The sequence below is a fragment of the Arvicanthis niloticus genome, chromosome 21, assembly GCF_011762505.2.
Source record: "Arvicanthis niloticus isolate mArvNil1 chromosome 21, mArvNil1.pat.X, whole genome shotgun sequence".
NCBI lineage: Eukaryota > Metazoa > Chordata > Mammalia > Rodentia > Muridae > Arvicanthis > Arvicanthis niloticus.
In genome coordinates, this window is record NC_047678.1 from 27,794,668 (window position 1) to 27,855,165 (window position 60,498).

Sequence of the window (60,498 nt, forward strand, 5' to 3'; positions counted from 1 at the left end):
TTGAAGATGCTGGGGGGACTGCCCAGGACCTGTTTAGTGGCCAACTAATCCCCCATCCCCAAGACAGGGTTTCACTGTGGAACTCTGGCTGTCCTGGAACTTGATTTGTAGGCCAAGCTGGCTTCGAACTCAGAGATCTGCCTGCCTCTGCCTCCCAAGTGCTGGGATTAAAGGCGTGCGCCACCACCTGCCAACCTTTTTTTTTTTTTTTTTTTTTTTTTTTTTTTTGGTTTTTCAAGACAGGGTTTCTCTGTGTAGTCCTGGCTGTCCTGGAACTCACTCTGTAGACCAGGCTGGCCTCGAACTCAGAAATCCGCCTGCCTCTGCCTCCCAAGTGCTGGGTGCCCAGCTTCACCACCTGCCAACCTTAAGGCTCACTCTTCCTCACTCTCAGTCTGGTCAGTCACTACTCTAGTCACCGAGGCCAAGCAGGCTGGGTGCACACTAGAGGCATAGTGCAGGTGTGTGCTATTGCCAGCACAGCTCTGGGGATCAACTGATGAGGGTCTTGAGGGAAACCCTTCTTGGTCATGGCTACCATCCCAGCCTCAGGCTCAGCTCCTCTCCTATCCATCCCTCCCACTTCCTACCTTGCATAGCTACCTTTTCTCTACCCTCAAACCACTATGCTCAGGGATCCCTCCCCTGGGGATTCGCCAGAATTCTCAAAAGTCCCCAATCCACCTCTAGCACCACCTAAACTATTCTTCCTGGGAATCCTATCCTAAGTCTCCTGAAGACAGGATAAGATCCTACCTGCCTGTTATCCCTGGGCTGAGTCCCTGGGGTCATCCTTCACAGTATCTTGCTTCTACATCCTGACTTGGCTTGCAGGAGATTACAGGGACTGATGCTCCTGGCCTGCAGTCCACAGCACCACCCTAGCCCCTCCATCTTGCCAATCTTCTAGCCTCCCAGTGGCCCTATTTTTGAATGCATGGAGCTTTTGTTGCCAAAGTACTACATGGGCTGTGCCCTGAACCCTTTAGTGTCACCTGCTAGACAATTCGCTAGCCACCTCAGCTATTATTCTTCCTCTATGGAAGATTCCTGTTGAACCTCAGGACCAGGCCTTAGGTTCTGAGGTTCTTAGGTTCTGAGGCCTTAGTTCTGAGGTCCCACTATGGGAGCAATGAAGAGACCATCATCACTGGAAACCCTACAGCTCTGGAGGTGCCCAGCATAAAGAAGCAAGAGAGAGTATGCCTGTAGAAAATTCTTCCACTTTCCTGGGCCCGTTGGGTCACCATGAGGCTCAGGAAATAATGGGGAAAGCACTTAGCAGGTCCCTCTTTTCCTCTGCCTTTTGGCCTCTCAAAACTGACTTCCCACAACTCTAATGAGACCAGAAAGCAGAGATGGGAGATGATAACAAACTATGATTTTTCTCCCAACCGAGATTACCTGCAAGGATGCATCTCCATTGAGTGAGAAATTCGGACAAAAAGCTAGGAGGAGCCATGTTCTTCACCTCTGTCCCCCTTGAGCCCTGACACCTCATTGTGTGACTAAGACTGAATGTCTGGCAAGCGTGCACACCCTTGCTATAACACAGTTGTACACATGCCCCAACTGGCCGGAGGCCATTACCTTCTGTTCTGGTTGAAATGGAGTTGGGAAGACGTAGACCCATATGGGAGTGATGAAGGTCCTAGGTTTTGTTTTTTTTTTTTTAGTCATAGGAATTCAGGTTGGTGTTGGGGGATGGGCTTAAACATCAGCCCACACTCAACCAAGAGACACTGTAGCTTTTGTTTTGTTTTTGTCTTGTTTTTAGTGTTTTTGAGACAGTGTTTCTCTGTGTAGCATTGGCTGTCCTGGAACTCAGTCTGTAGACCAGGCTGGCCTCGAACTCTGAGATCAGCCTGCCTCTGCTTCTCAAGTGCTTTAATTAAAGGTATGTGCCACCACCACTCGGCTAGGACACTGTAGTCTGATTCTCATCCCTTCCTGTCACCCAAAGCCACCGGGATCCTGGCTGACCATGCCACTAGGGGGTAAGCTGAAGTCAGGGTTGTTCAGTTTTCCCCTGAGGTTAGTCTGTTGATCTTGGTCTAAGGGTGTGCAGGTAATGATTTTTGAGGGACATAAGAAGTTAGGGCTCTAGGGCCGTCGAGGTGGCTCAGCAGGTAAAGGTGCTTGCCACCAAACCAGATGCTCTGAGTTTCGTCCCCAGAACATAACATGGCAAAAGGTGAGCACAGGATCCCACAAGTTGTCCTCTGACCTCCACAAGCATGTTTTGTGGCACTCACAGAGCACATACACATACTATCAGATATACACAGAATACTAAAGGTCTAGGTCTGCTTTGAGAGACGGTGAAAGATTCCATCAAGACTAGGCAGCTCTTGGAGTCTCAGAAGCTCTAGCTATAATCCCAGGAAGGACCCGTTTCCTGTTCTGTACAGGACACCTGTCTCCACCGGCCTGCAGGGCCTGCCTCCTCCCCACAAAGTCTCCCATAAACTCCCTTCTTTAGGCCTCTGACTCTCAAGGGCCTGTTCCTCTCTCTCTCTTCCCAGCTGTTCCGATGCCCTACCAATAGGTTAAAAATACCAAGGCTACCCACCAACAACCACATCAGTAGTTCCAGCAACTATTTCAAGTAAGCCAAGCTCTCTTGAAGGCCAACCAGCCTCGTGGCAGTCCTCACAGGCTGGGGACTGCCCATTCTACACTGAAAACAGAAACTCAGGTCCGTACTTGGCTCTGCACTTCCTGCTAAGGGTCTTGGGTCTCACAGTGCAGCTGCCCATGGGTGTGGACACAGGGAGAGTTCTAGGGAAAGGACTCAATTTCTTTCCTCACTCAGCTGTTTCCCAAGAAAATGAGGAAGTGTCAGGGCCCAGCCAAGAACAGCTCCAAGCAGTGGGGGATGCCTACCTCACTGGGTACCTCCAGTTAGGGTTTAGGATACCTGGGCGGTCCTTCTTGCCTCCCCCTTATCCCCCAAGCATGGTTGGGAATTTCCCACCAGCCAAAGAAAGGCTGAATTGAGAAGCCGCCCCCACCATCCCGGGACAATGGGGCCTTATGCCCTCCAAATCAGAGCTGCAGTAGAAGGGCCAAAGGCAGGTGGGGGCCTAACTGTCTGTACCAGGGTAAGCCCTGCTTGCCAGAACCACACCCAGACCCAGTGCCAAGTGAGATCCCAGGGGATACAGGACAGAGCCCTGGATGGCCCACCCAGGCAGGGAGGCACCGGGTGCATCAGGCAGACAATGCCAGTCCCTCAATGGCCCTCTGTGCGGGGGTTCCCCTCAGGACAGAAGGAAGGAACCATCTCCGGTGCTTGCTTCCTGATGGGAGGGTATAGTGGCTCTGGAATAGCTCCAGCCCGCCTGCGCACATTGGGGTTCAGGCGTGAGCCTCTAAAGAAAGACAGGGATTTGGGAACGGCACGGGATCCTGTACTTGTCAGTTGTACCCTGTGGCAGAGGTAGCCGGAATGGCCTGAGGAACTGGGGCTGGGGAGAGGCCTAGGGAAGCAGGCACTCCTTCCGCCACAACCTTTCATCTCCTGCCAGCATCAAAGGCCCGGTGGCCTGTGGCCACTGACAGGTGTAAGGAGGCGAAGTCCCAGGTCCCCGGTCCAATCTCTCCCTCCCCCGCCTCCGCGGCGCCGACCCCCGCCCGCCCCAGGACCCAGCCGCTTTGTCAGGCCGCGGGCGCGGAGCCTCCAATGCCACACAAAGCTGCTTTTGTGTCAAGCGTCCTCCACGGGACCCGGTGACGTCAGTCTGCGTGACCAGCTCAGCAGCTGCGGAGAGGACGGGCTGCAGCGCCCCCTGGCGGCGGACGGCAGAGGCCTCGGAGCTCCGCCCTGTTGGGGCCGGTCTTTCACCTAATCCTCCCGGTAGCAGGCGCAGCCCAGCCGCTGCCCCTGCAGTTCCTGGAAGAAAACTCAGGCATTTAGCGCTGCGCTCCGCCCAGCAGTCAGCACTTCCCTTAGCTTTGTTTTCTACATCAACCTTCCAATGCAGCCAATGACAGACCCCCATGAACCCTGCCTTGACAGCCTGTCCCCCCACCCCTCTGATTTGGTGATGTGGTTTTCTGGCCCTTAGTTTTTTTCCTCTTTACAAAATGGTTATTAACATATGTTAATAACACACAATAAATTTCATTATGTCTCAGTATGTATAAAATGCATTTTTATCCTACCTATTCCTCTCTTGCACCTCCATTGACCCCCTTCCCTTTCCTTTCCAACTGGCCCCTTCTCCATTTTCAATTTGTTTTCTAAGTGGCTCGAGTTTCTGAAGGGGTTGCTTCTAGGAATATGGATACCTCACCAGGGCCTACAGCACTGAGGAAAATGTCTCTTCCGTCCTCCATCAACCAGTTAGGAGACACCTCCCCATGCCACGACAGGAGGTTGCCTAGCCCCATCAGCCCGGAAGAGTGCTTTTACAACATTCTACCTTTCTCTGATTCTTATATTCTTGTCCCAATTATACGTTTCGAGTCTAGGGGGCGACTTTTTTTTTTTTTTTTTTTTTTTTTTTTTTTTTTTTTTTTTTGAGTTTCAATACTATCACCCAGCCTGGTCTGGAACTCTTGGTCAACCTTCTGCCTCAGCATCCTGCAGGCTAGAATTAAAAAGGATATGCCACCACTCCTAGCTTTGTTTGTTAAGCCAAGGAGTGCAAGCCTACTTATCTGTGTGACTTCAGCCCCTTAAACTGTTTGGGGTTTCTGAGCCAGTAAGTCAAAAGTCATTATCTCTTAAAGACTGGCCAGATACCTCTGCTACTCTGAACTTTCGAGAACCCTCTAGAAGAGCTCTCAAGGTTCCAAAGTCTGAAGGCTGCCCCAGATCACAAACTGCAGTTAGAAATAGGAGGCTGCATAGCCTCTAACACGTAAGCTGACCAGTCCAGAGGGCAAACTAAAGCTCAGAGAATTAGGATGGAACTCTGCCTAGAAAGTGAAATGTCCAGGGTCCTATCCCAGGTAAGGCACTGAGGTATGAGCTGCGACGTTTTTCTTGCTCAGTCCCCAGGAGAAAAGAACATCCAACAGTTCTTGGTGTTTTCTTTCTACATTTTATTATTTCAAATCATGTGAACAATTCCATAAAACATGTGAAAAAAGCAAGGAAGTGTTCAACGCTGGAGGACCCGGGCCTGGGGCGAGGGCATGAGGGGCCTGGCCCTCAGCAGGCAGCGGCGGTTCCTAGGTTAGCGCTAAGGAGCTACATTTAGGTTAATGGAGGCTGGGCCCAGGGCTTCAGGGCAGGGCCCTCAGTGACATTGGCAGTTGTCTGGAACAGCCCTTGGAATCCAATTCCGTGGAGGGCAGGGCAGGGGGCCGCCCAAGAGGGATGGGTGTAAACACGCAGACACACTCAAGGCACGGAATCACTGGAGAGGGGCTGGGGGTGGGGTGGGCTGGGAGTGCTGGTCAGGACCTGACAGTTTTAAATAGGTTTCTCTAAAAAGTTTTCTAGATTTGCAGTTTTCCTTTTTTTCCCTTTCCTTTTCCTTTTTTTTTTTTTTTTTAAAGCTACGAGAATGAGCAGGTGGGCTTTGTCTCCAGGAATGGCGGTCTCTCTCACGCTTCTTGTGCTTTTTCCTTTGGGGCCTCCGAGCGGCAGAGAGTGGGGTAGGCAGGAGGCTCCCTGTAAACATTTGGACTTGGGTCAGGGCTGGTGTTGGACAAAGCCAGGGGTCCAGGCTGGAGGAGTTGGTGCCCCTCCAGACATAGGCCTTGGGAAACTCTGCATGCGCTCCCCGCTCACCCCAGAACAAGACAACGGTCAGAAAACCCGAACAGATGCCCAGGAAGAGGGTACCATGGCCACTCCGGCACCTCAGACAGAGGTGGGTTTTAGATAGTGAGGCCTGTGGCAACCCCTCCCCCAAGTCTAGAGCTGAGGGAGAGGACAGGGGAGCTGAGAACAGAGAGAAAAGATGGGAGAAGCAGCTGGGGGGACAGGCAAGGAGCATGGTCTTCTTGCCCCCATCTTCCTCAGGGGTAGTGGGGAGCAGAGTCGGCGGTGGCCCTGGAGGTGGAGGACAGATACAGCCTGGGTTACGTGTGGCTCCTCTTCTTGCCTTTCTAAACAATGATCTTCTTCTCCCCCACCTACTTGTTACCAGGGACACAGCTGTGCCCGGGGGCCAGCTTCTGTTGCTGGGTTACAAGACGTGTATATCAGTGACACTGCGGTCATTGAATGTACACCAGGGCCAGTGGGGCTGGGCAGGGCCTAGGACTCTCGGGTCTGAGAGAGGTCTAAGAACAAGTGTCAAGCTGGTCAGTGAGCAGCGGGGTGGCTAGGTCTCCTCCATCTACACTAGGCTAGTATACTATGGTGGCAAAGAAGCAATTTCTTCCAAAGGACACTGACCACTCTAGTTCTGTCCAGGGGAATGCCATGACCTTCTTTCCTCCCCTGTCCTCTGGCCCCTGATTGCCCTGCCCCACCCTTTCTCCTCCAGGCTGTGTACTCCCAAAGGACCTCCCAGTAAGCCCCCAGCCCTCTGCTCTCTCTGAACCCTATGGTCTCACTGTGTTGTTTGACAGGCCCGACTCACCATCCTGCCAGGCCCATTGCCCCTCAGAAGAGGCCACAGTCCTTCAGGTTATTCTTGATGATGACGTCAGTGACAGCATCAAACACAAACTGCACGTTCTTGGTGTCGGTGGCGCACGTGAAGTGCGTATAGATCTCCTTGGTGTCTTTGCGTTTATTCAGGTCCTCAAATTTGCTCTGGATGTAGCTGGCTGCCTCGTCGTACTTGTTGGCCCCTACAGAAGACAAATGAAGATTTCTACATGTGTGTGTACAGCAGAGATCTGTGCACACGGTAGACAAGCATGTACCGTGCACAGCATGTTCATGTGTAAGTGCGTGTGGTGTATAACGAGTTTCCCATGTGCATATACATGCTCAAGGGTAGAGGCCCACAGGTGGTAACAAGCAAGGCCTTCATGTGTAGACACAGTATACATTCCTGTGGTTTTCCTTCCGTCCAGACGGGGGCATCCATGGGCCACCAGAGCCCCAGTGGTATCTATGGGGATGGCCAACCCCCTCCTCCCATGAGATAGTCTTCAAAGAGCTCCACCTGTGTACTCAGGGAAACAGATGGTCAGGGGGCTCTGAGTGATCTTCTCTTCAAACAGGTCCTTCTTGTTGAGGAAGAGGATGATGGAGGTGTCTGTGAACCACTTGTTGTTGCAGATGCTGTCAAACAGCTTCATGCTCTCATGCATTCGGTTCTAAGGAAAAGGATGTGAAGTGGATACTGAGCCCACTCGCTGCCTGCCAGGCTCAGCCCCCCACCCCATCCCCCGCCACCAGTGCTCCTGGCCTCTCACCATCTCCTCATCCTCAGCCAGCACCAAGTCATAGGCGCTCAAGGCAACACAGAAGATGATGGCCGTGACACCCTCAAAGCAATGGATCCACTTCTTCCGCTCTGATCGCTGACCACCCACATCAAACATCCTGTGGACATTGGGTTAACTTAATCCAGGGAGCAGAGCCCCAGGGCAGCATCTCTGTACTTCACAGGCTGGCAGGCTAAGGACAGAGATCTGGCCAAGGTGGCACAGCTGACATCACGGAGTCATCCACCCTCATCACAATCTTTTTGAGTCTGGTCAGAAGAAGAGATCAGAGCCACATGGGACAGGCAGGAGAAGCTATTAGGAGGAGGTCACTACTGATAACTAGGTGATAAACCTTGAGGACGTGCCTTCCCAATGCAACCCTGAGGATCCTCAGTGGGACAGGGGGATTATGTCCAATGGCTACCCCAGCAGCTAGCAGATGCTGTTCTTAACCCTGTCCACACACACACTCACTTGAAGTGTAAGTCCTTGAAGGTGAAGTGTGTTTCGACAATGCCTGTGGTCTTCACACGGGTCCGCAGCACATCCTGCTGTGTAGGGATGTAGTCACTCTGTGCAATGCGCTCCAGGTCATTCAGGTAGCTGCAGGGAGGGAGGAGATCACACAGGCCCAAAGGAGCATCCTGACCTGGACCTCAAACAGACAAAACCCTGCTTCTTCCTTTTCTTCTCCTCCCCTCTACTCCAGGTAGGCTCTAGTTTATATAGTCCAATCTCGTCTCAAACCTATAATCCTCCTGCCTCAGCCCCAAGTGCTGTGATTACAAGTGTGCACTGCTGTGCCTGCTATTCTTGCTTTTCTAAGAAACATGGGCTCAGTCCCCTTGTGTCTCATCTATATAATGGGACTGGGGGCTTATGGCTCTGTGACCCTAGCAGTCGGGTTCTCAACTTGACCCGCATCAAAGAGGAGTCAGAATGTTGGAACTACAGGAAAAAAGTGGGAGGGGGAAATTAGTCCTTCAGGGAGAGATCAAGATGCTAATCGGTGTAATTAAGGTACCCACTCAGCAACCTGGTGTGGTCCTTTCATAGGGGACTAAACATGTCAGGGCCTGCCAGGCCCAGTGGGTCCTTTGCCTAACACTCAATAAAATTTGAGCTGAGGTGGGAGCACAGACACCTGCTTGGCAGAGATCCCTGGGGCTCTTCACCGCACACTCCTTTAATTAGTATCAATGCCTCTAGAGCAGGGTCCAGGGCCCAGCTCTCTGTCTGCCTCGATATCCCCGCTATGCCTTCAGGCTGGCTCCAGAAGTGGCGGCCCTGTATTGGTCTTTTGTTCTTGGGGCAGGGGTGCTGGGGCCAGCAGCCAGCCAAACCAGGCCAAAGGGAAATGATCTCAGAGAAGCAGGGATAGAACAAAATAACAGGAAGGGCCACAGGGGACCATGACGCACTTGCTGTGACCTGCGTACCATGCTCCATCCCCTGTGGATAGAGCTCCTAGCCTGCAAGGTGAGTTCCACACCAGTTTGCCTCTTATCAACAGGTGGGTTCATCCTAGGACCCTGTGCTCTGCTGTGGTCTTACTGGACTGTGGTACAGCTCAGTGCACCACCCCATACTCCTCCTTTAGATGAACCTGTTAAGGCAAGAAGCACTCCAGCTGAGCAGGCCGTGGTGACTACCCAACTCTGAGAGCACGGCCAGGCGTGCAATAGGAAGAACTTCATACTCGGGGAAGAAAGACAAAGGTAAGCAAAGAAAGTGGAAAGTGGCCGGGACATGGCCGCTCTTATTGGGGACAATGAAGTAGTTTTGGTTGTCAACTGTTAAGTTGACGGGGTTCACCCCCTCCCTGCGTCTATAACCCACAAACTCAGCTGGTGGCTAAGCCCGTGATTTCAGGGCGGGGCAGTGCTGAAGGTTTGGCTATGATCCCAAAACTCCGAGGGCAGGAATGACACAAGGGAAGCTGGGCCATGCAGGGAGGGCAGAAGGAGCCTGGTCATGTGACTGAAGCAGGACATGGGAATCCTAATCAGGCAGCTCTTCTACCTAACTCTTGTGAGGTCTAGCCCTGCTGAGCAGGTGCGCAGGATCGGATGGGCAACAGGGACCTGAGGGGCTGGGCTGGGCCGGAGGCTGGCTGGCTAACTGAAGCAGAAGCTGGTGGGGGGACTTCAGCACCCTGCCTCAGACCTGACACATGGCTGGACTGCAGGGGAATTCGGAATTGTGTTCTGGCCTAAAGGATCGCCTCTGAAATTCCTGGGACACTCTGTGATTCTCCAGCTGAGTCCTGGGCTTGGCTTGGTTCCAGAAAAGGTCAGAAGCAAAGTCCAGGCTCCAGCTTGTGCACACATCTGTCACCTCAAAGACAGGCTCTTCCTTCTCTGTGAGGCTCTGAGCAGCAGGCCTGGACTCCTGTATCCTTAGTGACAGTCTGAAGTTTAACATGTGCCATGCCCCAGCCTCAAACCCCTCCCACTCTTTCCTGACACCTTCAGCTGTCATTGCTTAAGGACCTGTCTTTTGCACTCATCACTTCGTCCCTGATGCTTTGCACAGAGCAGGTGCCTGCAAATGTTCTTCAGAAGGATCATGTGTGAAGACAGATAAGGCTAAAGTAGCCTGAAAGCCACTGTGGCTGTCATTTCTCCAGGCCTTCCGACAGCATGCTATCCCAGCATTCCCACTCAACCTACTCCCAAAGCCTCAGTGGACAGTCATCAGCTTCAGTACCCGGTGACTGCTTGCCATGCCCAGTCCCTCACAGTACTCACTAAGCGGCTGAGTCATTGAGCTGGTATTCCCGTGAGCGGCCAAAGCAGGCTTGCACACCGTGGTCAGCCCAGAGCCTCCGGATGACGCCGGACAGGTCTTCAGGAAGCATACCTTGCTCCTCAGCAGCACAGGACAGTGCAAACAGCTGCCTGGCATCATCCTGGGCACAGAAATGGAGGGCAGTCAGACAGGTGAAGAAACAGACCCCATCTCTGACTGTTAGAGAGAAGGAAATATTCCAGAACAGGGCCTAGGGTGATGTACCCTCAGGTTCTCTAGGACAAGACTTGCCCTGAAGGCTTCTGGGAGATAGGTTAGAGGGGAGAGGGTGGAGGAAGTGCACACACCGCTCGCTGGGGATCAGCAAAGTCAATCTGCAGGTTGCCCATGGCCTTGACGATGGCCATGATAGACTGGATGGTGTTGCTATAGACAACCGCACGGTACTGCCGGCACTCCTCCTCTGAGTAGCCATCTTCGTGGATGATCCTGATAAACAGAGGTCACAAGTTATGGCCCACAAACCACAAGAAATCACACATCTACCTTGGAACTGCTGGGGACTGCTCCAAAGATGGGGAACCACCCCAGCCCACGGAGTCATATTGACATAAGTAGCAATGGAGCCCTCTGGGACAAGAGGAGACCAAGCAGGGGAGATGGTACAGGCCCAGAGGAAGATGGTGATCAAATTTTGGTGACCCTCCCACACCACTTACTTCATCTGCTTGACAATGGTGCTCTTCCCCGATTCTCCAGCACCTGGAACAGGGGGGGTAGATGATCAGGACAGGCCCAGGGGACTCTAGATGCAGACAAACAGCCTAGCTGCCATGAGCTCTGAAGGTACTTCCTACCTTCCACACATTAGTGGTACAGAGAGACAGACAGAGCCATGGCTTCCAGGGGCTGCAGTGGCTGAGGAAAGCTACAGCATCTGCTCCTTGGCAGGTTCCCTGCAGGCTACTGCTTCCCTCACTCAGCTCCACTGTTTGCCAGGGATCCTGTCCTGTATGAGTTCAGGGAGCTAGCCAAACACTTAGGTCCGCACCTTCTACCCTCACACACACAGGCTTGCCATCCTGTGCAAGAGCGAGGCAGGGCTGGCTGGAAGGTACCCTGCATATTGCAAAAGGGCAGGAAACCCTCCTTTTCCCAAACCCTGAGATTTAGCTGCTAAGCAACCTATGAGGGCCACAGAGTCACATTCCTGTCCTTTGGACGTGGCCCAAGACCCAGCCCTCTGCTTTCTGGACCAGCTTTGTCCTAAACAGATGGAAAATAGAAACTCACACACTGTCTCTCTCACATGTACACAAGCTCTGACTCAAGCTTCTCTAGCTTGGCAGAACCCCTGTCCTCATTTCTCCGTCACTGGTTCTGAGGTTTGTTGGTCTCTCCTGTGTTTGCCACAGCAACTCCATTAAACAAATATCTTTTCTGGTCTCACTTTACAGAGGGCACTGAAGTTCAGAAGCGTACATTCTTGGAGCAGGATCATACAGCCGGCATTCAAGATGGCACAGCAATGTCAAGATGAGGCCCCGCCTCTTTCCCTGCCTCTGCCCAGGTTTAGTCTGCTCCTGTCCCCTGCCAGCTTTGCCCCCGTACCTTCCAGGTACTGCACACTCCTTGCTACCCGCTCATACTGTCCCTTCCCTGGGTAATCCTGCCCTGTGTTCTGTTCACAGGACTGACCTATGGATGGGTCCAACTAGGAGCTCTGTCCTATTAGGATCACACGATTGGCCTAATGCATTGACAAAACACCATCAATAATAATGACAACAAGTTGTGACAAACACCGACTGTGTGCCAGGGTTTCATGTCGACCAGGTTGGCTTCAAACTTACAATGAAGTCAAAGATGACCTTAAATTTCTGATCTTCCCACCTGGAATTACAATTGTTCATCAACATGGTCTTTTTTTTTTTTTTTCATTATTATAATTTTAAGGCAGGGTCTACTATGTAGCCCTGGTTGGCCTAGAAGTCAATATGTAGACCAGGCTGGCTTCAAACTCACAGATACACCTACCTCTACCTCCCAAGTGCTAGGTTTGCAGGCATGCACCACTACACCCAGCCCTTTGTTACAGGTTTTAAAAGATTTTATTTTGGGCTAGAGAGATGACTCAGTGGTTAAGAGCATGTACTGCTCTGCCAGGAAACCTAGGTTTGGTTCTCAGCACCCATATGGTGGCTCACAACTGTCTGTAAAAACAGTTCAGTTCTGGAGGCTTTGATGCTTTCTTCTGGCCTCTGTGGGCACCCACATATGGTGCATATATACACATACACGCAAAACTTTCATGCCTCCATCACATGCGTGCCTGATGCCCACAGAGACAGTGAAGGATTTCTTGGAACTTGAGTTACAGATGATTGTGAGCCATCAATGTGGTCACTGGGACTAAGCCTGGATCCTTGGGAAGAGCAGCCAGTGCTGTTAACTGCACAGTCATTGCTCCAGCTCCCAATGTATTTTAAGTTATATGCATAAGTATATGGATGTCAGGGCAGATGCTCAGACTTCCAGAAAAGGTGTCAGATCCTCTGAAGCTGGAGCTAAAACTTATGAGCCACCCAAAATGGGTTCAGGGAACCAAATTTGGATCCTCTAAAAGAGAAACAAATACTTTTTTTTTTTTTAAGTTTTTTTTTTTTCTTTTTTACATGTTTATGAGTACACTGTAGCTATCTTCAGACACACCAGAAGAGGGCATCGGATCCTGTTACAGATGGTTGTGAGCCACCATGTGGTTGCTGGGAATTAACTCAGGACCTCTGGAAGAGTGGTCAGTGTGCTCTTAACAGCTGAGCCATCTCTCCAGCACCCACATTTAAAAAAAAAAAGTGTGTACATGTTTTTAAGTGCATGTGCATGCTTGTCAGTGAACATGCTTGTCAATGTACGTGCATGCTTGTCAGTGCACATGCATGTCAGTGCGCGTGCATGCTTGTCAGTGCACGTGCATTCACTTGCAGCACTTAGTTCTTTCCTCCCACCACATGGGTCTCAGGGACTAAATCCAAGTCACCCCGCTTGGCAGCAAGCACCTTCACCAGCTGAGCTGTCCCATCAGCCACCATGCCCAGTTTAATTTAAAATTTCTATTTTTATATTTTTAATTATGTGTATATATTGGGGGGGGGGGTATGTGCACATGCATGCAGGTACCCACAGAGGCAACTTGATAACTTGATGTGGGTGCTGGGATCTGAACTCTGGTCATCTGAAAGAGTAAGAAGCACTCTTTACAGCTGAGCCATGCCTAGGCTTTTATGTAGTGCTGGGGTTAAACTGAACTCCAGGGGTTCACATACATCAGTTAAGCATTCTACCACACCTGTAGAATGCTACTGTATGTACTAGGTGCCTGTTGTTGTTGTTACTGTTGTTTGAAACAGTATTTCTTCGTATAGTTCTGGCTGTCCTAGAACTCACTCTGTATGTAGACCAGGCTGGCCTTCTACTCACTGAACTCGACCTGCCTCTGCCTCCCAAATACTGGGAGTAAAAGCGTAGGCCACCACTGCCTGGCTTACTAGGTACTTTTACCTTCACAGCAAACCTGAGGTGGGCTCTATTCTCACCCCATCTCTAAGAAAACTGAGGCACATGCTATAATATAATTAGTCCTATCTGAGGGCCATCCATTTTGCTCTACACAATCCCTCCTAGAGATTGTATGTGACTGGGCCCAGCTGCACTTGTCACTATACTCCCACTGGCCCCAGTCTCTGAGATGCCCAAGAGACAGCAGGCACCAAACAAGAAGACAGGATAGGCTGACAGACCTCATCGAGTTTCAGTTTCCCCTACCCAAACCCATATCTCATTGTGGAAACTGAGGCACCCTCACATGAGTAGGTCTGGGTCTATCTCCAATCCAGCAGCTGCTCTGAGGGGAAGGGTCTGAGTCCTTACAAATGCTGGCAGGTGCTTATAATTACTGAGTATCCGACTGTCCCAAGCCTGCTTCCCAGGATGGTGAAAGAACTATTACAGGACAAACCCTGAGGCTTGGGCAGGCTTCTGTGGGATTTGTTCTCTCTGGCTATGGTCAATTCACCAAACAGGGCTATGTGCAGCCGTGGAATGAGGCGGTCTGTAAACCCTGCCCACACTACCCAATCACTGAGAACTAGGCCCACAGGGCCTCAATATCTACCTAGAGAAGAAAGGGCACAGTGGCCACTAGCTAGCCTTCCTACTTGCTTCCACAGAGCAGAAGGAAGAGAGCCAAAGAAGAACCAGTCTCAACCAGGACTGAGGCCTGATTCAGAGAACAGAGGCTAAAGATGTGAAACTTGGGTCAGAGAGATCCCACTGACTAGATTCAAGGACAGGTGGGAAGGGTAGAGGCAGCAGCTGTCCAGGGCACAGGAAACCTCAAATGAGGGTTGTCCCCTTACATGACTTTGGAATTCCTGGCTATGAGAAACATTGGTCTGTCTACTGGTCACTGTCGGTAAAGAGGGCATCTAGTCCTTTGACCACTCTCCTCAGAGGTACTGTGGGTACCTGTGACCCTGCCCAGTGCCAGGGATGATGGCATGAACTTGCTTTGCATTTGATTTCCCTAGCAAGGCTGGCAGACACCAAGAGGGCCACACCTGAGCCAGGCCAGGAATCAGGTGCATGTACTTCTTGCCTCAGCCAGCTGAAGGCCTGCTTCCACACTTCCCTAATGCCTCAGTTTCCCTTTCTCAAGCCTCTCAGATTCCAAGTTAAAGCATTCTCTCGACCTAGCAGGGGTCACTGCAAATAGCCCCTTTGGACAGGCGGACAAAAGAAGGTAACGGGTTTCCATCCCTGGGACTTAGGGAGGTCCTTTAGTCAGTGCAGCAGCTGTGACTCAGGCAGGAAGTAGTGAGAGGCAGGACAAGGGTGTGGTTGGCAACCAAGCAGGAAGTAGAGAGGCATCAGGACAGAGCTGGGGAAGTTAGAAGCGGGATGTCTAGTGAAAGGTGTGTGGTGAAGACTTTGGTTCTCAGGTGGGCCACAGACTTGGTGTTTCAAGAGCCCTGGGGCCACATCATTCTTACAGCCCTGATGGCCCTTTCTCCATCCTGGCACATTACTCCTACCGTCTGGGCTGGAGTGTGCTTGTACTCACCCAGGTTCCTCCCCTGCCAGCCCTGTGCCTACCTCAGGGAGAGCATCGCCAGACTGATGCAGAGGTGCCGGCAGGGAAGCCAGCTGAACAGAGAGAAGCAGGAGACAGCCTCTCTTATCCCCAGCAGCTGCTCCATCCCCAGGTGGATGAGGCCAGTGGGGAGCTACAGAGGGTCCTTGGGGGTGGCCTTGACATTCCCACTAGGCTACATCTCTTCCCACCAAAGAAAACACCTCTGTAGCTTTTGTCCTTAGTCCAGCTGCTGGGCCCACTGCAGGAGGGCAGTGATCTCAGAGGCTCCTCTGCATAGAACATCTGCTTCTACATGCAGCGCTGGAGAGAACCGACTGAGGGGAAGACAGTACACCTCACTGCCTGGCAAAACCTGGAAAGCCTCACCACAGATGGGCCTGTAAGTTCAAACACTCGATGTTCATCTAGGCCCCAGCACGTAAGACTGTTATGTGTCCATCTTGGGCCCGCCACCTCCTACCTCATGCTTAGGTCTGACCTGCAGTGAGGCTGTTGACCTGCTCTTGTCCTTTCTGGCCTCAGTTTCTTCAAGCAGCCAGCAACTGGTCTACTTTTTACTTTTGGATCTTCTCCCTTCCCAGGGTCAGGGGGAAGGGAAACTACATCTGTCTGGTCTAACCCTGCTGCTCACACTGATCCTTCCTGAGATTTCCATTAGCTCCAACCCTTTCAGGTCTCTGGTACCTCATCTGTGAAATGGAACAACACACTATCTTCACACAGGAGAAGGGTGAGAACTGGAACCAAACGCATCTCCCCCAAGGCTAGTGTGCAGATAAAAGTTATTACTGTGGCTGGCGTTGGCTCAGCAGTTAAGAGCACTGGCTGCTCTTCCAGAGGCCCCTGGGGTGACTCCCTTCCACACAGCCATGGCAGCTCACAACCATCTGTGACTACAACTGCAGGAGATCTGACGCCCTCTTCTGTCCTCTGAGGTATCAGGCAAGTGTGTACTACACAGACATACATGCAGGCAAAGACACATACACTTAAAATAAAAGTAATAATTTAAAAATACATTGTATAAAATTATCCAAGAATTAAATAAAAAATATTTGTAAGAGGACAGTGTCTGGGCATGGTGGTACATGTCTATAATCCCAACACCCAGAAGGCTGAGGCAAGGAATGGTGAGTTCAAGGTAAGCCTTGGCTACAGTGAGACCCTTATCAGAAGGAAGGCAGTTGTCACTATTTTCGTATTTGGTGGAAGAGAACAGATTTCCCAAAACATCACTTCCTACAGTGTGCACAATGGCCGGCTGCTCTGGTCACTGTAACAGTAAGGCACACACTGGAGTACCACAGTTATCTCATTTCAAGTACAGCTTCTGAGGATTCAAAGAGCTGGAGTAACAGGCCAATACAGGGCGGGGAGGACGCCTTGAGGATCTGTAGCACCACCTGGGACAGGGGTGAGAGCTGTCTCCTACCACTGTCACTGTCACTTCTCTTCCACACACCCGTGGGGGTGGGGGGCTTTTACATAGAAGCCTCCCAGCTGGTGCTGTCCACTGACTCCACAACTCAGAAGGCTGGGAAAAGGCCTCCCTGGAGGCAGCTCCTGACCTGGTGGGCTCCAGTGGAATCCATGGGCTAAGGAGAGGCAGCTGACGTGGCAGCCCCAGGGCAGAGATTCTCAAGAGCAGCTGGGACCACAGGGTAGGCTTGGGCAGCAGCCCAGCTCAAAGCCACAGCACCAGGCCCGCCCACACTGCCACAGTCCTAGTTGGGCACAGTAGAGATGGGTTTGAGCCCTGGGATGCCCAACCCACAGGTAGCCCACCTACTAGAAAGGCGCCATACCCTCACTGCTGTGTGACCGCTGCCATTCTGGATCCTGTCTGTTACCTCCTGGCTCGACAGCTCAGGGTCTCAGGCTCAGCTACCACCAGGGGGAGCCCAGCAGCCAGAGACAAAACAGGAGATGGGGGCTGGGCAGCACGGGGAATGTTTTGTTTCAGCAAAGCAGCCTCCCCAGCTACGGGTGGCTGGGGGAGGTGCCAAGACCCTCAGCTATAACCTCCTCCCTGGGAAGCCCCCAGCCAGCTACAGAGTCTGAATTCACAGGAACAATGGAAACAGGAGGGAAGAAAAGAGGGGGGAGGGCCCAGCCAGACAAAGGCCCTCTAGGCCCCACCCCGCCTCTCTTCCTTCCTCCAGGTGTTGTTCTTTGACCCCCTTAAGCCCTCCAAGGAAGCTCAACACAGTCTCATACTGAGGAGGGGGAGGGAGATGACAAGGAGGTGGGGTTGTGGAAGGGTCCTGCACCACTTCCACCCATGACTGTGGCCCAACCTTCCACCAGATGCCCCAACAAATCAGTGATGCCATGCCTCCTCAGGTAGTAGGTCTTGCTACCTGTAAAGCACCTGGAGGCACCAAACAGCCCCCAGGTCATTGGTACACCCCTCTTCCTAACAGCTTTTTAAAAAGACACCTTTAGTTATTTTTTCAAGAGCCTGAACAATGGCTGCCTGTCCTGAATTACAGTGGCAGACCAGAGGGGAGGTGCCTGCAACCCGGGGCCTCAGTGTCCCCATCTGTGAAATGTACCCCTTGTGGGAATGTGCCAAGACCTGCCCAGAGCAACTTTCCTATTGGTTTTCAGGAACTCCAAACTGCCTTAGGGCTCAACTCAAGGCAGCTGTCCACGTCCTCCTTAAGTCCCAGTGCTGAGCACACAGGCAGGGACAGTCTGAGATCACACACACAAAGGAATGGGCCCTTCTGTACCCAGGCCTGGCTGATAAGGAAGAGCATGCACTGTGCTTTCTGTACAGCCTCCTAGCCAAGAGGACCTGTTCTGACAACACAGCAGAATCCCCCAGACCCTCCCACGGGAAGGAAAAGCCCCACAGACACGAGATCTGGGGGTCAAGAAGCACGAGCCTCCGGTGCCACTGCTCCCAGCACACACGGCAGCCACATTCAGCCAGCACACAGTACCGTTTACACTGACTGAGGCCACCACTGGTCATGACAAGCCTTGTAGGACAATCTGTCTTTCCACCTGTCTGGCCAATTCCCAGCCGAGGCCACCAGTGCCTCCCAGCATTCCTCTGGTCCAGTCTGTCTCCCTCAGACTGGAGGTGAGGGGAGGATGAGGAACAACAGGGAAGGCACAATGCTAAGTTACTGAGTGTGCCGTGAATGTGGTAAGGAAGGTGGGCTGAGAGGAACGGTGGGGAGAGATTCCAGAGTAGCCTCATGTAGAAAGAAGCCATGGCAGCAGCCAGGCTTCTTTCAGAATGGCAGAAAGGCTCAAACAGAATCATGGCTCTCACCCTTCAGGGCATAAAAGGATTCAAGACTCCTCAAGGCACCAGGTGGTGGTGCACACCTTTAGTCCCAGCACTCGGGAGGCAGAGGCAGGTGGAACTCCAGCCTGGTCTACAGAGTTAGTTCCAGGATAGCCAAGGTTATACATCGAGAAACCTTGTCTCGAAAAGGCAAAATAAGAAACAAACATACAAACAAACAAGACTCTTCCAGGTGTTATCACCAGGCAAGATCCCCAAGCACCAACAGAGCACAGTGCACCCGCAACAGGTGCACCAGCATCAGCCTGTCACCCTAACACCAATCCTAGCAGCAGGGCACAGACGCTGCTAAGGGCTACAGTGACTGCTCCAGTCCTAGCCTATCTCTGCTTCTGTGCCCTCAGTTTCTCCACTGGTGGAGAAGGCCTATCCCAGCCTCACAAGGTTAAATAGCCAAGGTTCAATCAGAGGCATCTGCTGTTATGCAAAGGGAAACTGAGGCACAGTGACGGTATTCGGGTTCAGCAAGTCAGGATGGGCTGAAGGCCCCACACCAACCCCCGGGGAAGGGGAAACCCAGAGTGAGCTAATGCAGGGCTGCTGCTGGCTTCCAGGCATTCAATCCCGCCTGTGGCTGGCCTTCCTGCTTGGAGGGCAATGGCCGCTCAGGAATCTAAGAGCAGCTTTTGGCTTTCCTGCTGGACCTCCCACTGGTGTCCCTCTCCCAGCCACCACTTCCTGTGGCCAAAGGAGGGGCTTAGAATCCTTCTCAGAAGCACCGCCTCTGACATCCTGGCCCCAGCAGTTGCTAGGACAGGACAAGGTTAGCACCTGGACTGGCTCTAACTCTCTGATGCAGTATGGAGGCCTGCGGAAGCTCACAGGTGAGCCTGGCCAGGTGTGAACCTTCTAGGCCTTCTGGCTGGCAGAGACCTAGGTGACTCAGGACCCACCTTCTGCACTAACACCAGGCAGTCCTCTTGGCCTCTTCCCCTTTTGGGCTCCTCCTCCCCCAGCTGCTTCCTCCTTATTCTCTGATGTGGACACCATTTCCCTAAGAGGCCCAACTACATGACTGTCCCCACTCCTGCCTAGGCACGGTAGGCACATTCTGAAGCAGCTGGGTCGGGGGCAACATCCTCCAAGGCTCAAAGACACCTCATATTGGCCTGGTACACCTTCAGGGCCTTGTATGCAAATTCTGAGAGCCAACCCAGAAAGGTAGCCCAGCAGTCACTGCTCAGTCCTGGAAGTAATCCTTCCCAAACCACCATGCATCAGGCCCTTGAAGCACTGAGGTGAGGGTGGGGTTGGGTTTAGTAAGAACTAGAGCTCTAGGCAAAAGACAGGGTGTGGCCAGACAGCGGAGGCCCCACCCTGCACCTGCAGCTGAGGCAGGGGCTTCCTGAAAGCGTCCGGAACAGGGGCACACTAAATATCCTTTGCTCACACCAGGGCAGCCTGAAGAACATTCTTAAATGAGATCTAAGCTGTGTGGCCTGGCAACAACCTACTGACTCCTGCCTCTCTTACCGAATTCCCAGGTCGAACCCTAGGAGCCGAGAAAGCTGCCAGGCCTGTACCCCATCCCTCTGGCCCACTTCTCCTCCTTTTGTCTCAGCAAGAAGGTGATCGAGGCAGCAGCACTCCAGGTCACACCTTGTTATCTGTTATCCTCTGCAGATGGCAGTGATGGGTGCCCTGGTCCCTCGGTAGCTAGAAGCTTCTTGGGTAAACAAAGTTGTTTCCTGCCAAGTGAACCAGGAACTTTTAGAAACCCTCTGAGTGCTGGCAGAAGCCTGAGGATGGGATCCATGGGATCCCAGTGGTCTAAGTGCCCCACCAACTATCCGGCTGCTAAAGAGGCCTGGAGACCTCGCTGTGACAGATCGTGGCAGCCACGGCCCTATCCCCAGCTGTCACTTGGTGAACAAATAAATAAATGTTCACCTTACTTCTTTGATCCCAGAGCCAACCCCGGGCAGCTCAGGCTGACTTGACAACAGTAGGTGGCTTGATGCTGCCTGGGGCTTGTGTGGAAGTCTGTGTCCCTCAGCCGGCTGGACTGCCACCCTCCAGACACTGCAACAGCTCAATCCCAGTACTGACCACCTGTTACACTCTGTTCAAAGCCCCCATTTCCACCACCCCCCCCCCGCACCCCACACACACACCAGGGATGCCCCTGGCTGAGCTGTCCTGATTCACCAGCTCAGGAATACCCCTTAAAATACCTAGTCTCTACTGATTCCTATGCCTTCCCAGGACCGTGTATAGCTTTTTTATATTTGCTGTACCAGCTCTGGAGTGATGGGCAGAGATGAGAGGAAGACAGCGGAGGTTAGAAATGGCTCGGACCCCCCCCCACTCCCTCCCTAGCGTGGGAGCTCATCCAGGCCCGCCAGGGCAGACAAAGCCTTGCCCAGCCTGGGGGAGGGGTGGGAAGAGACTTTGAGGCCCAAGCCAACCAGCCCCCCATTCAAGTGCTAATGAGCTCCAGCAGGGGAGAAGTGGGTTAGGGAAGGGAGGGGACTCTGTCCCAGCCCACCTGGCTCGCAGAGCTGTGCCACACCCCCAAGGCTAGGCCCCTAGAGATTAGGCCTTGAGTCCCTGAATGGTCATTTACTCTGCTCTTTACAAACTTCGGCCTCCCATTTGCTTCCTGGGAGCAGGGAAAGGAGTTTCCCAGGAGGGTCCCCATACTGTATGTACCCAGGCAGCTCTTTCAGAAATAGCAGAAGGTCCCTCATCTGCTTTTTTATTTGTTTACATCCAGGCTGTGGTGTAATATGGGTGGCCACAGTCCCCTGACTTATACATGACAGGCAGCTCTCTCCTGAAGGGCTTCACCTGAAGCAGATTTCTAAATGAGGCAGAAGATGGGACCAGGATCTTAATTTTTTAAATGTGCACTGGTGTTTTGCCTGCATGTCTCCTCTGCGTGAGGATGTCAGATCCCCTCAAACTGGAGTTACAGACAGGCATGAGCTACAGTATGAGTGCTAGGAATTGAACTTGGGTCCTCTGGAAGAACAGTCAGTCCTCTTACTGCTGAGCCACCTCTCCAACCCCAGGATTCTAACTTATATCTCCATGACCTTCAGGGTGGTCCAACCAGGATGAGCCTCAAGCTGAACTCATGCCGGGGAAACATCCACCAGAAACTTGGGAATCTAGGCTACATCTCCTGTCTCAGTGCCCTTGGTGAACAAGGTCTCTGCCCCTAGTGCCTAGCAGGCCAGTTTCCCAGGCTAGCCCTTCCATCTGTCTCTCAGTTGGCAGCCCCAGGATTACCCTTTTGTTCTCTCATTCCTGTTATATTCTCTCCCACCCCAAAGGACGTGTGCTCAGGAGCTTCACGGTCTACACACATACTTAGTGTGCACTGATACTGCATGCCTGCCTTTTGCTAGTCAGCTAGGATGCAGGCTACAAAACTCCCTTCCTCTTGTCAATCTACAAAGGCCTGGCTTTGACTAACAAGCCTGGAGCTCCTACAGCACTGCTCCAGGTTGAGCCCCAGAGCTCTCAGCTGCTTTAACGGTCACTGGCTGGAGCTCTGCAGCTGTCCCCAAGCAGAGGTGAACTGAGTTTGTAGAGCCACTCTCTCACATTTAGTCCCTACTGTGTGCTGCGCCCTGGCACAGGCTGCAGGCTGGGCAGCAGGGGCTCTGCAGTGGACAGGGTAAAGATTGCCCTGAGGCACCTGCACAGCCTGTGCCGGGCCAAGAAGAACCTAAGAGTTTCTTTCAGCATCCTCTCAATCTTGGTCACTGGTCTTCCAATGAGCACTTGTCACCTGCTTACACAGTGTGCCAAACTGTGACTCGGTGACTTCTACCTACTCACCCCCCCAACACAAGTTCACCAAGTACATTCTTCATTCAGCACCCAAATGAAAAGGACACCGCTCTGCCTTGTCTCAAGTGCCAAAGCCATATTCTAGTGGAAAAGCAGGAACCCAGGGAGTAAAGAGGCCACATCAGCCATGGTGGGACCACAGGAAGGATTCTGGGAGGACAGCCATGAGTGGAATGTTAAGGAACCATTAAGTAGGGAACACACAAAGTCCTGCAGCCAGACAGATGCAGCTCTACTCTGAGGCTTTGTAGAGCCCACAGTGAACAGTTTCTCCTGGTGTGTCCAGTTCAGGTTATCACCAAAGCCCCCAAAATCTATCTGGGCCTAGCTACTCAGTCTGGTTGAACTGGGGGGCTGAGGGGAAGTGTCTAGGGGGTTGCCCTGCAGTGAGACTGGTATCAGCTTCTCTACTTGCCTGACCAAGCTGCCAGGGGAAACTATCTTGCTAGTGTGTACCACATCTGCCTCTGCCCTGATGACAGTGACTGTGCCCGCCTTCTGGCAGGGATACAGGGTATGGAGGGAGACTGTGTGCGGGTGGGGCAGCAGGCGTGGTTCTGGCTGGGAGGGAAGATTGGCATTTTCCCAGCTTAAGTCCCCGTTGCCTGGACAGAGTCTCCGGCTAAGCAGAACTGGTGCCCAGAATTCCTAACCTGCTACAGCTGGGGTCCCACTGTCACCTTATTCCTTCGTGGGGAGTTGATTAGCTCAAGTCAAGACCCCTTCCCAGGTAGCAATGACAGACTGGTCATGCAAACTGGGCTGTCCATTTCAGGCAAAGCTGTGAGCCCTTGGCTGCAGACACTTAGCAGGGTCTTAGTCTTACAGTGGGTACTCCTGAGACACAAGCCAGGAATTCCATTTTAGAGGAAGGAAAAGACAGAGGGTCAGGATCCTGGGTTAGACGGTTCCATGAGAAAGTACTAAGCCAGATTCTCTATCACAGGCTACTGCCAGCCTAGTGTAGAAAGGGATACCAGATCCCACCTAGCCTGGCCCAAAAGCTGAGCTGAGCTCTAAGGGACCAAGCCTGTCAGCTTAGAGGAAACCCTGTGTAACAGAACAAACCAGGAGTCCTGTGCTACCCCACTTCCCCCGGCTCTCTGGTCCAGATCCACATCTCCTTGGCCACCACAATAACTGCAATAAACCTGGGAGAGGCTGGTAAGGGTCTTCAGGTTGGGCACTGGGAGGTAGCGGTCCCGGAAGTGCCCTCCCTAGGCCCAGCAGCAACGGACATTCCGCCGCCGCGTCGACACCCACTCACTGCTTGCCGCACTCGCAGCAGAGACAGGAAGAGGCAAGCGCCCAACGCAAAGCAGCCCAGGAGGCTGGGCCGCCGCCCCTTCCCGCCCCTTCTCTTCCTCCCCGCGGCAGCAGTGGAGCGGATGCCATTTTGAAACCTCCGGGGCTGTGCCCCCAGGCCGGGTCCGCCGGGACAGTCAACAGATGGATCCATAAAGACATACATGTTGTTTCTCGGCCACAGGCCTGGCAAAGAAAAAGCCAGGCTTTCCACAGCATGAAGGCCCCAAGGCGGCCCTGGGGCTGAGGGGCCACACCCCCCCACATACTATCCAGCCGATTACGCTGCTGCGCGGTTTCTGCTACTGCTAGGGCCCTGCTCCCCACAATCCAGAGGACCCGATCTTCTCAAGTCAGGCTTCCACAGGGAACCACTCCGACTACCAGTGGGAGTCTGGACACAAGCATCAGGCCCACTGCCTTTGCCAAAGCCTAGCTGGGATGCTTGAGAGCACACGGGGCTACAGACAGCTGACTCCTGCTAGTCCTTCATTCAGCTTGCCCACCAACCCCCATCACAATATTCCTTTGGGGAACCAACAGGTTCACTCCGTATCCTAGGCCATATCCCAGGCGTTTCAGCCCTCAATATGAGAATCCCAGCACCCGTCAACAGATCTCTACAGGCACACAAGGGCAGCAATATGTCGGTTGGCTCACTACTTCCACTTCCCCCCCAATCCCAGCAGCCACCATCTTCCTTGGCCTTGGAAGTGGCAACAACCCTAACTCCTCCATGTTCCCTCCTATTGCCCAGACTCCCCTGGCCCTGGCCCAGACAAGCCTTGGAACCTAGGGAACACATTCCCAGAGAATGGAACTTCCCACAGATGCTTGAGGCCTGGCCCCTGTTCCCCAGTGTGACTATTAAAGCTTCAGTCCAACCTCTTGGAGAGGGTCTGCCCAACTCAGCCTAGGCCCACTCCAGCCCCGGGTTCTCCTCCTCCTGTCAAGGCCCACCTGGAGCAGGAGGGTGCAGAATCAAGGGAATGGCAGAGTGAGAAAAGACTTAAAAGGGGCAGATGATTTAGGGGTTGATACCTGCAGAGAGAGAGAGAGAGAGACAGAGAGAGAGAGAGACAGAGAGAGAGAGAGACAGAGAGAGAGAGAGAGAGAGAGAGAGAGAGAGAGAGAAGGGGGAGGGGAGGGAGAGGGATCTGGTGACCTGGAACAGAGGCCCTGCGGGGAATCCTGCTACACAGAACTTGAGAGCAGTCAGTTTCCCTCTTCAAGAGGTTCTTAAGGGGTCAGAGTGCACAGAGGGAGAATACAGATTCCAGCGTGTGGAAAAGAGGGAGTGGGTTGAGGCTTGACAAGGGTCCCAAGGAATGCTCATGCCAATAGAAAGAGAACAGGTAGGGCTTGAAGGTGAGACCCAGTAGGGTGCTGAGGGTTTAAGTAAAGCCTAAGAAAGTCTGAAAATATAAGGTAGTGGCTGAGTTCTCTTGAGACTGGATAGTAAGGGGAGATAGTCATGCAAGGTTTGGTTTGTGGGATCTGGGATGAGTTGGGGGTCTGAACTAAAGTCTGGACTAGGATTATAAATCTAGACCAATCCAGAGTTTCGAATCTTAAAAGGGTGGGTCCTAGGGGTTTCAAGCGCAGGTGTAGGGTCCAAGGCCAGGCTGGGTAGTTTCAGGTCCTTGTCTGTGGGATTAGCGTTGAGAGTCAAGGGTCCCATAACGGGGCGCTGCCTCACCTAACAGAAGCAACTTCACCTCCCGCGCCGCCTTCTCGCCGTCCTCCCGCAGGTTCTTGTCGATCATCTTAGAGCGCTCGGCTGCTGCCTTGTCCTCGGCACTCACGGTGCAGCCCATCCTGCCGTCCGCCGGCCCGGCCTGGCCCCCACACGGCCCACGGCCCGGCTCGGCCCCGCCCGACCCACTCCGCTCCCACCGCCGGCCCTCTGCGGGAAGCTCTCAGGTCCGCAGTTCCGAGCGACTGCGGGAGGCGCCTTCCCGGCCGCCGCGCACCGACGGCGGGGCGGGCCAGGGGTGGGGCCCGGGCGAACCAAGCCCGCGACTGGGCCGGGGCGGGTCTGGAGGCGGGGCCAAAGGAAATTTGGGGATGGTGATTGGTTGGAGGGCGGAGCCAAGGAAGAAGTTAGGCTCAGTCCAGGCTTGGGCGCAAGCTGAGAGCGGGGCCGCAAAGAGGGAAGACACCAAGCGTAGAACTAACACAGGTTTAGGCCTCTGGGCGGGCTGCAGGAGGAGCTCATCTCCGATTGGATGCTGAGAGCCTGGGGCTCTGTTTCTGGACTGTAGGACCAGTTGATCTAGTAGCCCAAGGGTCAGGACTACCTGCCCTCGCCACAGGCCAAATAGAAACCAGGACTCTGAGCATTTGTGAATTATGAGAGTAAGGTGGAGGAGGTGTGTCTTCCTCACTTGCTAAAAGTGAACCTATAAACTTATTTGGAGATCTACTAAACTCTGAGGAGGGCACATGATGTCTTTCTGGACCTCAATTTTCTTTAAGGCAGCTCCCCAACCCCAAGGTTGCACCACATCAAAAACAAAGAGTTCACTGCCGCTTTTACACCTTTGCGTGGACTATCTTCTGTCATCTAAACTTAGTCCTTTTGCCTGGTAGTTTGGGAAGCATTCTCCTGCAGGCAGCAGTGGGGACTTCAACCAGAGACCAGTAAAACCAGACTCTAGGGGAGAGAGTTGCTATTGGACTTAAGGAAACAAACGTTGCCATGATCTTATAATCTGTTCCTTCCATTCTCTGTGAGCTTCTAGAGGCTTCTTCAGTCCCATGTCTCTTCTGGGTAGTGTCTGTGATCCTGTGGCTGGGCAAAGGTGGAAATAGAGATATTTCAAATCTTTGTGGTCTGCTTTTTAAGAGGGGCCTATGACCCCCCAACTTTGATTGGATGATTGAAGTGTGTAAGGTTTTCTGAGTGGCCCCAGACTAAAGCCAGAGAGGGACATTGCCGTTAAGAGTTGGTCACAGGCTCCTGTTAGTATAGCACTACCTGGACGAAGTGTATGTTCCAGCTTCTGCTCTTCAACTTGCTTGCTCACTCTGGAGTGTCTGTGTATCTAAATCATCAGAATGTCTTCCCTGTTGAAGAGTCATTAGCTTGCAATCATCCAGTGGTTCCCGCAGGGGACCTGCCTGAAGCCTAAGCAGGCCCTGCCCTAGGCGTGCAATAACTAGGATAAGAACATATATTGCTACCCATGGACAGTTGATGTGCTCTAATTATCCACCTGTAGGACTTACCTCCAACATGACAGATTCACAGAACCCACCATGAGTATGAGCACACACAGCCGAGCACTGTCTAGTACACACAGACAACAGACAAATCCCTCTTCCAGCCAGCCCCTTCCCCCTCTGCCCCGCCTTGTGCTTCAGAGCTTTGCTCCTCTGGCCTCCCTAGTTTGCTCCTAGCAACAGCCAACAGCTCTCTCAGTTGCCAGGCAACAAGAGAACCTGTCAGCCCCTTGGAGGCCCCACTCTAGGGAGGTGGGCAGCATACAGACCCCAGTCTATGGAGGAAGAGCAAGAAGACATTGCCTTCCCCAGGCCTGTAACTCTTGCACCCTTCCCAAGAGTCAGCCCTTCCTTCCCAGTCCCATATTCTTCCTAGGGAGCATGGTAACTCCTACTTCTAATGCCTTGGTGTTTCTTTCCTTGTTTCCATGTGAGTCCCCAGGGCTATAGCCAGGCCTTTGCCACTCCAGTCACTACCCTCTGTTCCCTTTAATTCCGAACTATTAGCTTGGCTATCTCATCTGATTCTTCCTGACTGTCAGCCTTAGGTTTAGCTTCTCCCAGATACCTTGGACTCCCTCAAACCCATGGTGCCCAGAGCTGAGTATATCCTGCCCTACTGGTACTGGTTCCTAGGCAGTCACTTCATGGTCCCTCCCACTAGCCAGAGCTAGCCCTTCACACCCAGCACTGTTAGGATGACTGAAGGAAAGCATGTTTTATAATCCTCCTCTGGCTCCCTGAGGATAAAAGCTTGCAAAACGCTGGTTTAAACATCACTAGAGCCAGGCAGTGGTGGCGCAAGCCTTTAATCCCAGCACTTGGGAGGCAGAGGCAGGTGGATTTCTGAGTTCGAGGCCAGCCTGGTCTACAGAGTGAGTTCCAGACAGCCAGGACTACACAGAGAAACCCTGTCTCGAAAAAACAAAAAAAACAAAAAACAAAAATCACTAGAAGTCAGAGGAGTAGTGGTGGGTGCCTTCAGTCTCAGCACTCAGGAGGCAGAGGCAGATGGATCTCTGAGTTCAAGGCCAGCTTGATCTACAAAAGAAAGAATTCCAGGTCAGCCAGGGATACATAGAGAGACTCTGTCTCAAACAAACAAACAAACAAACAAACTTTGCTAGAGGTAGAGCAATTGTTGTCTGAAAGGACTCTGGGATGCTTGCTGACTGTGTCTTACTTTGGACAAGTGTCTGATGGTTTCTACATTTTGGCTTCCTTATATACGAAATGGGTCTATACCTAATTCACAGGACCAAGGAAGGCAATGGGTGAAATGTTCAGGATGCATGTGTGTGTGTGCGTGTGCGCCTGTGTTTGTATGTGTGTGTGGCACACAATACTTCAATGTGGGCAAATTATTAAAATAGTGATTTTTGTAAGACTCTATAGAGGAGCCGTGCGGTGGTGGCGCACGCCTTTAATCCCAGCACTTGGGAGGCAGAGGCAGGTGGATTTCTGAGTTCCTGAGTTCCAGGCCAGCCTGGTCTACAGAGTGAGTTTCAGGACAGCCAGGGCTACACAGAAAAACCCTGTCTTGAAAAACCAAAAAAAAAAAAAAAAAAAAGATTCTATAGAGGCTGTCCCCACTCAAAGGACAACTTCAAATTCTATGTCAATCAGGCCAACCTGGGTGTGGTGGGCCTTCAGTCCCAGCACTGAGAAAGCAGAGGCAGAAAGATCTTTTAGGCCAGCTTGGTCTACATAGTAAGTTCCAGGACAGCCAGGGATGTTACACAGAGAAACCCTGTCTCAAAATGATGATGATGATGATGATGATGATAAATTGTTGGGATTTAGACCCTGTACAAACAGCTGAGATACATATTTTACCTACCAAGGTGGACCTAGCCTCCAGGTTCTCCCAGCATCCTTCAGTCCTTACCTGTTACAGGCCATACCCCACCCTCTGCTCTGAATTTTCCAGCCCAGGGGAAGCTTTTTTCTACATAATCTAGACATTTCAGTCTCTTCCCTTCCCCCCCCCCCTGCATTTTCTCTCCTTCCTCCCCTCTGTCTCCCTCCCCATGGCCACTTGGGACCAGTGAATCCGAGAGTGGGTTTCCAGTAAACTGCCTTTATATATACTAATTCAGCTTGACTTGGCTCATTTCATCAGCAGAGAAATAACTTATCAATAATCAATAATAATAATCAGGCTTACTTTAGGCTGACCTTAAGCTTGTGTCCATCCTCCTGCTTCCAGCTACTGTGTGTGTGTGTGTGTGTGTGTGTGTGTGTGTGTGTGTGACACTGAGATGGTATCTCAGGACAAGGTGGCATCCATCCCTGGGATTATAGGAATGAACCACTACAATACCACCCTATCCTGCCTTACTCTACCACTTCACTCTCCAGCCCATTAACCACCACCACCATCCCCAACCATTTTCTTAATCTCTTGGCTGTGGACTAGGTCTCTCTGGCATTCACCGTCCCTTCTCCAACTTTATCTTATTGGACTGAGTCTGGTGGTGGGTGTCACCAACCCAGGTTCCTGTTTCTAGGTTGTATATGGACAGTGGGTAGATATTTGTCAAATTAAGTTAATAAATTACCCCAAATCTCCTCTATGCTACTTTGGACATCCCTATCTTAGAGATGAATGTAGAGAGCACTATACACATTTTTGTTCTAGGTCAGCTGTGGTGCCCATACCTGTAACCCAGCAAGGCAGAGGTAGAAGCTGGAGCATCGAGAGTTCAAGGTCATTCTCAGCTCCATAACACATCTGAGACCAGCCTGGACTATATAGTGTGCACCCTGTTTCAAATCCTCCCGGAACAATTTTTTAAAAATTGTCATAATAGCACATGCAGAGAAGGAGAAAACTAACTTTACCTGGGAAGTCCAGGAAACTGTCTTGGTAGATGAGAAATCCTGAAAGCTTATGGGAGAGCAGTGAGGGGCAGCATTTCAGAAACAGGCCTGGTGAGCTGCAGGGGTTGCTCAGCAGTTAAGAGCATGGGCTTTGAACCAGAACCAGGCAGTGGTGGCATAGGCCTTTGATCCCAGCACTCTGGAGATAGAGGCAGGCAGAACTCTATGAGTTTGAGGCATGCCAGGTCTATGCAGAGTGAGTTCTAGGACAGCTAGGGCTACATAGCAAAACCCTTTTTCAACCCTCTCCCTAAACAAACAAACACCCATGGGAGGCTTTTCCAGGGGACCTGAGTTGGGTTTGGTTCTCAGCAACCATATGGTGGCTCACAACCATCTTAACTTCAGTTCCAGGGGATTCTACATCCTCTTCTGAGCTCCTCAGACACTGCACATAAATGGTACCCAAACATATGTGCAGGCAAAGCACTCATACCCATGAACTAAAATAAATAAATCTAAAAAAAAAAATTAAGATTGAAAACATTTAAGGGTGAAGGAAGAAGAGAGGAAGGAACCACACGTGTAAAGGAAAAGGGACAGAAAAGTAGGGGAAATTAAGGATTAGAGGAGAAGAAACTGTTTATTCATAACTGGATCAACTGGGGACCAGGATGAACCTGCCTCTCTCTGTCCAGTTGCCATGAGGCCACCAGAGGAATCCAGGAATGCCTTGGAGGAGGTCATGCTGAGGGCAGAGGGAGCGTAACAGTCTTGAGAACCAGAGGAAACCTGAACTGTCCCTGGCCCAGTGAACCCAGCAGCACCTAGACTTGGTCATAAAGGAAGGGTCCAGCAGTAGAAGCGAGAAGCCCCCAGAGGAGAGCGCTTAGGGGAACTGCCATCTCACCCTCAGAGCCAGAACAGCCTTGTGGCTCACCACAGGCCACAGAGCGTGTCCAGCTTGTCCTGAGTTCCTGTCAAGCCACAGTTCTGACAGAGTGAGGAACAGAGACCCCCTTCAGTGGGCTGTGACACTCAAGTCTACAGGCGCCAGGAAGAGGAAGCTGCTAGCACTTCCCCAAAGGCAGTTTCAGAACGGGTGTGTCTGCTACCCTGGACCCCAAGGGAGGTCTAGAGTCCAAGATCCTGAGTATCCCACCTCCATGGTGATTAGGTCCCAGGGTGTCGCCAGACAAAGACCCGTGACCATCAAATCACTACCTTGGAGATAAGGCTTTGGCAACCTCTGCTTGAGGATCTCAGTGGCCAGAACTCCTGTCCTGTCTACACACACACACACACACACACACACACACACACAGCCGCACCCCCATCCCCTACCCTGACCAAGCTCCACCTCTTGGTCTATCCCCTGAACTTCCCCCTTTGTGCTTCTTGGCCTAGCAGTGGTTCTGAGATTAGAGTGAGTTATCTTCTCCTGTCTTCCCAGTCCCTGCCAGGGTACTTTTCTCCCAAAAGGAAGGACCTAGCCTGGGGGCCTAGACCCTAAATTTCCCCTTCTTGATCATCTCTTAATTGAGTAACTTCAGCTTAGAGAACTGAAGATCCAAAAGTTTCTGTATTAGAAAAGTTTTCACTCCCTCCTTCCTCCCACCCTGCACCCTCAACACACAGGGAAATTTCACCCGATCATCTGCTCAAGCACTGGGAACCTACTGAGTGTCCACAACAGGGCTGAGAACCCCAGGGCAGGAGAGGTAGGGGAACCCCACCTTCAGGAGCATATATTGAACAAGCAAACAGAGACCTGCAGGGTAGCACAGAAGTTACAGGGAGATATGGGCAGAGATGCCAGCTTGAGGAAGGGAACTGTGTATCATGGAAAGGGACAAGCAGAGAAGAGGGACAGGCTCAGTCAGTAGCAAACACATAGATATTAGGATAGGAGGGGGCTGGGCTGGCTGTTCCTGGACCAGAAGAGAGCCTGGCTAGTGACTTGAGATATGGATAAGGGTATCAGTGTGAGGGCTGGTGAGATGGTTCAGTGGTTAAGAGCACTGACTGCTCTTCTGGAGGTCCTGAGTTCAAATCCCAGCAACCATATGGTGGCTCACAACCATCTGTAATGAGATCTCATGCCCTCTCCTGGTGAAAAGTATAGCTACAGTGTACTTAAATAAATAAATAAATAAATAAATAAATAAACAAACCTTTGGGCCAGAGTGAGAGGGGCTGAGAGCAAGAGGGAGAAGGGAAGGGAAAAAAAAAAAAAAAAAAAAAACAAAAAAAGGTATCAATGTGAGAGTTGTCACTGAGGAGGAAGAACACCTAGCATCTCCAAACTAGGGACCTGTGTCAAAAATGTCTATCCTTATAAATCTCACGCATCCAGCCATTCATGGCAGTCTGATATAAATAGGAGGAATGGTCCTGGAGCATTGAGAACCAGAGGGCACTTAGGGCTTTACACCCAAGAGCTGAGCCTCCTCTCTCTCTCTCTCTCTCTCTCTCTCTCTCTCTCTTTCTCTCTTTTTAAATTTTTTCGTTTTTTGTTTTTTGAGACAGGGTTTCTCTGTGTAGCCCTGGCTGTCCTGGAACTCACTCTGTAGACTAGGCTGGCCTCGAACTCAGAAATCCGCCTGCCTCTGCCTCCCAAGTGCTGGGAAAGGTGTGCGCCACCACTGCCTGGCCGAGCCTCCTTTCTCTTAGTGCTCATCTCATGGCCTAGTCTTTCACTGTGCCTGCCCAAAATACAGCCTCAGAAGGCTCCCTCTCATGGGAAGCCCAGGGTCCTTAGAGGGCCTAGGAAATGGCAATCAGCCCTCTCCCAGGAGCCTCTGCTTTGCTCAGGTTGTTGCCCTGTCCTCCTTTCTACACTGTCCAAAGACTGGGGCTGCTAGCCTCTCTCGTGACTCGTTAGCTCGGTCATTAGCACTGCTTCCTGGAATTTAATTTAATGAAGAGGCAAAAACAGCTCTAATGAAGGTGATGTAACAACAGCAGTCGAGCAGCGTGCACCCTGCCATGCGGGCAGAAGAGCTTTCTGTAGATAGTGATCCAGAATAGAGAGGTAAGAGAGAGAGAGTGGAGCTTGTTTGGGGAGAAGAGCCTGTCACTGGGGCAGGAAAGGACGGGCCATTGAGCTGTCTTGTAGGAACCAAAACACTACGACCAAAGTGACTCATACAGTTGAGAAAAGCCCAGTGAGGAGCTAGGCAGGCTACTGGAGAAGCTGCCTCTCCAGGAAGCCATTAGCTAAAAAGGCCCTAAGATGAGGACATCACAGCAGGCCAGTGTGCAAATTAGCACCAGAAAGGAGGAGGTCACATCATAGAAAGCCATGGGGTGAGATAGAATCAAACCCAGGACTCTCAGTGGTAGGGAAAAAAAGGAGGCCAGGTGGTGGTGGTGTACACCTTTAATCCCAGCACTTCAAGAAAAGCAGGTGGCTCTCTCTAAGTTCGAGGCCAACCTGGTCTACAGAGTTCCAGGACAGCCAGAGCTATAAAGAGAAACCCTGTTTGGAAAAACAAAAAACAAAAACCAACCCAACAAGCAAAGAGTCAGACTGTATTCTGAATTCTAAGCACCTTAGGCAGAGTGACAAGATCTGACACTGTGTGTTTTAAGATTTGTTTTTTAATTAACTAATTAATTATTTATACAGTGTCTCACTATGTAGCTCTGGTTGGCCTGGAACCCACTATGTAGACCAGGCTGGCCTGGAACTCACAGAGATCTGCCTGTTTTGCCTCCCAATGCTGATATTAAGGTGTGTGCCACCACACCCAGTCATTTTTAAATTTTGTTTTATTATTTTTTAAATATTTATCTATGTTTTGTCTGCATGCATGTATGTGCCTCATGTGTGTGTGCCTGGTATCTATGGAGGCCAGAAGACTGTGGCACATGCCCTGGGGTTGGCGTTATGATTGTAAGTTGCCTTGTGGGTGCTGGTAACTGAGCCTGGGTCCTCTCTGCAAGAACAAGTGCTCTCAGCCAGTGAGCCATCTTTCCAGTCCCAGTTTTAATTTTTTTTTTAATAAAAAATTTAAGTCTGGCTGGAGAGATGGCTCAGCAGTTAAGACCACTGGCTGTTCTTCTAGAGGGTCTGGGTTCAGTCCCCAGCAACCACAAGGCAGCACACAACTGTCTGTAACTCCAGTTCCAAAGGATCTGACACCCTCACACAAACATAAATGTAGGCAAAACATCAATGTACATGAAAAATAAAATCTAAGTTGGGCATCGTAGAACAAACCTTTAATCCTAGTATTTGGGTGGCAGAGGAAGGTAGATCTCTGAGTTTGAGGCCAGCCTGATCTACAAATGAGTTCCAGGATAGCCAAAGCTACATAGTGAGACCCTGTCTCAAAAAAAAAAAAAAAAAAAAAAAGAATTATTTATATTAGGGTTTGCCTACATGCATGTATTTGAAGGTCAGAAGAGGGTGTAGAATTCCCTGGAATTGGAACTGGTGCTACAGACAGTTGTGAACTGCCATGTGGGTGCTGGCGACCAAACCCCAATCCTCCTGAAGACCAGCCAGTGCTTTTAATCACTGAGCCATCTCTCCTGCCCCTCCTTCTAACATTTAAAATGATTATGTGTATGTATAAGTATCTACATGTAAGTACATATATGTGAACGCAAGTGCCCTCAGAGGTCAGGAGAGGGTATCAGAACCCCAGGAACTGGAGTTACTGGCGTTTGTGAATTGCCCAACCTGGATGCTGGGAACTGAACTCTGTTCTCTGCAACAGCAACAAGCGCTCTAAAGTGCTGAGAACTCTCTCCTGCCCCCAAATGTAATATTTTAAAGATCTCTCTGCCGTCTATGAAAAATATAGTCTAAGGACAAGAAGGAAGGCCGGGAGGCAGGGAGTAGCCATCATGTGGGGATGATGTAGGGAAGCCTGTCCCGCTGGACTGTACGGTGTCTCCTAGGAGAAGGGAGTTTAGGTATGTATATACAAATATATGAAGAGGCTGTTTTTTCCTGCTTCCCCCAGCAGGGAGAATGGTTAGTTCCTTTTAGTCTTCCCTGAAGGCTTAGCCTTTTCTCCAAATACAGGCCGTTCATCATATAAAGGAAAACCTCTTAAGGCCGGCTGTGGTGGTCATTGGTTTTAGTTCCAGTATTTAGGAGGCAGAAGCAGGCAGATGTCTGTAAGGTCGAGGCCAGCCTGGTCTATATAATGAGTTCCAGGTAGTTGGGGCTACATGGTAAGATCTTGTCTTAAACAAACAAACAAACAAACAAATTATTGTACAGATGTGTGTGGTAAATAATGAAAGACAGTTTTGTGGAGTCGGTCCCGGCTCTCCACCTTTAAGTAGGTTTCAGGGATTTAACTCAGATGTCAGGTTTGCACCCAAGGGCCTTTACCCATTGAGCCATGCAGTCAGCCCATAATGGTTTCTTCACCTTTCTGCACCCCTCCATCTACAGGAAGTATTCCTGTCAGCCTGACAGACCACCAGAGTATTCACTCGGTTAAAACTGGGGACTGCTCAGGCATGGATCTTAGAACTGCGTAATGAACACCCACATGGGGTACCGCTTGTCTTCAGACTTCGCATCATACTCCTCTAACACGCCCCAGTCCTTGACATTCCTCCCTCCCAAATTCTCTTACTGCATCCCCACAAAACCAAGCTCGGGCCTCCGAGTTGAAGCCGGAAGTGGTCTCCTGGAGAGTTGTCCGCCTCTTCCGGGATCTCTAGGCCACAGCGCGCGATTTCAGAGGCCTCCTTCGCGAAGGAGCGGCGCCCCCTGGCGGGCTCAGAGCGCATGCGGCTCCGGAACCGTGGCGGGCTCCGCTCTTCATCTTCCTCTATCTAGTGCCCCCTTGGCCTCGGTCTCCACTTGTCGCTGCTGCCACCTTCCAGATCTTGTCTCCTGCCTTAGGCTCTGGTCTTTCCTCCGCGGAAGCGTCAGTACGTGGCAGTTGAAGCCTAGTTCCACAGAGCAACCCTTGTTTGGCATTTTCTTGCTTGCCCCGCACCCTCTGTGGTACCTTGTTGCTCTTCATTTGTCTGGTGCCAGAATCCATCCATCCAAGCCCTCTTCCCTTGTAGCCATTATTAGCTGGTCCTTAGCCTCCAGTGACAATTATCTTTCCTGGTGCTTCATACACTTTGTTCAGGACTCTCCCTCTCTTTCTAATTTTACTTCACAGTTGAGATCGGAGATTAGAAGGTGATTTATGGAGTTCTCTGCTGGATATCTTGCCGGCCTCCTGAAGACTGAGGCTCAAGGTCCGTCTTTGTGTCCAGCCCAAGACGTGCAATGCGGGGGCTGGAATATACTGTGGAGTTTGCCCCTAAAGTCATGGGTAGGATAAGGACAGAAACATATTTAGGAGTTATACCTAAAGGGGTTCAGTGGGACTGGGTTGGAAAGCATGATGCCTGCCAACCATGTGCACAGCTCTGGGTTCCACCCCCACCAAGTGAGAGAAGGGATCTGGGTATTGGTTGGGAATATAGCTGAATTCTCAATTGGTAGAAGGCTTGTAGCATGCGTGAAACCCTGGATCTGTCCCTGGCCCTACATACACTGGACACAATGCTGCTTTTGTGTGATCCCAGCATCCGACTGATGGAGGCAGGGAGAAAGGGTCCATTCTGGGATCTCATCCAAGGTCAGGTAGCAAGTGGATCCAGACTGGATTCCTGTGGTATTTACTTGTTCACACTGCCCTGGTGGAGATGCAACCCTTCTGGGATCAGCGTTTTTCCCTCTCCACCCTTTTCTGCTTGCTTCTTCGGGTATTTTCTGGGTCCCCGCACAAGCCAGACTCTGGCTATTCACCACCAGAGGTCAGCAGAGGCCGCCAACTGTAAATTTGGGGGTCTGAGCGCTCAAGGCTCAGGCTGAGCAGGCTGCCTGTGCTTGGGCTTGCAATCTAAAGACCTTGGGTTTGTTGGGGTTTTTTGTTTGTTTGGAGGGTGTTACTTTTGTTTTGCTTTGTTAGGACAGAACCTCTCTATGTAACCCTGGTTTGCCTAGGACTCCCTATGTGGACTATACTAACCTTGGATTTGTGGCTATCCTCCTGCCTCCTATCAGGATTGTAAATTTACCACTGCCTCACTTAGCTCTTGTGAGATTTTGAAAGCAGGTTTTTGTTTTTTTTTTAATCACTCTCTCTTAGAGATTTATGTGTGTGTACATGTTTTCTCCCTCCCTCTCTCTCTCTCATGCTGTTTGTGCAGGTTCCTATGGAGGTCAGAAGAAGGTGTCAGATGCCTGCAACCGGAGTCTCAAGTGGCTTTGCATCACCTCTTCTAGAAGAGCAGCAAGTGCTCTCACCTGCTGGGCCTCTCCAGCTCTCCGGCAACCATTTTATCTTTCAGATTTTGTTGTTGTTGTTCAGGGCTGTTCTTTCTAAGTCACTTGTAACCACGTATCACTGCTACAAGTTGTTTGAAAGACAGGCAAGCTGGGCGGTGGTGGCGCACGCCTTTAATCCCAGCACTTGGGAGGCAGAGGCAGGCGGATTTTTGAGTTCGAGGCCAGCCTGGTCTACAGAGTGAGTTCCAGGACAGCCAGGGCTACACAGAGAAACCCTGTCTCAAAAAACAAACAAACAAAAAAACCCTAAACAAACAAACAAATAAACAAACAAACAAAGACAGGCATTTGCTTAGAGTTTACACTGTGGTTAGTGCAGACCCCTGCGTGTCTGTGTCTGTACACACACACATATAAATCTCTAAGAGAGAGAGAAAAAAACCAAAACAACAACAACAAAAAAAATGCTTTCAAAATCTCACAAGAGCTAGGTGAGGCAGTGGTAAATTTACAATTCTGATAGGAGGCAGGAGGATAGCCACAAGTTCAAGACATCCTCTAGGATCTTCCCACATGTCCCTTACTGGACCGGGCTCGTCTGGGGCTCAGTGTGTGCTGGCTTCCAGACTTGTCAGGGGGTCCCTAGTCACATGCACTCTTTGATTCCCAACTGTCACAGTCCCATCCACTGTCTTCTAGGTCAGTCCTACGTAACTCCAGCCCATCCCCCAGTCTGTCTGTCTTTCTGTTTTTCTTCCTTTTTTTTTTTTTTCCATTTCATTTTATGTTTTCAACTTTAAAAAAATGTGTATAAACACACACATGCAAGTGCCATAAAGGGCAGAGGCTCAGGAACCCTCTGGAACTGGAGTTTGAGGCTGTTGTGAGCCCTCTGATACAGATGCTAGGAACCAAGCTTGGCTCCTCTGGAAGAGCGATACAGACTCTAAACCCCTGAATCATTTCTCAATTCAGCAACTAGGGCAATGTGTATAACACTTAGATTTACTAGCTGAAAAGTAACAGACAAATCTTTAACCCTAGCACTGGAGAGGCAGAGGCAGGTAGGTGGGTGTCTATGAGTTCAAGGTCAGCCTGATCGACAGAGGATGTTCTAGTCTAATTAATGTTACCTATAAAAGATTTTGTCTTCAAAGTCTGGGGGACAGAGAGAGGCGAGATAGATGGCTTAGAGATTAAGACATCCTTCCAGAGGTCCTGAGTTCAAGTCCCACCCTTCTAGAGGATGCGAGTTCAATTCCCACCACCCACATGGTGGCTCACAATCATCTGTAATGGGATCTGATGCCCTCTTCTGTAGGATGCTGTCTTCTGTCATGCAGGCATACATGCAAATACAGCACTCAATGTATAAATAAATAAATCTTAAAAATATATATTGTCTGTTTTTTAAAAATGAACAACCCAAAACACAAGGCAAAACAAACAAACAAACCCAACAATCAAAACAAAGAAAATTAAAAACCCTTAGAGTCCACTGAATCAGATCTTGCTTCTCTTTCATTTCATCTCAGAACTTCCCCCTCCAGTGCCCACTGAACACATCTCTTCCATCTGGTTTGTCCAGACTCAGCTCAGTGACCTCCTGGCTGTCCCTCATATGCTAAGTCTTATGAGGGCCTCAAGCCTTTCCCCTGGCTGGTCTTGCTGACTACAGAAGTCCTTGAACTTTTTCTTTTTGTTTTGTTGTTGTTTTTATTTGTCAAAAGAGGCCTTCTCTGTGTGACCCTGGATGTCTTGCAACTTACCCTGTAGATCAGGCTGGCCTGGAACTCACAGAGATCCAGTTGCCTCTGCCTTCTGCCTGAGGGCTAGGACTAAAAGTGTGTGCTACTCTGCCCAGCTCATAGTAAGTATCTTCTAACAAGTGAGAAAACTGTGGTCATGATTAATGCCTCTCTTCTAAAGGTGCCTTCATCCATAGTCACTGTCATTTAAGAGCATTTGGCACGTGGGAAAGTCTCCATAAAAATTTTGGGATGGGGCTGGAGAGATGGCTCTTCGGTTAAGAGCAGTGACTGTCCTTCCTGAGGTCCTAAGTTCAATTTCCAGCAACTACATGGTGGCTCACAACCATCTGTATGGGATCTGATGCCCTCTTCTGGTGTGTCTGAAGACAGCTACCATATACTCATATAAATAAAATAAATATATATTTAAAATTTTGGGGGGAAATTTTTTTAGTGAAATAGCTTGGTATTTGACCCTGTGCCTACCATGTGTGAGTCCTTGGGTTTGATCCCCAGCAGCCTCCCCAGAAATGGGACTGAAGCTGTTTTGTAGAGCGCTTGCCTAACGTAAGCAAGACCCTGGGTTCAATATCCAACACCACAATAACAAAGCAAAACCTTGGAGAATGAATGACTGAGTCATCTTTCAGGAATGCACACATGGGATAGGAGACGTGGGCAAAGCCAGCTGCTGGGCACTGAGGGACCAATATATTTTCCTGGTCTGTATTATCTTTCGGTCTCTCTGTGTAGCCCAGGCTGGCCTCAGACTCGGGATCTTTCTGCCTCCACAATGCTAAGCATGTTGTCTCATTTCTATGACAAGCAGGCATTAGGAAACAGTGACGGCACGAGGGTCCGGTGCAGTGGCACGCATCCCTCTTCTCAGGAGGAGGACTGGAAGCTTGAATCTGCCTTGAGCTACACGGTGGGATCTTATCTTCCGTCACTCAGAGGAAGAAAGAGTGAAGGAACTATGGATAACAGGTGTGCCAGGCTTTTGGGGTGCTCTAACATCAATCTTTCAAATAAGACACTTTTTTTCCCCAGAGCCTCTGAGTATGTGTGCGTGTGTGTGTGTGTGTTGCCTCTCACATGCTAGACAAAAACTTGGCCACTAAGCTTCCAAGCAGAAAGCATAAAGAAGGGGGAAAAAACCTCAGAAGTTATTCAAAACATATGATAATCCCTAAGGATATCCAAAGGCTATGGAACTATCCTCTTGGAGGCAGAATCATCCTGTCCCCAGACTTGGTGGCCAGTGAGAGGAATCCTCATTTTATGATTATGGGGATACACAGCCCCTGAATCTAGCACAGTGCCTACATCACTTGTCCCATTCCTACTGGAGCCTGCCATCCCTGCTCTAACGAGTATGCAGAGAAGAGCTCTGGGGTGAGGGTCCTCCTTCATACCCTGGCTCTGTATGAGGACTACTGTTATCACATCTGGACTGAGAAGCCTGCAGCCTTGGCTGATGTCCCATTGCTGTGTTGTCCTGCATCCTTCTTTGAACAGGGGATATAAAAAGGCTCTAAGATCTGCCCACAGGATAGCATCTTCCCTTGATTACCCACCACCCCAGTGAGCCAGGCATTCCAGACAAGACTATGTGCCCCATCTAATGGAGAAGAACTTGGTAGCTCACAGGGGACAGTCCCTTCTGACAGTCTACCTTAGGTTGCATCTACCACTAGGTCAGTGTCCAGATGTTTCCGTGGCCACAGGGCTTGTGGTTGAAGTCAGGCTCCTGGGACCGATGGAAATGGGACTCAGGAAGCTCCCCTCTGTCTAGCTGGCACAGCTGTGGGCCAAGCAGCCACCAGCTTGAAGAAGTTCTTTCTTTAGGGCTTTCCCAAGCTGGCAGTTGCCTTTCAAGTTCAAACTGGATTTTTCTTGCTGTCCTTTCGCTGGTGGCCTATCCCAGTGCAGGGTCTTTCCTAATGAGGGTTTAGTGCCAAGGTCGGGGCAGTTCTATCCTTCTGGGCTGTAGCTGATTCAGGCCTGTGAGTTGCAATGGGCAGCTTCCCAGTCCCACTTGGGCAAGGATACCTGGGGCTGCCCTGCCTCCTTGAAGTCCCTGCCTTGCCTCAGACTTCATTCTCTCTTAGCCATTCAGGACTATCCCGACTCCAGTGAGACTCACTAACCTACCTTTATTCACGGAGGTATTTATTATCAATAAAAAATCAGTCCTGCAAAAGAAAAGATCCCTGGATTCCTGTCTCCAGCTTTAAGGCATTGACAGAAGGCTGACAAGCAGCCTACGAGCTGGTGGGTTGCAGGGGCCCTTTCCTGAGGCTTCTGCAAAGCTCGGCCGGCTACCCCCAGCTCAGACCCTGTGTGGAGCTGCTGGGGATGCACCTCACGTTGCCTCCTTCCGCAGGCTTCTCTCTGTCCCACTTCCTGGCGCTCATTAATTCCTCCCCACCTCACCCCGTGAGAAAGCAGGTCTGTGCTGAACTTGGCCCAGGCCCAGAGCTGGGTCTGAGCACGCCACTGCTTGGTCTGAGGGGCAGGAGGTGGGGTGGGGGTGGAGGGTCTTGCTCAGTTCCCACTCTCGTGCAGGCAAACAGACAGGAGAACCCCCAGGGCTCCCCACAATCATTACTGATCCCTACCCGATTTTCCAGAAATGCAAAGACTGTGAAGACCAAGAATCCAGAGCACAACGGTCTTGTGTATGATATTTATAAAAGACCAGCCTCCCCATCCCTGTGCCAGCCTCCTCCTAGGGTCTTTGACTCCTCTGGGCCCAGCCTCTCTTCTCCCAGCAGTGGAATGTAAGTCATGGCCCAGGCTTGAGGTGTGGGAGTCCCAGCCTCCCCAGGACTGGTGAAGGTTTACAGCAGGGATCCCTTGGGGTGCATACCAGCCCCTTCCTCAGCAGAACCTGCTGACCCCAGATATGGGGTGGGATAGGGCCCCCTGTGAAGGAGATAGAAGAAGACGAAAGCACCCAAGATTTGGGGCCCAAGTGTTAGAAACGGGGCTGGAGACCAGGGAGGAGCACTCTGGGTATAGACTGTGATCTCCCAGCAAGACTAGGGGATGTCTTCAGGCCTGGGTTCTGGCTCTGTGTGCCCCTACAGCCTGTGTGACCTCAGGAGGTGGCTGCTAGGCCTCAGTGTACACAGCTGCTGGAGGAGGATGGAGGGTTTCGGTGGGATCTAAGGCGACAGCCCCACCCTGTTCCTAGTGCAGGAAGCCCCTGCAGCTCTGGAGCCCAGCAGGGGTGGTCCAAGGGCCTTGGTCCTGGCTCTTCAACAAAAACCTTCCAACGGAGAGGATATGGGTGGAGCCAGATGCCATAGTATTTACAGAGTCTTTCTCCCCTGTCTTTCTCCCCGTACTTAGCCCCTGGCTGGGAGCAGGGGCTGGAGAGAGAGAGGACAGGGGATGCTAGGATGAATAAACAGAACAAGATGGAGGCCATCCTAATGGTTTCCTCCATGTTGGCTGGTCCCAGAGACCCAGTCAATGATGATGAAACTCAAGCTCATGATCATCAGCAAGAAGCCAACGGCAGCAAAACAAAGGGCCTGTTAAGGATCAGAAATGAGAGTCAAGCCCGACATAAGGACAGTTCCTTCAGCTCTACCCCAGCCCCTGGGCTTCAAGGTCCCGCCTACCAGGATTTTAGGGGTGGATCTTGCAGGCTCCTTTTCCGTGGGCATGATTCGGAAGTAGAAGATGGCAGGGAAGATGAAGATGAGGCACGGAGCCGACGTGGCACCTGCAAAGGGCAGAACTTAGCAACAGCCGCTGACGCCTGCCTCCTGGCCAAGGTCTGAAGTAGACTCTCAGTGAGATCAACTATTCTTTGTTGGGGGAGAGCTCTGCCTGATTCTGGGGAGCCCACTAGCCTTTCCCTCTTGTACTCTCTCCACCAGGCTCAAGACGGATGGTGCTGGTGGGTAAGCAAAGTATACATGAATGAAAAAAAGAAACTTATGACAGAACAAAGCCCTAAGAAAACTGGGGTCCTGGGGCTGGTGTTGAGCTCAGCAGTTTCCAGAGGTCCTGAGTTCAATTCCCAGCAACTATATGGTGTCTCACAGCCATCTGTAGGGGGATCTGATGCCCTCTTGTGACATTTGGGTGTACATGCAACAGAGCATTCATACCTACATACATACACACATACTTACATACAAACATAAAAGAATACTGGCTTCCTAACACTGCTTGCTATAATTTGGATCTTGAATGTTCTCAGAGGCCCAAGTGCTTGGGGATTGGGAGTGGGTTCTCTAGGAGGTTGTGAAGCTGATGCTGTTCGAAAGGGGGTGGACCTTTAGGAGGTGGATCCTTGTGGGAGGTCCTTAGGCATGGGTATGAGCCTAAGGCCTGATTGTAAGGCCTGGGTCTCCTCTTTCCCTTTCAGCTCTTGGCCACGGGGTAAGCAGTTTTGTTCTGCCAAGCACTTCTGTCAGGATGGGCTCTCTCTCTACAGCTCTCAAATCAACTGGTACCAGTCAATCATGGCTAACACCTGTAAAAGTATGAGCCAAAATAAACCTTTTTGTTTGTCTGGGGACAAGGTCTCATGTATCCCAGGACAGCCTCAAACTGTATAGCCAAGAATGACCTTGGACCCCTGTTCTTCCTGCCCCCACCTTCTCAATGCTGGGAATATCGCTGCAATACCTTGTTTACATGTGCTGGATCTAAGCCAGATCATCAGGTGTGCATAGCCAGGCAAACAGTCTACTAACTGAGCTATGTCTTAGAGAAAAGGCTCAGTCCCTGAACCTTTTCTCTCTCTTGTTTTTTTTTTTTTAATTTTTATATTTATTGCTTTGTATATGTGTGTGTATGTAGCTGCATGTGTGTCACTGTGCACATGTGTCCATCAGAGGACAACCGTTCAGGACTCAGTTCTCTTCTTCCACCATGTGAGTTCTAGGGATCAAACTCAAGTTGTCAGGCTTGGTGGCAGGCACCCTTACTCACCGAGTCATCTCACCAGCCCTACACTGTTTCTTTATAAGTTACTTGCCTTGGGCATTCTGTTACGGTGACAGAGAGCTGACTAACACAGCATTTCCCAGGAGACTTTCCCATCCCTTGAACACTGCATTTCATTTCAGTCTGTGGACTTCAGTTTGACTCAGATTTTGAACACATGGAAACAAGTCTTTTCAAGATAATCAAAATTCTTACTGATCTGGGGATCAGTAAGGCTGGAGAGCAGGGTCAAGGAATCAGTCCTATGACTTGGGTCACCCCAAATATTTCAGAATTGTCCAGTTTTCCAGCTCAAAACCACAGCTGAGATGGGACAGTGGACAGAACATCAAGCTTGGAATCGAACAGTCTTTGTAGCTAAATTAGGTCTCTCCACTCATCAATTGTAGCTCTTTTTTTTGTTGTTTTTTTTTTTGTTGTTGTTTTGTTGTTGTTGTTGTTGTTGTTTTTCGAGACAGGGTTTCTCTGTATAGTCCTGGCTATCCTGGAACTCACTCTGTAGACAGGCTGGCCTTGAACTCAGAAATCTACCTGCCTCTGCCTCCCAAGTGCTGGGATTAAAGGCATGCGCCACCACTGCCCAGCCAATTGTAACTCTTATGTTCCTTGAATCATGCTGGACTTTGGCCTCCCCATATGTAAAATGGGCTAAGATATTATGAGATTTTTTTGTGGTTATCTGAAGTGTCTTGCTATACTGTTTGTGCTGGTTTTAGACATCTAAGCGCAAGCAATTCTCCTGCCTCATCCTCTCAAACTAAGATTACAGGCACACAATCCCACGCCCAACCCAGTGAGATCCTTTGTTGAGACTTTGGCCTGGGTGTCCACACCATTGTCTATTAAAGAGGGCTGACTCAGGGGTGTTGAGCCTTCAAGACGGATTGGAAGAGTAAAGACAAGCATTCAGGTAGGAGGTCAAACTATGTACACAGGGGACAGCTCTCATAAATGTAGGGTGTGAACTCAGGGGTCTACCAGGATCTGTAGAAGTGAAACTCTCTGTGGCTCTACCCAGCTCACACAGCAGGGTCAGACTCTCACCAATGATCCCGAATATGCCCAAGATATTGGGGGCGAAGATAACCAGCAAGTTGATGCAAGTAAGCAGGCCAGTGGCAATGAGCACGTGCCGCAACCAGCTGAACTCCTGGTTTTGAAACAGCATCTGTTGGATGGCACGCCGTACCTAGGTGGGGGAAGAACCATCAGTCTGGTGGCCTCCACTAGACCCTCCCTTCAGCTTGCCCAGGCACCTGCCCACTGGCTCACCGGGAACAGAACAATCGGAACTGTAAGTGTGACCGCTATCAGCACGGCCACGCGCACACACAAGATCAGCACATCAAATGGGTCCACCTTGCTGTAGGTGTGCAGCAGTTCCGACTCCACCCCGTCTGTGGCAGGCAGGAAGGGTGGTCAGCAGGCCAGGGGGCGGTGGACCCTGACACTGTGGGGAGTGGTACTCAGACTCACCTCCACAGCTGCAGGACACAGTCAGGCATTGCACATCTAGTGAGTGCCTATAGTCACTGTGGCCATTGACCAGCCCCTGCCTCCCAGCCTGGCCCCTGATCCCACCCACGCCGATCCAGCCATACCATAGAAGGTGAGGTAGCCGAAGAGGGCAGCCAGGAAGTACATGACATACATGACGGCAATGGACAGGTTAGAGATGTGCTGCATCTTCCTCTTGGAGGGGCTGCAGACAGTAAGAGACAGGACTTGGTGGCAAGCCGAGTCATACTGTGATAACTGTTTATACCTGAGGGTCTCCCGGTCTCCTTCTTGGGCCTAATTCCCACTCTTATCAACCATGGAGACCTTTGCTCTGGTGACCTGAGTCTTGCTTATCTCCCTCCAGACAGACATCCAAGACCACATCTATCCTCTCCAGACCAACTCAAGGCAGCCGCTGTCCCTCTCCCAGCCGCAGACACCTACTCCTTGAGTTCTGTATATATGGGCAGCACCTCAGGGTGGCAGACGAAGGCGAAGGCCATGATGGGGATGGTGTAGGCTGTCTGGAGACACACAGGACTATATCAAGGCCGCCCTCCCCACCGAGCTCCTCCCGGCTTCCCTGGCCCGGCTTGGCCTGTTGGAACCTGTGAGTTGAGTGTGAAGTAGCTTGGGGTACAGAAGGTGTCAGCAGCGTCAGGCTCGCCCTGCAGATGCTCCTTCTCCTCCACTACCACCATGTGGCTGAAGTTGCCAGTGGCATTGGCCAAGTTGTGTGCCAATGGGCAAGGAACTTGGAACTTCTTATAGATGACCTGGGGCGGAGAGGCATGAGTGTCAGAGTCAGGCTGAGCTTGCGGCAGTAGGGCTGGGAAGCCATAGTCAAGATTAGAAGACCTGAATCCAGCTTCCCAAGAGACCCTGCCCCCTCCCTCTGACAGGACTCCCTCAGGTCACTGCTCTTTCCTGACCAACATGGAGGGTGACTTACTGCGATCAAGAAGAACACCATGCAGCTGAGAGAGAAGCCACTGGAGTAACCCAGGTAGCCTGCAAAGGAGGAGACTGTGAGACTCAGGCCTTTGCTGTGTCCCTTAAAGTCCCCCTATAGTTAGACCCTGCTGGCTTACCAAGCTGTCGCATTAGTGCTAGGGGCAGAATGATGGTGACAGATACCAGGATTACAAGATAGTTGCCATCCATGTACCACACCCTGTAGGAATAAACAGAATTAGTGGTCAGAAAGAGGCTCAGCCTGGTGTGGGGACACCGGCTTCTCCAGTTTCACACCAATGACACCACATTGTATTCCCTGATGAATATTTAACTATAACTCCAAGTCTCCCTGAGCTTAACCTAAAATGGGCTCATTGTCATACTCCTGAGTGGGGTGAGCTAGCCTGGGACACAGCTCATGTGGGTCCCCTGTGACTGCAGTTGCTGGTAATGTTGTCTCAGAGGTTTGGGCCCAGTCTCCTGAAAGGACCTGGCTCAGGGAGAGTCTGTGTTTTTTCTTGGGGGGGGGGTGTCAAGGACTTGCAAATAATGTGTGCCCTCTGTGGTCTTTCTTGGCACCTGCATCTTGTATTATTCTGGCCTCCTTTCTCCTGGAAATGAACACAGGACATAGATGAGGGTAAAAGGAGCAGGACCATTCATTCTGCTAGGGCAAATTCAAGGATCTTTCCTAGGGAAAAGTCTCTGGGGCCCTACATGCACAACCCCAGTCCTTTCTTCTCAGCACTGTCCACAGTCACCAGCCCTTTTGCTTGTGAGCACTGGGTTGTCCACAGCAGGGGTAAGCCTCTGATCCCTTCCCCTAAATACAAAACAAGGCTGATGCTTGGCCGTGCTAGCTAAGTAGTAGGCACTCCCACACATGCCCCGGGCTTAATCTCTTGGTAGTGGCAGCTAGGGTGGGGGTGACCCCATGGTCAGGAATAGCAGGTGCTTAGAGTTAAGCCTGAGGCCCTTCTGCTCATATGCAGGGTCCTGGGTCACATGGGCCCTAGCTTTCGGGCTCTCAGGGCTTTCCCTGGATGCTCTGCACACAAATGGGAACTGAATGTGGCTTTCTTTGCAGCCCTGTGCTCTCTTCACCAGCCATACTCTGCCTTATTTATCAGGCTAGCTGGGTACCCATCACTTCCATCCCTATTTCCCAGGCTCACGAGGTCGGCTTCTCCAGATTCAGGAAGGTCTGTATGACGAGAGGCAATTCAGACTTGATGATGTACAGGTAGCTGGACATGGCTGGGGAGGAGGCAGGGGGTTAGCTGCTGAGGTCAGCTGAACCAGCCCTCCATCAGACCTGCCCGTTCTGCATACTGCCACCCCAGCCACCGCTCACCTCCAATGTTCTGAAGCGTGATGGCCAGGGCTGCTGCCAGCTTCCCTGGGGTCCCAAAGGCACGGTAGCCCAACTGTTCATAGGCACGGATGCCTGTGGACACAGGAAGTCAGGATAGCCAGGGGGGCTAGACCCTCTTCACCTTGGCCCCACCCCTTTGCAAGCCTGCGAGCAGCTTACCCACAATCCCCGAAGACTTGAGGAGCAGGTGAATGGAGTAGCTGGACAACAGGGCAACTGCCGTAAGCAGGAACCTGGAGGACATGGAGGAAAAGAGGCCACTGGGGGATGGCTGGCATGGAGTGATGGGGTTCAAGGAGGCTGGGAAGAAGGAGTCTGTGACATAAATGTTGGGACTCTCTCCCCCAAGAGGGAGTGGGTGCAAGTCAGGAGACTCCAGAGATATTATGAATGCTACTCTCTTTGACCCAGGGTGCAATATGACCTGGGTCGGGGCACTCTGGGTCAAGAGTGTCCTGTGCCTGTCCTCTAAGCGCCTCCTCTTCTACAGTCTTTGGGACAAACATGTTTTCCATCCTAGCTTTAGGGCAGAGCCACCAAATCAAGGACTCGTGTGGCCACACAAGGCCTGGCCACAAGGGTTCACCCATGGAGTGTAAACGTAGTAGAACAGACTCAGGCCTGTGAGGCTGGCCTTGTGGGTTTGAAGAACAGTGAGGTATTTTTGCTTGGCTATGTGTGAATGTTTTTGCAGCGGTGGACTGGGTGCAGAGAAAGAAGTGCCCATCCACTGGATAGTAAGCTAGAAGGTCCTTGGAGGTCATGGTTGGCAGCTATTTAGGGCTGTTTGCAGAGGCACTCACAGGAAAAGGATGATGCCCGTGTTGGCCATGGCGTAGGCGAGGCCCAGGATGCCGCTGCCCATGATGGCGTTGCTGAGATTGAACACCGACATCCCAAACGATGTCTTCCCCTCGAACTACAGGCACCAAAGTGGGATGGAGACAAGAGGAGAATCAGCCCAAGGGGGCTGCACTGTGGTATTGTCCCAGTCTACCACTGCATCCCCAGAGCACCTCATCACCGCGTCCAGTTTTCCCACAGTCCCCCCACTCCCTCAGGTTGCCCAGCTCACATCGGTGAAGTGTGGCTCCTTGCTGGGGCTTTTCTGAAGAAAGCCCTTGCCCTCTCCACAGTGTTGGGTATCTTCAGCCCTGGAAGGGGAGGCCAGTTCATGGGACTCAGTTCCAGCCCTGTGTCTTTTGCCTCTTCCCAAGGCTGTCCTGAGGCACCACCAGCTCTCTTTTCTGCTTACCTCTGGGTGTCTGTTGTGGGCACTCCAACTGGGAGAAGCCCCTCCAAGTGTTTGCCGTTGGGCACCAGCTCCACCATCTCTGTCTGTCGGGGTATGTCCATGGCTCAGAGACCACCCCAGAACACTGCTGTCACGCCAACACTGTCAGGTATCTGTGGATCAGTCAGTCCTTCTGGTTATCCTTGGGGTCATGGTCTAGTCTTCCACGTGAAGCCAATGGCCCTAATACATCTCTGAGAGGGTCACTTAGGACAGACAGGCACATGAAAGCTCCCTGGAAGTTGCCACTTCCTTGGGATTGGCCTTTGGGGTGTGGAGCAGAACTTAAACACCTGAGCTCCTAGGACATCCTGATGGGACAATAAGTCCCCTGCATAGACCAGTCCAAGCAAACTGCTAGGACTTCAGTTTATCTACCTATGAAGCGAGGGTCATTTGGGTGATCTGAGTCCATGGCTGAATGGCACCAGAAGCCCTAGGTTCTGACCCAACTCCACATGTGCACCTTGGACTGAATCTCCTTCCTCACTGTAGTCCTGGGACACAGTTTCCCGAACTGTTCCTGTGTGCCAGGGGCCTCCTGGCCAACCTAGAATGGCTGGAGGCCTTGGGAGAGGGTGAGGGGTGTGGGCCCTGTTCCCAGCTGCCCGGCGGGCTCTGTTGGCAGTCAGAACAAAGGGCCCTCTGTGGGCTGAGAGCTGGCGCTGTGGACAGCAGGCGCAGAGGGTGCCCCCTCCAGAGCCAGGAGGCCTGAGGCGGTGCTGGGGCTGGACACCTGGGCCATCCAGCCAGGCTGTGCTGAAAGGCCCTCAGGGGCCCTTCCAGGAAATGGATGTCCCAGGGCACACAGTTCTGGGGGCCACTTGCTCTTCATGCTCCTCACAGTCCTGCCTTCCTTCTGGCATCTCCTCTCTTACCAGGGAGCCCCGAATCTGCAAAGCTACTCTCTAAACAGAGCCCTCATTTCTCTGGGCCAGGAGTTTGGGGCTTGGCCGGCTGAGGAGAAGCCCATGTCACTGCTGGGTGCCCCTTCTCTCTCTGGGCTTGGCCAGGCTGGACTGCAGATGATCCAGCTTCCTTGCTTTGCAGTGAGCACTGCCCAGACAACTCACTGGCTCCTCTCCCATCCCTGGGGCCAGGGGATACCTACCGTGCCCAGATGTCTGGGCAAACTGAACCCAGGCTCTGTCAGGACATCCTAAAGGCTAACGTGGCCAGGAGGGGCGCTGAGCCAGAGTGGAGACCAGAAAGCGCTGTCTGTGCCAGGCAGGATAGCCAGAGCCTGGGCCTGAGGCAAGCGAGGTATCCTAAATGCAGCTCTGAATCCACTCTCCCTACTCTAGCCCCCAGTGATCTCAGACCTTCTTAGAAGTGGGAAGCTTCAAGGAGCTCAAATACCCAGGATTGATCCTGGATCCTACAGGGAGCCAGGCTTAGGCCTTAGGTCCCCACATCATGTAGACATCTGTTTCCCTATACCCACTGGAGCACCCTCACCCACTGCCCCAGCCCAGAGCTCAGATCTCAAATACCGTAGCCATGGGAACTCCACACCTTGCACCATTGCCTACCTCTGTCACCCTGGTTGCCAGTTTTGAGCCCTTTATCATTCCAGCCTACCTACCCAGAACCCTGACCATGTGGACCTGTCCTCTAGGGCTCTCTTCCCATGAATCATCCATTGTCCCTAAGCTGTCCTCTCTCCTGTAGATCATTCATCGTCCCTAGGCTATTCTCATGTTGTCCCTTTGCTGAGCCTCTCCAGGATCTCACCTAGGTGTAAGGTACCACTGCCAGGTCTCCAAAGCCCCCTGGCACTCAGTAGGTTGCCCTTGCTTGGTCCCCACCCTGGGCAAGCTGGGACAAGCCCTTGGAGTGTGCTGAATCAGCAATCTAGGCCAAGCAACTGTTTCTGTCATAATGACAGAGGCCCCCAAGGGCTTGCCTGGGCCGGTGTGTGTAGGGCTTCATTCTATTCTGGCATCAGGATACGGAGCAGCCTAGCACTGCCTCCAGGGAGACTAAGTCTGTGGAATGGCTATGGGAGGTGCCTACGGTTCTGGCTCTAGGTCCCCTGTCCCCTTTCAGGATGTGGGCTAAAGCTTTTGAGACCTGATGACTATTATTCATAACCAGTCAGGCCGCCCTGAGATCCCAGGAAGGATGCAGAATATTTGTCCTTAAGTGACCTCCGAGCTGGTAGAAATGATGTCCTTCCATGTTCCATTACACTCCTGCCCCCAACAAACAACACTACATCTCCTGCTGCAACTGGATGCAAGGCATTCTTCTGGGACTTTACAAAGGAAAGGAGAGTTAGAGATATAGCTAAGTGGTAGAGTCCTTGGCATGCAAAAGACTCCAGGTCCCATCCCTAAAATGCCGGTGCAAAAAATAAAAATAAATAAAAAAGTTAGAGGAGAGAGGTATCAAGAAAGGCTTCCTGGAAGAGGCAGTGTAGTCAGGCCTAAACTTCCAACAGAAGCTCTAAGGTATGAAGCAAAGAAGGGAGGCTTAAGCAGAGAGCACAGCATGAGCAGAGGTTCTGAGGTGTGGCATCAGCAGGTGGTGAGGGGAGGAGGAAGAGTCTGTGAGCATAGACAAACCTTCCAGAGCCTTAAAGGCTAAGTCAAGGTCTGTACCTCAGCACAGGAAGGTTTCAGGAGCAGAGCCCCAGAGTGGAAATTGGCTTTTATCCTATGAGGGAGATCTCAGATACTTCTAAGGCTGCCAGCCCATCTCTTAGGCCTGCTATCTCCAATGGTGGTGAGAGCCCAGACAAACTCCCACCCTGGATCAGCCTCACTAAACAGAGCACCCTCAACCAAAACCTCATTGTCCCCTGATATCTAGAGGTTCTGGGAGGCTAGACCAAAGCTGATGACAGAATGAGGGAGCTCTCGTTACGCTTCACCCCCAAGAGCAGGCCAAGACTGTCCAAAGAATGGTAAAGCCTTAGGATAGAGAGATCACTGAGCCCGCAGACAGGCCATCAAAATGGCATCAGTCATGGGTAATACGGGCAGTGAGCTGAAAGCCTGGTCCAGCATACCACTCCAAGGCTTGTTTGCTCTGCTGGGAGATGGGAGAGATGGGAGGGAGGAGCATCATGAGGAATGGTGCACCAAGTAACGCCTGCCCACGCAGGCATCACAGAGTGAGAATTTATCAGGCACACCTCGGCAGGTGTTGACTTTGGCTAATTAAAGACTTCTAGGCCCAGGAATCCAGGCCAGGATGGGCTGGTTGCTTGCATCAGCCACTGTGGGAACCACAGTTTTCTCTCCTATCTGAGTCCCTAAGGCTCCACTTTCCCCTCAGTTCTCAGGGACCTAAGTGGGTTTGCAGGTGTGGGCTGGAGACAGGGTGGACAGTACTTCTCCCAATCCTGCAACCATATGTTCTGATGGGGGTGTGGCTGTCATATGAAATTCACTTCTACAGCTCAGCCTTCCCGGGCCTGGGCAGCCTTGAACATAGCCCAAGGAAGACCTGGTAAGAAGCAGGTTGCTTGGAGTGAAGGGTCACAGAGCCTTTCACGGGGGCTCCATGGTAGGGAAAGCTCCTATCCCTGGTTTAGCCATTATGTCAGGGTATCTCTAGACAGCTTCTCATCTGCCAGCCTGTTTCTCCAGGTTTAAAGAGGGGATTCCATCTTGGGAGTAAGTGGGTATTACCATTACCGGGGGCATCAGTACACAGCGACATGACATGTTTGAACTGTAGGTCCCTAAACACACAGCCACAGAGACTGCTGGGAGACAACACTACTGTAAGAGATTGAGGTTCAGGGCAAGTAGGAGGTTGTTAGAGCAGTCAACCATGCTTCATTCCTCCCCCAGGCCACAGCTTCATACTTTGGTGGTCTGTAGGGCAGTGGTGGCACACGCCTTTGATCCCAGTACTTGGGAGGCAGAGGCAGGCGGATTTCTGAGTTTGAGGCCAGCCTGGTCTACAGAGTGAGTTCCAGGACAGCCAGGGCTATACAGAGAAACCCTGTCTTGAAAAAACCGGAAAAAAAAAACAAAAAAACAAAAAAACAAAAACATACTTTGGTGGTAGAAGACCCAAATCACTGTCTCATCACTAGAAGACAATAATAGAACAGGAAGATGAGACACGTGGCCAGTGTGTGGCCAGCACAACTGGCATAAAGAGGTATGCATGCAAGAGCAGGCAAACCCAGGGAAGGTGACAGCCTGGAACACTGATGCCCTAGCCACTGATATGCCTCAGCCTTGGCGCCTTGGCCCAGGGATCTGTAGCCTGTGCCTGTGTTCTGGCTATCCGGAAGCATCTAGGAGGATCTAAGAAGCCCAGCTGGAGCAGGAAGATAGACTTTCCTGTGACAGGGTACATTTCCTAGACAAGGCAGATGCTTACAAGCCACCTTGGCCTCATCTCCCTCCACGACCTGGACCCTCTGCTCAGTTTCTAAGGGAGACTGTAGCCAGCACCTCTCAATGCAAGCTGTCCTGAGCCAGCAGCAGCCCCCTCCCCCAACTCCATTGCCAGCTTGTTCAGGGCGATGTGTAGCCAGAGGTCCTGCTGAGGCAAAGGACAGAACATCACGTGACTGTGGCCCCCAAGAGGCAGGGGAGACCCTGCGCCAGCCAGCGCATCTTCCTCCAAGCTGACCCGGAATCCCCTGGAGGTGGCCAAATATTTGGACAGCCGGACTTCTGGCCTCAAGGAAAACTGGAACACAGGCCTGGGGCAGTTTGGGACTCATTGTAGACCCTGATGGGGGGGGGGGGGGGCTAAAGCAAGGTCAGCTTGGAGGAGGGGAGACATCCAAGGTCAGGAAGACTGAGGCAGAGAGAGGGAGAGAGGAAAGATCTGAGAGGAGAGAATGCAAAAGAAAACACACATTTCACACATGCGTCCATGCATACTGATTTAGACAGACAACCAGTCAGCCAGACAGGGGCCCAGGGAGCTAAAGAAACATAGATGGATATACAGGGACAGACAGACAGAGAGAAGAAAACAGAAAGAATCAAGTCATACGTAAGTAGATGGTTTGCTATTCAGGCAAGGAGATAAGAGACAATGAGGGAAGTAAAAAACAAAGATGACCCTCCAGATGCTAGACAAAGATGGTGCCAAGAAATAGCCAGCAAGAGACAGAGCCCCACAAAGGTGGTGCTGAAAACCCTAAACCCCAGCACTTGGGAGGCAGAGGTAGAGGCAGGGGGATATCTATGAGTCAGAGGCCAGCCTGATCTATATAGCAAGTTACAGAGCAGCCAAAGCTACATAGTAAAATTCTGTCTTAAAAACAAAAACAAAGACAAAAAACAAAGACAGATCTGGGCCAGTGGTGGCGCACACCTTCAATCTCAGCACTTGGGAGAAAAAAGCAGGTAGATCTCTGTGAGTTCAAGGCCAGCCTAGAATGCCAAGCAAGTTCCAGGATACAGAGAAACTCTGTCTTGAACTAACCAAAAAAGCCCCACAAAACCAAAACAAACAGTCAAACAACCCCCACTTCAACAAAGACAGAGAGTTTTAGAAGGAGCAAGAAGGGAAAAGGAGTCAAAATGGCCATGTGAAGGGTATGAAGCAGGTGTGTGTCAGGCTCTGTAGGTACCATGGAGTGCCTAGGCAGAACCCAGCAAGGACTCCATAAGGCCACCACTGCATCCTTAGGTCTCCATAAATTCAAATTATATCCCACCAGCCAGATGCTATGCTATGTCACATCCAGTGGAGCCACGTCCAGGAAGGTCATAAGGCCAGGCTCTACTAGAAAGTTCAGAGACCTCAAGGCTGGTGCCTGAGACTTATTTACCTGAACAAAGGAAAAGACAAGCAGAGGCAATGGTCAGCTGGAGTGACTCCTATTGTCAGTGGTCACACACAGGTGCAGACGTGCTGGCTGAGAGGCTGTGTACAGGACGTGGCCCGCAGAGCGGAAACTCAAAGCCAAGCAAGCCTGGGCCACTGGCAGGAAAGCCCCTCCTGCCCCAGCAGCTGGTCCTTCCCGTTGGCCCCCAGAAGTGCTGCCTGGTCCTCTAGAACTCCTACCCTACCCTCCTATGCCTGTCTTCCCATCCAAAGTCAAAGGCCCACCTCTTCAGTATGATTTCACCCATCACACTGTGAGCAAGACACATAGTAGGTACTCAATAAAATTACTGAATGAATGGAATTCAGTCTAACTTACCGACTCTGTGGGCCCCAGTCCCTGGTGATGTCTACAATAGAACTCTTCCCGCGGGCCCCTTCCTACGACAGCACAGACATCACATTCCAGCTTGCTATGCACACAAATGCCTGAACAGCATTTAATCCTTAGCAGGCACTGCCTTGCAAACATGCATTGCCCTCCAGTGTTTCTGCTTCCTCTCACACTCAGCGCAGACCCCCAGGGTGTGCTTCATTCAGCTTCAGATCTTTTCCTGGTCTGGAGTTCATGATCTACCTGCCTTCCTTGGGCCTGTTTCTCCATTTGTGTGGGGGCTCCAAGGCCCACGATACAAGTACAGGGATAAGCAAGTCTTTTGGCCTGGCTTTCTGGAGCCTTGGACTGTGGGATACAGCAAGCCTGGGATAAGAATCAGCACTTAGGCCGGGCAGTGGTGGCGCACACCTTTAATCCCAGCACTTGGGAGGCAGAGGCAGGCTGATTTCTGAGTTCGAGGCCAGCCTGGTCTACCGAGTGAGTTCCAGGACAGCCAAGGCTATACAGAGAAACCCTGTCTTGAAAAACCAAAAAAAAAAAAAGAATCAGCACTTAGCAGGCAGGATGGCTTGAGAGGCAGTGAGGAGACGGGATCCCCAGACCCGGGCAGAACGAAGCTCTGAGACACATTCCTGGTTCAGCCATCCCAACCTCTCCAAACCGTGGCAGGCATGGCATCACACACTCCTGACCCCTCCCATTATGGGGCTTCCTAGGGAGCTTTCCACAGCTGTGCAGATGTTCACTATTTCCAAATCGAACTACCCTTGGATATATTATCTTTGGATAATATAATTATAGTTATAGTTATCTAGCTTTCTAACACCCTAACACACAAAGAGTAATCCAAGGGACTGGCTTCTTTTCTGGAAAATAAGCCCCTATCCCAGACTATGTGCCAGGGGTCTCTTCTAGGGGACAATATAATGGCAGGACGCAGAAAAAGTAAAAGGGGTAAGAATAGGACTGGTCGGCTAAAGGAAGCGTGCCATAGCGATGTCCTCCATAGTGTACTTCAGGGTGCAAGAGCCTTTGATGTAGGCCCCCCTCCCTCCTCACACAGGAGAAGGCAGACCTGAATGCAGGTCTTAGGTCACGTGGCGAGGGGGAGCTGGGCTTGGGGCGCAGTTCTTACGTGCCCCATCCTTGGTCCCCTTCTCTAGTGTAAACAAACCGCACGCATTCGCTGTAGCCAATGGAAGGGGCCAGTCCAGCAGGGGCGGGTTCATGAAAGCTGAGTCCTAGGCCCTGGCTAGTTCTCACACCTCGGCCAGCCAGGTCCACAGGTGGACAGGAGCGCCCATTGCACCCCGCCCTCAGGCCAAAGAGCCACAAGAACCCAGAGCAGGCAGTGCCCGCTGGCCCCACTGCAAATGGCACCGGTTCTGGGGCCAGCATGTACCCCGCGGCCCCTCAGGCATCCCGGCCCGATCTGCCCTCAAACTGCCCAGAGAGCGGGATAAATATACCCGGATTGCCGGCGTGCCAGCCGGCGGATCTGCCTCTCAGGCGCCCGTCGGGGCAGCGCTCCAGAGTCTGCTCCCGGCCATTCTTTAGCTGGTGCCCGCGGGTCCTGACTCGGGAAGTCGGTCCACTGACTCCTGAGCCTCAAACTAGGTGACCTGTGGATCTAACCCCGGGCTGCTGTCCCCTTCTGTCCTGCTTGCCTCTACCAAGAAGCGGAATCGACGAGGTGCCCCTCCCGGCACCCTGGCGCAAGCTTGGAGCTGGGTGCCTACCGGCATGCTCACAAACCTGTGCTCTGGAGCTCTCTCTGACTGACTCTCGGAAAGCTGGAACGCCTGCCCGGGTCTCGGGGTACAAGGAGAGCTGCCCAGAGCCCACTACGGACTGAAGGAGGTATAATGGGTTCGGCCCGCCCAGCGCCCCTGTGCTGGTGGCTCTATATCCCCGGCCGTACCTGGCCTCGTGGTGGGCACGTTCAGCACTCCGTTCCAGAGGGTGAGATCCGCTCTGCTCCAAGCTGAGCGCAGGGCTGCAGCAGCAACTGCAACGGCAGAGGATGAAGGGTGCCCGGCCCCGCCTCTGGCCCGCCCCCCGCCCGCCAATCCCAGGCTGCCAGAGGGAGGAGGGGCTGGTCTGGGGAGGAGCGGGGGCCTGGTCTTGTCTCAAAGGGGCAGTCGGTGCCCTTGGTGCCCTCGGAGCCTATAGGTGGGAGGGCCTGATTGGGGAGGGGTCGCTTGAGCCTTGAAGGATCGGGGCGATGGTTCAGGTTCAAAGCAGAGGTCTTTGTGAGGACTGTGGCTGCCCTGGACCCCTGAAACATTCCGCCTATATTTCTCTAAACTCCGAAGAGATCTTCAACCAAAAGGAATAGGAACACCGCAAGGCTTAACTTCAGTAAGGGGCTTGGAATGGACGACTCTCCGACTTATGCCTTTTTCTACCTTACCTGGGTCGCCTTTGCTTAGTAGTAGTGGACAGAGGTGGGAGAGGGGCTATCTGAATCAGTTTTGTCTTCACCCGAGATAGTACCCTTGAGGCTGAAGTGGACATGGTCTGGGACAGCAAAAACAAGGGAAGATCGCATTGCCTCTTTTCAAACCTTGCCCGGCTATGCCCTCCACTCTATAAGAGTGAGTGAGGGCTGCCAGCCTGCCCATCAGAAACGGGGGCAGGACATGTGAGAAAGAGACTTTAGGGAGGTTCATTCTTGGCTGACAGTTAGTGTTACCTCTACCGGCTTCCCACCTAGAGCTCCGGTGCTCAGAGGCAGTGGACGGGTAGGGAACTAGGGGAGGTGTTGACCTTTCAGGATAAAGGGGCTGGAGATGGCTCTAGAACAGCTGTGCCCCTTGTTTCTCAGCCGCTGGCTCTGATCCGATTAATTCCATGGCCTCTGCTGTTCCTCTCCAAGCTGGGCTTCTCTTGTCATATCTACCTCCTGATGTCATATCTACTTCCTGATGCTGTGAAGCATGCTCTCAGAGGCCAGGTCTCATCCCTTCTCTGCCCCAGGCTGAGAGTCGGGACTCCTCAAATCTAGAAATCCTGGATTCCCTTCCTGTTGACTCATAGCACCACCACAGCCAAGCCCAAGCGTGCCTCAGTTTCCCTTTGTATCAGAAAGAAATGGCTGTCTTGCCCTCTGGCCAGAGAGAAGGAGGGTAACAAGAAAACTATAAGCCATGAACTGAGACTAGATGCTGCTGCCTACGAGGGCCAGGGAGCTGAGGGACTAAGGAAAACGGCCCAGGGGTGGAGACAACTCCAGGAACTCAGACTATCCAATCCTACCTTTCCGGTAGCTAGATGACAGGAAGGAAAGATTTGCGTCCTTAGTTGAGGTTGACATAATTGCCAGACCAGAGCTTACTTACCACATTGTGAAGGGCCATTAGACACCCCCAACCTCTAAAAAAGCATGAGAAACCCAGTAGGGTGGCACATGCCTGCAATCCCAGCCCTCCAGAGGGGAGCAGGGAGGACAAAATGGCTGAGACAGAAGCATCTTGGACAACTCACAGGAGATATTTGTCCAGGGGTAGTGGCACCCCCACAGGCAGTTCCTGAGGGTCCTGACTAGGCTCAAGGTCACTCAGGATATGAACATTGGAGTCCTCGTCCAAACTGAACAGGCAGGGGCTGGCTGGGCTAGGCTGCTGTAGGAGGCCTGGAGATGAGTGTGAGGAGGGGGTCCCTGGGTAAGGCCAGTCATGTTAAGCTGGGGGAAGGGCAACTGTTTGTTGTTGCTAGGCCTGGACCCCTGCCAGGGTAAACAGAGCTCTGAGGCCTTCCTCACCACCTGCGGAATCTCCCAGCCCAGCCTGCATTAGCTGCACAGCCTGATAAGACGCTGAGAGCGCCAGGCACCTTCTTCTAGAGGTCTGTCTGAGAAAATGCCCATCCTTGTAACCAACCACCATGTTGAGGTAACTTTTTTAGGAGAGGGAAAGCTTTATTATCTGTGGTGTTAGGCCAGCCCTTGCCTCTCTATTCCCTGATTTCCACATTTCAGACACAGGCCTAAAAGACTGCCAGACATGTGGGATAGAGCTTAGGATCCTAGGATCTTACAGAGTCTCCTCCCAAGATCACATTAGCGCTGCCCCCTTGTCTCTTTCTTAGCCCTTACCTACCCAGTCTCAAATGGGGCAGGGTCTTCTCACCAGAACCCATTCTGCACAGTTCATTCATACCCTCTATAACATTGATGCCCCATCTTTACCTCTAACTTAGTTCTTCTTGGATCCATGCATTCTAAGGACATCTGTAGGCTCCTCCCTTACACACACCGCAACCTGCTCTTGGTCAGCCCACTCCTGACACAGCCTGGCTGACCACACATGGCCCTACCATTTTTTTAAAGAACATGCCAGATTTCACGCTTCTGTGCCTCTGCCCTTCCTTCCCCAGCTGAGATCCTCACGGTCCTAAGTCCTTGGCACCCTCTGATTTGTCCTTTAGCACTCAAAGATGCCCAAATCGCCAAAGAACAGGCTATTCTAGGTCTTGCAGTGGCTGCCCAATCAACACACTCAGTCCCAGCCTCAGCATCTTCACGTGCTCTGCATAGGACATGTGGATGACCAATGCCTATTGGAATCGGCACACCAATGAATGAAATCCCAGTGAAGGAGTAGCCTGTGGATCAGACTCAGCCCAGGGGATGGAAGTGACATGTCAGGGCTGGGCAAGAAAGAACTCTCCAAGGAGAGCCCGGTACACTGTAGGATCCACACTAGTAGATTCTGGGCTATGTATACTATGTAACAAGGTGAGATACTTGTTAAGGAAACAAGTTGGGGACTTAAAGGATTCACACTCCAGAGTGGAAGACTCAAAGCCATGCTTCTGACTACACTTGTTCATTGTTCAGTGCCCAGGAGGCACTTCGGGTACAAGCAGAGTTGAATGTCACACTACAGAATGCAAAAGAGTGGAGTTAAACCCATAGGCAATCCTCGTATCTAGTCTTCCCCTGCTTGGGCCCCTAGAGCTGGTAGCTTCCTGGCTAAGGCCTGCTTCGGCAGGTCTGCTGGCATGCCTGCCCTCTCTCCCCTAGCTTCTCTGGCCACTGAAGCAGTTTAATGAGCCCAGGTCACATGGACTGTGCTGCTGCCCATGGGAGGTCTCAGACTCCCAGTGGTCATCCAGCCAGGCTTGACGTCAGTGGTATTAACCATCCACTTGTCTAATCTCTGGTCAGTGGCCGGGCCAGGCAAGACCTGTCAGAGCCAGAGCTGAAGATCATGAGGGCCCTCAGGGACACTTTGAGGTTGTAGGACAGACAGGATGGCTGGAGGACACATAGTAAATGCAGCCCCTCTGCATAACAGACACAACCATAGTGTTCTATGGGATCCTCTTCCCTGGACTGTAAATCAACTACCAGGCACTAACTGAGCTGATTCCTTGAAGTGTGTTTACACTGCTGGGGTAAGTGGAGCTAAGGATTTCTGCCTAGGAGACTACCCTCACACACAGTGCAGCTTAGGGCCAGGCAGTGTCTGCATCACACAAGACTCAGGAATATTGTTCTTCTGTC

The 60,498-nt window shown here is 51.7% G+C and overlaps 2 protein-coding genes across 3 annotated transcripts; both read right to left on the reverse strand.

Annotated features, from left to right (window-relative positions):
• Positions 1-5,037: 5,037 nt before the first annotated feature.
• On the reverse strand, positions 5,038-25,624 carry Gnai2 (G protein subunit alpha i2). Of its 2 annotated transcripts, none has more exons than XM_034483843.2 (9): positions 25,381-25,624; positions 10,818-10,860; positions 10,446-10,587; positions 10,098-10,258; positions 7,822-7,950; positions 7,333-7,462; positions 7,080-7,233; positions 6,546-6,759; positions 5,038-5,626 (listed from the first exon to the last, which is right to left on the reverse strand). In XM_034483843.2, the coding sequence occupies exons 1-8, from the start codon at positions 25,496-25,498 to the stop codon at positions 6,569-6,571; spliced, it is 1,068 nt and encodes a 355-aa protein (XP_034339734.1). In that variant the 5' UTR covers positions 25,499-25,624; the 3' UTR covers positions 5,038-5,626; positions 6,546-6,568. The 2 variants fall into 2 exon arrangements, with proteins under 2 accessions (XP_034339734.1, XP_034339733.1); XM_034483842.2 differs by having other exon boundaries at positions 5,038-6,010; positions 25,381-25,623.
• Positions 25,625-41,419: 15,795 nt separating this feature from the next.
• Slc38a3 (solute carrier family 38 member 3) lies at positions 41,420-57,003 on the reverse strand. The gene is made up of 16 exons (XM_034484588.2): positions 56,911-57,003; positions 48,803-48,954; positions 48,623-48,701; positions 48,351-48,466; positions 47,707-47,780; positions 47,527-47,619; positions 47,348-47,429; positions 46,307-46,389; positions 46,168-46,226; positions 45,824-45,991; positions 45,660-45,739; positions 45,317-45,417; positions 44,988-45,112; positions 44,760-44,904; positions 42,377-42,480; positions 41,420-42,286 (listed from the first exon to the last, which is right to left on the reverse strand). Exons 2-16 carry the CDS (start codon positions 48,901-48,903, stop codon positions 42,182-42,184), a joined length of 1,515 nt encoding a protein of 504 aa, XP_034340479.1. The 5' UTR covers positions 48,904-48,954; positions 56,911-57,003; the 3' UTR covers positions 41,420-42,181.
• Between the last annotated feature and the right edge of the window lie 3,495 nt (positions 57,004-60,498).

Bases quoted from the DNA above. Each gene is read 5' to 3' on its own strand.
- Gnai2 (XM_034483843.2), bottom strand. From the start codon at position 25,498: ATGGGCTGCACCGTGAGTGCCGAGGACAAGGCAGCAGCCGAGCGCTCT. The intron at 10,588-10,817 runs GTAAGTGGTGTG...TCTGTTTATCAG, and splicing joins ACCATTGTCAAGCAGATGAA to GATCATCCACGAAGATGGCT. The intron at 7,234-7,332 runs GTGAGAGGCCAG...CCTTTTCCTTAG, and splicing joins TGGCTGAGGATGAGGAGATG to AACCGAATGCATGAGAGCAT.
- Slc38a3 (XM_034484588.2), bottom strand. From the start codon at position 48,903: ATGGACATACCCCGACAGACAGAGATGGTGGAGCTGGTGCCCAACGGC. The intron at 47,620-47,706 runs GTAAGCTGCTCG...CTGTGTCCACAG, and splicing joins CAAGTCTTCGGGGATTGTGG to GCATCCGTGCCTATGAACAG. The intron at 45,113-45,316 runs GTATGGCTGGAT...TGCCTGCCACAG, and splicing joins CGGCTACCTCACCTTCTATG to ACGGGGTGGAGTCGGAACTG.